General features: G+C 36.6%; 1 protein-coding gene and 2 pseudogenes across 1 annotated transcript; 1 reads left to right on the top strand and 2 right to left on the bottom strand.

Annotated features, from left to right (window-relative positions):
• Window positions 1-218: 218 nt before the first annotated feature.
• Window positions 219-337, bottom strand: LOC120597465 (uncharacterized; annotated as a pseudogene).
• Window positions 338-21,879: 21,542 nt separating this feature from the next.
• FRZB (frizzled related protein) lies at window positions 21,880-49,170 on the top strand. Its single transcript, XM_039855505.1, has 6 exons — window positions 21,880-22,839; window positions 29,991-30,038; window positions 41,326-41,391; window positions 45,067-45,271; window positions 45,660-45,723; window positions 48,762-49,170. Exons 1-6 carry the CDS (start codon window positions 22,362-22,364, stop codon window positions 48,876-48,878), a joined length of 978 nt encoding a protein of 325 aa, XP_039711439.1. The 5' UTR covers window positions 21,880-22,361; the 3' UTR covers window positions 48,879-49,170.
• On the bottom strand, window positions 31,837-31,955 carry LOC120597530 (uncharacterized; annotated as a pseudogene).
• Window positions 49,171-60,948: the final 11,778 nt, after the last annotated feature.

Raw genomic sequence — 60,948 nt, 5'->3', positions numbered from 1 at the left:
ATAAACTCACAGAGGTGAAATTATGAGTCAAAATTGCTTTTCAATGACACTGTCCTCCAGATGGTCTGTTTCTATTTCTTCTCCCACCAATAGGGTTGGAGAGGGCCTGCTTCCCTGCCTCATTACCAAACATTACTTTAGGCGAGGCAACCCTTGATTGACCTCACAGATTGCAAGGACCTTGTCAGTTTACAATCCCTCGTTTGTTTGTTTTTTGTCTTTTAAGCCTACAGGTCTTCCTAGGTGGTCTCCCATCCAAGTACTAACCAGGCCTGACCCTGCTTAGCTTCCAAGATCAGATAGGATCGGGCTTGTTCAGGGTAGCATGACCATAGACTACTTTAAGCTTTTGTAAGCTTTTCATCATCTGAACAGCTCAAAGTGCCACACAGGCATCGGCTTAACAATGTCTTCTATATTAGGTAGGGGAGTGAAAAGCTTAGGCTAGGTTTAGAGAGGAATATTCAATATATGGGTGAAGTAGGAAACTAAGGTTAAGTTAAGCAAAGACCAAGAATAGACTCTTGCTTAGCTGACTTTCTGGTTATGTTTCTTTCTTTTAGTTATACTGCCAAAATTTCACTTAGCTACATATTCAAAGAGTGGCATGGTTCATTTTGTAACATTGTTCAAAAATTTCTTCAGAGTTTCAAAACAAATAGAGATCTAATAGAATTTAGTGCAGGGCAACTTTCTATCACCAGGATAAAATAGATTTTAAAGAGAGAGACCTGTAAAAAGAAACTAAAACAAATGCCTAGATATTAAAATATTCTTCAAATAGAATTGGTGAGAAAGTATAAATTATAAAAACATTAAATTTTCCGATAATACTCATCGACTTAAGGGAATTGTACTGATTGGAAAATGCATTTGCTAAAAACAAAGCACTTCAAAAATAGCTTGAAGATTTTGCTAAGTCTACAATATGCCAGAATTTATTCAACCCATTTTCAAGTAATAACCTATGGTTTTTACTAAGATCTTCACAAATTATCTGCATCTAAAAGGAGATAGCTCTGAGGAGTTGCTATAACTTAAGGGTAGATTTACTGCAAAATGGAAAATCTGCATTACATTGATGTAGAACATCAACAAAAACACATGAAAATGCAACATGGAAAGAATGGATTTAATGATAGAGATTGGCATGGTCTGGGGCAGAGGTCAGCATCCCAAGAGTCTACTACACCTGAGTGGTGCCTGTCATTCTTGCATATGCACTCACCTCTAGTCACTTTTTCGTCCTTCACACTCATCTCTACATTCCTTCTTCAATTTCCTCTTTTCTCTATATTTTAATCTTTTCTTGCTTTTTGACCCTTTTCCTTTATTTTAAGTTCTCTGAGGTGTTTAGAGCCTTGTCCGGTGGAGGAGAAAGAGGGAATCTGCTTCTAACTGTGATTCCTCATATTGACTCACTTTACTTCCAGTGGAACACTGCTATTTCTTTAAATGGGTAAACATATAATGGAAGGGAACCTTAGTACAATTCAGCATGAAGCATCATCCTTCAGCTGTAGGTGGTAAAAGGAGAATACAGCTGCTGGAGTGGATCATATTGAATGAAGTGGGTCAGGAGTCTGACAGTTCTGGGTTTGAATCCAGCTCTACTAATCATCTCTTTGCTTTTGGGATGACTTAAAACTCACAGTGTTTTAGTGAGGGTTAAATAAGATCATATGTCTCAAGTGTTTAGCATGGAGTTTGGCATACAGAAAAAAAACTTTTAGCTTGGCATACAGAAAAAAATTTTTAGCAAGCGGAATAGACAATTGTTTGGGACTCCATTAAGTATGTGGACTCCACTAGGTGTTACTGGAGGTAATTTTGCCCTCTTAAGAGTCCAACACCATTCCACTAACTGCAGAAAATCCAAAGCCTTCCTAACAATTTCCATGAATTCCTGAGGCACTTCTGGTCTTGGTTACGTATGGTTCCAGTTTCCTACATCTGCCAAATTATTTGTTAAGGGATTGTCTCACTATCCCATGAATTTGTCCATATTTAGTGCTACTTTAACCCTGATAAGTCACCCAGATACACACACACACACACACACACACACACACACACACACACCCCTACCTCTCAAAAGATATTTGTATGTAGAAAACTTGACAGAAGTTTCAGGTAGAGAGATTTACATTACAGATACATTAACTTACAAATTAAATATTGAATATTCTGGATTTTCTGTAAATTTTTTTTCAGTTACAGTTGACATATATTACATTAGTTTCAGGTATATGACATAGTGATTAGCCACAATGAAGTGATTACCCCATTAAGTCTAGTACCCATCTGAAACCATACATGGTTATTATTATTGACTATATTTTCTGTACTGTACTTCATATTCTCATGACTTTTTGTAACTGGAAATTTGTACTTTTTAATTCTTTTTTTCACCCATCCCCCTAACCATTTTTACTTGTCTGGGGTTTGTGCTCACCACGGGTTAGACGAGAGAAACCATGAAAAACACTTAGAAAAATCTCTGGCATTAAGTGGTTAGCCATTACTTTTATTTTTATCACAATTATTGTTATCTGGCTGCCAACCAGCTGGCTTGGCCCCCCTCTCTCTTCTTTATCTCTTCTCTGTCTTCTACCACCCACACTCCTGTTTGTTGTCTTGGCAGCTGCTGACCTCTAATTCTGTCATTCATCCAAGGTGTTTATGAAAACATTTTCTAAACAGAGATATTTACTTTCTAAGAATTCTGTTGCCAGATGTTAATATGAAATTTTTTGTTGTTGTTGCTCTACTACTCATATTTCAAGCTTATAAAATGAATTTATTTAGGAAGACAGTTCCATATGTGCCTGGATTTAGATCAAATTTATCCCCCTGATAAAAAGTCTTTACCTACTAACTACCCAGTTTACTTATTGATAAAATAATGTGTTTCTTATCTTTGTTACAAGAGTGTATGCTCCTCGATGGCAAGACTGTGTCTACTACATTTTAGTTTGACACAGCGCCTTGCATGTAGATGGATGTAATACACAGTAAATGATTGACTCTCTCTTTTTCTCCATCATTGTGGTGTGTGTGGTTGACTCTTTTCCTTATCATGTCTTCTACAAGACTTTCAGGGTCAAGTGATTTCTGGCGAAGAAACAAAAACAGAGTCATTTCATTCTCCAGTGACTTCAAAAGAAAACTTGTAATAAAATCATGTGCAACTCTAAGAAGAGACACTGAAGAATCAAGCCAGTTCTATAAGAAATAGCACATGCGATGGCTCACGTTGATGCTGTATCAAAGTCACTAGCATTTTACCCTATCGAGGTGGAAAACTGCCACTATCGGGACAGCTGAGCATAACTTTTTCTTTGTGCTTCTGCATTAGTAGGTTGATTCAGTGATAAATATATGAGACCTTTTGTTTGAGGAAAAAATGCTAATTAAATGAACAGATTGAACAGTACCGAGTATCAGAGGAAAGAAATATTTAAAAAAACAGCCAACAATCTTTTAAGGTAGTATTGAAAATTGAATCCATTCACTCCTTTTCAGAGGTCTGAAAGAGGTGATAACAGTTCCAGGGAGAGACCACACGCCTGCCCAGCTGAGCCCACTGGCAGAGGGGCATTCTGGGAATGCTTCAGCGTCGCTCAGCTCCCAGCAATCCGAGAGCGGAAGAGGTGAGAGCAGGTGGTCTGGAGGTTTGTACTGTGTGTGCACCTGCCTGCTCATGTGAGTGTGTGCATGTGTGTGTGTATCTGTATGGGATGAGTGTTGAAGAGGCAGGGTGGGGTGGTGTTCTTCTCATCTTTGTATCTAGCTGAGCTTTTTTAACAGCTTTGGATGCATTTGGCATTTAAAATAGTCTTACCAGCCTCGTGCATAATACAGTTTAAGACATTTTACATGAAAGAAGGTGTTTATATAATTTCTTAGAACTCAAAGGTCAGTCTTCACCATCTGCAAAACCATTGATTCCACACTACGTCTGCTCTTCCTGGCATCATTTTCCTGATAACTGAGATATTCCTGTATTAGACTTTCCTTAAAAGGAAGGAGGAAAAATGAATGATATTTATTAATCTATAACCTATTAGCATTTATTGAAGACCAGCCTCTCTAGGAAGCAGCCAGGACAGCCCCACCCCTGCCACCTGAATCCTACCTTGGCAGAGCTCAGTAACTGAGTTATTTATACTAGAGCTAAGAAAGATTGTTCCATTTAGAGGTGGCTAGGAAAAAATATAGAATGAAGGGTGAGTTATTAGTATGGTAGTTAGTAAGATAGAAGTAGAATAATAAACAGAGCTGATAAGGAGGAAAGTCATGGAGACATGATGGAAGAGAAGAAAGAGGGGAGAAGGAGAAAAGGAGGAAAACAGGGAAGAAGGAAGAGAAAGAGGTGTATTGTGTGGGGGATTCTAGGGTCCACTAAGGGTTTATACAATATTCACTGTTGAGCAGTGGTCCCCAACCTTTTTGGCACCAGGGACTGGTGCTACTATGAGAATCTAATGCCTGATGATCTGAGGCGGAGCTGAGGTGGTGATGCTAGTGCTGGGAAGTGGCTGCAAATACAGATGAAGCTTCCCTGGCTTGCCGACCTCTAACCTCCTGCTGTGTAGCCTGGTTCCTAACAGGTCATGGACAGATACCAGTCCACTGCCCAGGAGATGGGGACCCCTGCTGTAGAGGGAGTAGGACCTGGTAGTGGAGGGGGATCAGGTATCCGTCACCCTCTAATTATGGCATCCAGTCACTGAATTCAGAGGGCAGGTGTCATGCCTGTCTGTTCATCACTGTAAACTCAAGGCCTAGAAGAATGCCTAGAACAGAGCAGATACTTCATAAATATTTGTCAAATGAATAAATTATTTTCATAAAGACAGATCATTCTCTTTCATAGTTTGAAAACTCTCTTTATCCAGGATGCTTACCGTAAGGTCCACAGCAAGGGCTGAGCTGACTCAGTTTTTTGGGGCTCTCAAACTGGGGAGGGTAGCTGGAACCAGCTTGAGCTCCACCTAGATGGGGACTGGATCACAGATATGCCTAAAGTTTCTAGTGCAGGAGAATTTCCAGTGCAGCTGTGCCAATCCTTCCATACACACACTTTGCAGAAACCACAAAGGTGGTCTCCTTAGTCACAAAGGGCAGCATTGTGCAAGCTGCCTCATCTAAAGCCAGAAATTTCCTCATTGACAGGCAGCAGAACTGTTATTATGTGGGGGAAAAATCTGAAGTTAATTCCTATGTTTCTATTGGAGATAAGGAGCTCTTACCCAGAGGTGGATGGGCAATTATTAATTATCTATTTCCTTTAATGAGAAAATATAGGTAGTGAGTTCAGAATGGGGCAGGTGCGGGGGCACGGAAATATCCAGGTTATGTCTGAGCAGAGTAAACTTGGAGATGCTTGGATAGGCGATGTGCCCACATGATAAAGGGATGGAGGATTTGTAGGATGGTTAGAGAAGCTTTCAATGAAAAAAAAAAGATACCCTCCCCTACACACACACACACTAAAACAACAACAATGATAACAGCATCTATTTGGCCTTCTTACATGGTGGCTCTCTTCTAAGTGTTTACAGGTATCCCACTGAATCTTTACAACTACGTTGTGAGGTCAAGTCCTGTTATTATTCCATTTTACAGAGAAGGAACTGAGGCTGAGAAGGATTGAGACACTCACTCAAGGTTACACAGAGAGTTGATGGCCTTCTCTAATGATGAGTAGAAGAAACAGCTGATTTGGTGAGCCCTAACCCCAGAAGAATCAAAATGGAGGGCTAAAATCCTAGTAGGCTTCTACTTCCATTCTAGCAGTAAACCTGGGAGCGTGACTCAGTGGTTTGCCAACTTTGAAATCTTCACATGTTGGTTCTCTTTGTCATTTCTCTCTATTTCCCCATCAAAATTCACTTTACAATTTTAAGTGAAAAGAACTTATCTCTAGGGGCAGTAAAGATAATTGAGGTTGAGACCAAGAGACAGGTCAGAGATGCCTGTCCTTGGGGTGGAAAAAAGAAACCACATGGCACAGGCATGTAAAGAGGCCTTGGAGATGAGCAGATAATTCCAGAAAATGCAGGCAATGTAAATCGTGAAAGCAGACTCAAGGCATCATTGAGGGAGGTTGTAGAATATTCTTTTCTGAAGGAGTTTAGATTTTGGAAACTTCTAGGCTTTGTTTCCTAGATCTGTGTTTTTGTTAACACTCAAAAAGAAGGTGTGGTTTTTTGCCTTGTGGCCATAGCATCTGATGCTCTGCCCACCCCACATCTCCTCCCTATCAGAACCCCTCCAAACCAAGGTGGTTAGCCCTAACACAGGCAGCTGCTTCCCCTGCTTACTTCTGAAGTGAAGCTAAGAAAGTTTGAAGAGCTCCGAAAACAAGTAATTTTTTTTAATTAAAATTTTTATTTGAGAAATGATGGAAATACAGTAACATAAAAACTATTTATCCCATCTTTTTATTGTCATGATATAAAGTAAGTGGATACATGCCTCCTCCCTCTGCTTACACACACATTTAATCCCGCCTTCCAAGGGAAATTTTACACCCTGTGATTTGCTTTCCTCTTCCAGCTTGTTCCTGCAGAGACTTGATGATATATGTGTATTTCTCCCCACAAAATGAAGTAATGCTAAGTATATTTGTTTGCACTTTTTTCTACTTCATATATCATCAATTTATATTTAGGTCACAATGGGCAAATTTATCTCATTCTTTTCAATGTCGTACAAGTGTCACTTTCAGGTAAACTACCTTCCTTTGTTGACTCAGGCCTCTGTCAACACTATTTATGTTGTTTCCAACTTTCTGTTACAAACTATCCAGCAACAAGTGTCCTTGTAAAAGAAGGACTTAATTTAAGAGAATTCACCTTTTTCTATGGTTTTTATGGTTGCGTTTTAGCCGTGCAAAGCTATTGTTCCTGAAAAATGATAGAGAAAAGAATTATACTCTAATAAAATATAAACGCTGTGACCATTTGCATAAATTTCAGTGTTCACTTCATGTCTTTGCCACCAAAGAAAGCCAAAAGGGAATAAATGAAATCCAGAATTTTAGGCATAGTTCATCTAAAATGTTTTCTGTTTGTTTGCATTCTTAACAGCGAGGGCCATAATGCAGCAACACCAACTTTGGCAAAAATTCTTTCACAAAGCTACAGTGTGGACAAAAAAAGGGACCACATACTAAACCTGACAAGCTCAGGGGAGGCCAGCATGGCAGGCCCTCTAAACTCAGAGATTTGAAACTAACCACAAAGGATGGTCTGAACATAAAAATCCTAACTGAAAGCAGGTAATCGTGGGTAGTCATGTCTTAGACCTGTAGCTTCCTTGACAAAGGTCAATCTTTACCTCAAGTGAGCCTGTTTATTGTCTTTTTGCATCTAAGATAACATACCTTTGAAATGTCAGAGTAATCTTCTCTAGACCCCTCGGGGCATAACCTCCAACCAGAGTACAAGACCACAGAAGCTGTTAGATATCTTGTGTCCCAAATACCGTCTCTATGGACTGTTAATGTTAATTATTAACTATCCTGTACCCATCAATGTAAAAGAAGTATGTGCCTCTCTGTTTTACTTTTTATCCAATCCCAGAGATTCCTCTGCTTGGTTATCTCCCACCCTTAATCTACCACCAACGATTTTCATGTAACCTTCCTTACATAGCCTCCTTTGATTCTAATGTATAAAATAAACTGCAAAGCTGCCATTCCCTGGAGCATTTTTTCAATCCATTGAGATTTTGCTGCCCAGCAATTGTCATCAGTTTGGCTCAAATAAACTCATAAAAATTCTCTAAAGTTTTGGATGTTTCTTACATCAACAATAGTAAGGAAACTTTAATTGGTAGCTATAAAGTTTTGTTTTAGCTTAGCCATTTGATAGTTCATGTTTGTCTAAAAAAAACTACCTAATGTGCATCTGCTAAAGAGCATCACATGTACAAAATAAGTGAAATTTTAGTTTGATATGCCATCTTGAAACAAAATGGTGGTCTAGGAGAATTTTTAAATTAATGTAACATTTTGTAGGTTTCTGGGAAATAGTTAATGTGAATAAGTTATTATAGAGGCTTCAATTTTAGGTTTATATATTAATCAAACTGTAATGGAAAGTCTAACTCTTTAGAGTTTTTCTAATTAGTTTACTTTAAAACAAATGGATTTAAAATTTGTTGCTGGATATTCATAAACTTTGAAGGGCTCTATAAATTAAACATTAAAAATCCTATTTTTAACTTATTATTTTTAAATTTACATATAGTTGGTATACAATTATAATATATTAGTTTCAGGTGTACAATATAATGATTTAACATTACCTTACAATGCGATCACCACACTAAATCTAGTAATCATCTGTCAGCTTGCAAATTTATCACAATGTTATTGACTATATTTTCCTTTATCTTTTTCACTTAACACCCCCATTTTCCTCCCCTCTGGCAACCCTCGGTTTGATTTCTGTTTCTATGAGTCTGTTTTTGTTTTGTTTTGCAAAAATCCTATACTTTAGAATAGAATGGAATGCTTTTCTAAAGAGTTGTATTTTGCTTTGTTTTAATCCAATTTCAAAGCCTTCTGTCTTGCCTTCATATCATGCTGTGCTGCATATGTAAAGGCTGTAGGCAGATTTTAGCTATAGTTGATGGCATCATTCACAAGTGTAGACTGTCTTGTCTTTCCTGGGGGCCATAATGATGAGACACTGAATCTAATTCTAGCCTATGGTGCTTCATTTGTCAATTCGGGGCCATCTAATCAGAGATGGAAAGAGAGAAAGAGATGGTGTTGATAAATAGCCAGGGAAAATGGCTGAGAATATTCTTACTCTCTCGCTGTCACTGAAAACTTATTCCCAACCGTAGGGGTTTCTCTGCATGTCTCAATTACTGTTTTTTTTTTTTTCTCCTTCTTCTTTCTCCTCTAAATTATCGTTATTAATGAAACAATTAATATGTAATTCTGATCTAATAGAGTGATTTCAGCTGCATAAATTTGAGAGTTGGCTTATCATTGAAAATGAGTTTTAAAAGCCCTTATACCACCAGCAACCAGATAAGTCAGAATTCAGTTACATTCAACCTGGCTTTTTGTTCTTACTCAAATTTGTTTATGTTAATATAGAGATTCAATCATAGGAGTGGGTAAATGGTTTCTGTTTTCTAAGTGCTTAAAATGTAAACATGGCATTGATCTAAAAACAAGTAGAGGGCATAAGAATGGAGTATATAGATAAAGGTATATATGTGTGTCTACAGTGAGAAAAAAAGAAGGGAGGAGAGAAAGAAGAGGCAATGGGGTTTGAAGATCACAAGGAGGAGTTATTTGTCCTCTGGAGTATTTGCAAATGTAAATAATTTTCAGACCATGTTAGCTCTCAAGTACAGAGATACATTTTAAAGCTTTTAATTTCATTTTCTTCTCTGCTCCTCCTGTATTTTTACCTTTATTAGTTTGAAAGTTACAAGTTCTTTTGTAGTTTTTGTAATAGTTACCTTAGACATTTCTTTGAAGGACACGTTTAACCTAACAGTCTAATGTTAATAATTAGACAGTCAATAATCTTTTCAAACAATAAAGGATTTTAAAATGCCTTAGTGCTAATCGCCACTCCCTTTCAAATTACATGCTATTGTTATGTAGTAAGTAGGTATCTATGTGTAGATAGTTTTTTTAAAAAAGAAGAAATCAGGAAAGATCAGTTAAGGATTCACCAGATGTATATTTTTATAAACAATTTATAATTAATCAATAATGGAAATGTATAGGAATTTTTGCTTCTAAGGCATCAATATTTTGTAACCATTCTATATCATGGGGGAACATATCTGTGTCCTGACTTGAGTCTTGGTTCACAGGCCCAGGTGAACATGCTCAGAATTCATTATTTTTATCAGTGGGGAGTTACAAATCAAACAAGCAGGAGAGTCTTAGTGACAGTAAATGATAAACATGGTAAGATACATGTTGAATTACAAGTGGATTCACACAGAAGCTCAGCAGTTTTCATGGATCGTGCCTCAGAATCTCATACTGCTTTATGGCTGTAGCCATAGTACAGATCAGATTCCTGAATAGTACTCATATTATAAAAAGGTGTAACACAATTTTGGCCTTATGAAAACATACAGAATGTCAAAAGCACCTTCAGTTCGGATTTTCTAGGGGCAAAAAGGGTTATTCAGCACACCATCTGTTCCGTCTTATATTTATGTAGTACTTAATCCTCCAGGGCATTTTGGTTTATAGATAGGCAGAGAACAGGCAATATGAGAGGAAAATTGCTTGGAGGGTCATGGCACAAATGAGAAAAATAAAAATGGTGAGAATTGAAGTCCTGGTAAACAGTATTTTGTATTTATCATGTCTGACTGATTTGTTCTTTGTGATCCTGTTTATAAAAAGTAAACAATAGTATTAATAAGAACAGTATTTTAGCATCAAAGCGTCTTTTGGGAATTGCATCCTTCTTGGTGATGTATTACCGAGGCTCTGCACAGAGGTTTTGTTAGTATCCATATTGTAGGTGAGCTAGACTCCAGGGATGTACAGTTGTCTCTGATGCCAATGGGATGAAATTACACTCCTGGTAAATTTTGAAGAAGTTCAATAAAAAAACCCCTCTCAACAATCTAAATTAGAAACCGATTGGGAAATAAGTTATAACAGAAAAACTGATGGATATTATTACTAACAAACTTGATTGGAGAATGTGCCTTTAGATATATGACTAACAGTGCCAGTTTTGACCCCAGGATTAATAAGAATTAAGTATTCAGTCACAGGAGTTCTGGCTCATTGCTGAGCCACTCCTAGAAGTGACCACACAGGGTAAAAAAGAGAGCTTGAAGGGCTCCAAAGGAGAGAGAAAAACCCAGCCACTTTCTTTGTTAAAATTCACGGGTCAGAAAAGTTTCTCCTCCACTCCTCTCTATGGAAATACCGTCTTGTTTGTCCACTAGCATTAAGTTAATCCCTATCATCCTTCCAACCTGTTTTTTGCTGTGCCTCTTCATTCCTTTTGTTCTTTTGTTTGTTCTCTCTCCCTGCCTAGGGTGTTAGGGAGTGGGCTTCATGCCGTTTTGACCCTGGGCAGCCAGCAAACATTTTTCTCTGTATTTTCTCCTAATAATTTATTTTGATCATATACAGTAGCCTTAGGGATATAATAGAAATATTAGTTATGCTCATTTACAAATGCAAAAGTGAAAATATATACTTTACATATTTTAAGATCTATATATGGAATGATGCAAATATTAGTTCTCTATATTCAGGAAAGAAAAAGTAAAGTTGTCCTTAGGTTGAAAACAAGAAATGTGTGAACACCTAAGGAACATAACATTTATTAAAAATGTAGAATATGTTTACTTAAAGACAGAACCTGGAAATTTGCTTTTCCCTAGAGGAAGCAATAGCTAGATAGAAGAAATTGACTGGCTGTCTATTTGGATAATTTTTTGTTTTCTAAATGCAATTGACCTCTTTTCTACATAAAGACATAAGCAGTTTATTGCAGGTTTTTGTTGTTGTTGTTGTTGTTATTTTTTGTTTTGGTCATAGTCTTACTATGAAGTGAGTGTTATAATTTTATGGTTTTCTATTTGGTTCTTCTCAAATACTTTAGGGAAAATCTTAGCCTGTCGTTGGCTTGACCACATTCTTCAGAGAAAAACAAACTCTAAAACAAAATGCATAGCAGATGTAAAGCACTGCAAAGTTTCCCACCTAACCTTTCACCATAAGTGATATTTTTAACACTAGGAAGCACTCACTGAGATGATGTGGTTGGTACTGAGTGACTGGGAGTTCCTTGAGGCCTGCACAAACCTGGCAATTATGGTCTTACAGATACTTCTAGTTAAAATTTTTTATACCTAGACTCAGAGGAAATGCAATTTTCTGCAAAAAAACATGTCCATGGATGATGTGGGAAAATAAAAATAAAAGAAAAATATGAACCCATAATTTGGGGGAATGAAACATTAAATATGTCACCTGTAGGACAAATATCATTTCAAATGTATACATTTAGGCTCTTATATGAAAAGCGACTAAATAAATATATACCCACATGAAAATATGTCGGTAAAATATAAGCAGTTTTTTAAAAACAGTTTATACACACCATCAAAAATGCCAGGTTAATTATTTTCCCCCAGCCCGTTCTTTCAGAACCTTACCTCCCAGGACTTCTTCCTTCCACATTAAGTTTAGGTCCTGTCTGAAGAAGATAGTGATGTTTATGGCCTGGCTTGCAAAATGGTGTCATCTAAACTACTTGAGGAAAAATGTGTTCTCTTTATCTACAATAACAGTTTTAAGGGTCCAATTTCAAGAATTTACCATCCTCTGCCTAGAACATTCTTTGAATCTAGTGTAAACCTTCTTTGCTATAATGTAGTGTTGTAATTTAGTCTTTCCTCGGTTAGGGTATAGGACTGACCATTATACAGTTCTTTCCATATTCGCAGGACAAACTTACTAGAATGTAAGCTTTACAATGGCCCAGATTTTACTTTGTTTACTGGGCTATTTCCACAACCTAAAACTGTCTGGCACTTAGAAGGCCAGCAGTAAGTGTTCAATGAATGAATGGATGAATTATCTTTTCCAGGATAACAATATTCTTTTAAACTTTCTTCAGATATTATATTCCATCCCCACTTCTTCACCCAGAAAAGAAGTTTCTTCTGTATCCTATGCAGTTTAGGCCTATTAGACACAGTATCCTAGACCTTGATAGCTATGTTGTCACTGTGTTCATCACCATCAAAGCATTAAAAATTTATTGTTTATCAAAATAGTATAAATGTACTCCAATGGATATTCTACTCCAATGCCCTCTTGAATTCCGATAATCTGTTTTTATTCGAAGTAGATTTTATTTTGTTTACAAATTAAAATCATTTTAGTTTCAAAACTGGAAAAAAGGGAAATCTAAGAAAAAAAAAGTGTTATTTATGACTCTTACAAGGTATTTAAATATTCAAATTGTTTTTGTTTGGCAATTACTAGTGAAAAGTCAAAATCTGGACTTCTATGAAAAGAAGAGCCGAGGATTTATAGAAATTCCGTACTTAGAAATTATCTGGATAAAAATAAATAAATTATCTGAATGGACTGAACTAATCTTCATGTTTGTTGTCTTTATAACTGCCAGGTTCTTATCTTTATCAAGCCAAGAAAAAAAGATGGCTAATTTTCTGTCCCTGTCTCGCTTTCCACCACACATGGAATAATCGACCGGTGTCACTCCATATAACATCTTTCCGTAATTGTCTAGGAATCTTTGTCATGTACTGTGCTACCTTTCACATAACATATAACTAGGAGGGAGGCAGTGTTTTCCCAGAAGAACTATGTGCAAAGTCCTATGAAATCATAAATCTCATCAGGTCAAGCAAGGAATTGCAGAATCTCACTTCTCCTTCATTTTCACAATGTACATGATCAGACTTAGAGCCACTATTGAGGATCAAAACAAAGATGATTTATTATAAATTATAATTATAAATATCGTTTTCTAAACAGCCTTGGAATCTATTTCTTATGAAGGAAGTAAATAAAAACAAATTTTTATTTATAGATAGAAGATATAATTCTCCCCTAGAATTATTCCAGAAACTGTAATGCATCATAATGTTATAGTAATTAATGAATTTGACCAGGTGCTTTTCCTTTGGGTTCAGGAAATTATTTACTATTTTGTTCAGTTAATAATATTGCATTGATGACATATTAGTCATACATTTGGGGTAGGATTTGGAAATTATGGTCTTCCTGTCTTGCCTTACTTTTTCTGAGAGATTATTTGAAGAAGATAGGATTTATAAGACAAATTCCCTAACAAAGCCAATCTTGGTGTTAAGGTCTTCAGTAATCATCATCAGAATGAATCAAGATATCTCGGAATCAATGGAATAGAACTGAGAGTCCAGAATAAACCTTTACATTTATGTTTAGTTGTTTTTTTGTTTTTTGTTTTCTTTTTAGGCGAGGTAACCCTTGGTTTACCTCACAGATTGCAAGGACCTTGTCGGCTTACAATCCCTTATTTTTTTATTTTTTATGCCTACAGCGCCTGGTCTTCCTAGGTGGTCTCCTATCCAAGTACTAACTAGGTCTGACCCTGCTTAGCTTCCGAGATCAGACGGAATCAGGCTTGTTTAGTTGGTTTTTGACAAGAGTGCCACAACAATTAAATGGGAGAAAGAATGATCCTTTCAATAAATTGTCTAGATACTAGTAGATAGCCACATGCAAAAGAACAAAATTGAACCCCTTCCTTATACCATACGTAAGAACTAACTCAAAATGGACCATAGATCTAAACACAAGCTAAAACTGTAAAATTCTCAGAAGAAAACACAGGAGTAAATCTTTGTGACTTTGGGTTATTCGATGCTTTAGATGCGACACTAAAAGCACAAGAGACAAAAGAAAAAAATAGATAAAGTGTTGACAAGGATGTGGAGAGATTGAAACTCTTATTTGTTACTGGTAGAAATGCAAAATGGTACACTACTTTGAAACGGTTTGGCATTTTTTCAGAAGGTTAAATATAGAGTTATCATATAATCCAGCAAATACACTCATAGATATATACCCAGGAGAAATGAAAACATACTCACACAAATGTTCATAGCAGCATTATTCACAATAGTCAAAAAGTGGAAATAACCGAAATGTTCATCAACTGATAAATTGATAAGCAAAATGTGATATATCCATACAATGAAATATTATTCAGCAATGAAAAGTGAAGTGCTAATATATGCTATAACATAGATGAACCTAAAAACATGAAAGGTGAAAGAAACCTGTCATAAAGACCACACGGACAATTCCATTAATATAAATAGGCTTATGTATGTCTAGAAGAGACAAATCTATGGAGATAAAATAGATTAATGGTTGTCTAGTGCCAGAGAGATTGAGGGGAAATGGGGAGTGACTACTAATTCATGTGGGTTTATTTTAGGGGGTGATGAGAATGTTCTAAAATTGATCGTGATAAGGGTTGCACAACCCTAAATTATCTAAGAACCACTGGATTGTATGCTTTAAAAGAGTAAACTTTATGTAATTTATGCAAATTTTATCTCAATACAAGGGTTATGAATAAAGATATCTGTGGCATTGGCATGCAGTTTAACAAATAGAGTATTCATATTAAAGCATACTAAACTGTTCCTAGTGGGCACAGTGCCAAGACTGGAGGAGTAAATTTTCTTGTAGTGACAATGTAGTTCCAAGATGAAGAACACAGTCCTTGCATTGCAGCTCGTTATCTGGATTTGAATCCTGATGTGATCTCTAATTAAGTCATGGGATCTTACAAAAATTTTTTCACTCTGTGGTTCAACTTTCTCATTCACAAATGAGAATAATAATGTTACTATGTCATAGAGTTGCTGTGATGATTAAATGAGTTAAATGCTTTCATAGTGCCTGGCACATAGTAAATCATAGTAAATGCTATATAAGTATTTGTTATATAGTCTACAAAATTCAAAACATAACTCTCTGCTAATGACTGAATTCCAGCTCTTTCTGCTTTTGACTTAGTGAGCAAACTCATGAAAAAAAAAGAATCAAAAGTCTGAGTAAAGGAAAATAGATTTCTAAAGAACAGATTTCAGACACAATAACAAAACAAAATACAGAGGAAAAATTAACATTTGCATTTGTCTCCTCATATTGCTACATTCTAAGAAATAATATCTTTTGTCTGTGAAATCTGATTAAATATATCCCAAGAAAGAGGCAAGATGTCTGCATTTACCTTTTGAGAGTTGTAATTAGGAAATTCTCTAACTACTAACTCAACTATTTAGTTACTAAGGTGTTAGCCGTAAGTGGCTCCCACAATTTTGGGCTGAGTTGCACTATAATATCCAGTTCTTTATGATGGAAGAATGGAAAGATTGAAAGAGTACTAGCCAAGGGTGGAGTCATTAATCAGTGATGGGAAGAGCGAGATAGCTGAGGGCCAACTTGAGGGTCAAGGGCCTCGATTAGAAAGGATCATGAAGGAAAATTGTGCAGGATGATTGATGTTCTGTTAGCAAGAAAGTCAGCAGGTCGGGATTCCCACTGTGGAAAATTAGTTGATTGGTGTTATGGGGATAATAAGCCTAGTCCCAGGAAATGTTCTGTGAGCACTAGGAGGATCATGTTAAGAATTAAGCTCTTTACACTGGCTAATTTATTTTTGAAGTGTCTCACTTTGAACCTAAAAATCTTTCAATAGCTATTACTAATACTCTGATGAACATTTATTCTTCAAAACTGAGAACAAAATTTTTGATTAAAAAAAAATTCATTGGCTTTAGTAGTTGATATAGTTGCCAAATTGGCAGATTCATGTTCTCATTGTTTATATATTCACGGAAGAGACTGGTTCATCTTCCAGGTTAAACATGAGATGTACAACTCACATTTAACAAATCACAGATGGCAGGGCACTAGCTGGGTTATTGCTTCTTAATGATTTTTTTCATTTATAGGATTTATAATCTTGTAGGGATCATTTTAAGGCCATTTTTTAACTTGGTCTTGATGGTCAAAATCAGTTGCTCAGTTATTTATGTCATAACTCAGGCCTAAAGCCCACCTTGGAATGACCTGCGTGCCACTTGACTTCTCTGTCACCAAAGAGGGGGAACTGAAGAGTAAATCAAGACTTTCTAAGATAAGTCTTGATAAGAGGAAAGATATATTAAAACATGTAGGTCTATTCTAGAATAGGAAGATGATAGAAAGAGTATTCTAGAAATCATTTGCAATTAAATCTCATGAAGTGAGAAATCTCTGTACCTCCCTCTCAATTTTGTTGTAAACCTAAAACTGCTCTTTAAAAATAGGGTCTTAAAACTAAAAAAAAAATCTCATCAAAGGGAGATTAGAAAGAAATTCAGGATCATCGGGGTTTCAGTTGACAGTAGACGTAGGGAGTCTACAGTGTGGGGTACTTAGATGTGTCCCATGCCCCTCCTTCCGTATATCCAGCTCCTTTCTGGCTGTTTGAAAGGATGGATGATTTTAAGAGATTATGTAAATGAAATACCATTATGTTTAGTTATGATATATATTTTATATAAGCACTTGGTGTTTTCAAATATAAGAAAACCATACACGTCCAAAAGAGAAGAAGGATGGTATAAATAGAAAGGACATTGAACTGGGCACCATTAACTGCTATTAACTAACTTCATGACTTTACATAAGTATTTTTATCTCTGCGATTTCCTTTCAAATTAAGTTATGAAGGGCTGAGAGGTTAGAGAGAAGAAACAGGTGGGTGGGCTAGATAGCTAAGGTTCATTCTATTGCTAAGATACTATGGGTCCTTCTGGAAATTCTTTGAAGCTGAATCTATTGTTCCTTTGTTTCAGTGGGGGTGGAGTGGTGCTATTTTCCTTTAGTAAAGTACATAAAGGTCTGAGAGCCAGCTGATTTTATTGTCAAGTCTCACTGGGGCTCTGAGAATGGCCTTTGAGTAACTAATGGAGGTATTTAGTACCCGCCCGCCGCCCCCCGACTTGCTCTCCTTCAGACTGTCATTTAGCTATTAGGCTGCTTTATTGAAATTTTGTTTTCAAGTTCCTTGTAAGGAAAGATAACCGGGAGATAAAATAATGAAATCTTTATAGCACGTAGAGTTTACTAAGGGTAATTCAGGGCTTAATATCTACTTCACAAGAGTGATTCTCAAAGTGTTGCCCTGGACAGCAGTATCAGCATCATGTGAGAACTTATTAAAAATGCAAATTCTTAGGCCCCACCCCAGACACCCTGGATGGGTGTACCAGAAACTCTGTATGGGGCCCAGGGCCATCTGTGTTTTCAGAAGCTCAGCAGGGGATTCCACTGCATACTGCAGTTTGGGAGTCGCTGCCCTAATGCTGATGTAGCTAACAGGAGGGAAGGAAGTTTTCACTGGATTGTCTGGAGACAGGAAAGGTAAAATCTTCCTAAAGTGGAACTCAAGGAATAACTAGGTCTGCAGAATAGCTGGGGTAGAGGCCATGAAACAAAAAGTTCTCCCCATTTGAAGTGCAAGGCTTTGCATTCTATTCCTGGGTAGGCAGAGCCAGTGGTTGACAATCAGTGTGATCGGGGTTCAGGCTGAGACTCAGGTTCATCGAGAGCCCACGTTCTTCCTGTTCCCGGCTTCTTCTCGAGAAGAAGCACTATTGTTGGAACTGTGAAAAAAAGCATGGATTCGAGTTTCACTTCAGATAGGCCCTTGTCTAGTTGGGAGAACTTTGGAAAATTATTTCACTCCTCTGAGCCTCAGTTTCTTCATATTTGGAACTAATACCTCTGACAAAGCATGGTGTGGTTTATGTAACTCACATATAAATACTAGTAGCTGCTCAAGAAATATTACTTCCCTTGCTCTCTGGTACATATGGCTGATCTATTAGTAGAATGGTACTGGCCACATTCATTTTTACTGATCCATGTCTATGCTGGGCTAGTTAATTATTTCACATATCAGCCTTGTTTGTAGGAATGTAAGGATATTTCCTATGGGACAGATTTGGATAGTTTTACAAGCACAAAACTTGGGTAAGTTTAAAGTGTAATTAAACAAATGAAAAATAATATTAATTTTTAAATTATTGACAAAACAAGATATTGCAAAGTTTTTATTTTGCAATTGGTCAAATTTAAATTTGGGAAGTATGTCTATTTCATAGTGATCACCCCTAGCAAGGTCTTTTTTTGATATTGCCATAGGAACCCTCGTAGGGAAGTTAAATGAATTGCCACTGACCATGGTGTCATGTTGCATTCTAAGAAGACTGATTGGCCATGACTGGGTCTGGGAGCACTTCCTAAGGGGCTGTTGAGCCCCAAATGAACCCATTGTCCCAACTAGGTATTAAGAGGTTACTGTGCCACAGCTCTAAGAGACCTAGGTGCCACTTAGTAACTCTGAAAGTGCCCTGGAAGAGGCCCACTGGATGTGCCCTGAGGAGCCCTTCAAAGTCTTGGAATCTATAAGATTTTTTTTTCAGCAGGATATTGGTATATTGATAATTTGCATTTGCTACCCTGATAATTTTCTCAAATAAAAATCCACTGCATAAAACTTTGATTTTCTTCTTTAGTTCTAAAAAGTGAGTTCTAAAAGATCACTATTGCTTTACCCATCAAAATCACTTAAAAACTCTAATTCTCCACGCCCTTGTGTGTTGCCTGCAGATTATCTACTCTGAAATTTTTTCACTAGGTATAGAGAAATATCTAAAGCAGTCTTCTGTCTTTTATGAAGCCCAGGTGCAGTTGTACGCAAAGATTAGTGTTCTGTCAGTTAAACAAAATTGTGTAAAATAGAACATCAGAGAAAAAAATTACCTATGACCCATTTCCTCTGGGGTACCAGGTTTCATCCATCCCTTGATTTTCTCTTAAATGTTGGCCTGTTTGTTTGAAGGAACTCATTTTGTGGGGTACAGCTCATCTAGTGGAAACTGTAAGATGTATCTAATTTGTGTTTCCTTCATGATCATATTGCTTATTTATTTAAAACCTAGCTATCACTATTTACTCAATTTGATTTTATCTCTTTAAGACATATATGTTTAATATTTAAAATATTGCATTCTAAATTTCATCAGCAAACATTTCTCAAATGCCTATTTCAAAAGAAATGGAAAATGAATTCTCTTCTTTAAAAAATCATACATGCAGAGCACACCTAGATGAAATCATGAAAAAAATTTTTTCGAAGCAATACATTGACAGGTAGGTGCTAAAGAATAATTTGCAAAAATGAACAGCGTTCAAGGGGAACTAACTAGGAAATGAATAGAACCAGACAGGGTACTCAAAAAGGCCCTGGGAAGCAGTGAAACTTATTTTGGGTTTTGACAAAGACAATTTTGGATTAGAGAAAAGTTTTGGGGGAAAATATTAGGTAAAGAGGACAATTGACTTTTGTGCAGGGGAAGAAAAACAGACTATTGCAGATAATTGGAGAACTGTTAAAACAATTGGCTCATTTCTTCTTATGCTGTTAAGATTTAAGCAGGAAAACATATCTAGCAAACAATCTATTATATCTATCCCTCACTTCTTCCTTCTAATTTACTGAAAAGTTCACTTACGTTTCTTTTATACAGAATAGTTCCAAATGCTCTAATATTGACAGTTTTAAAATTTGTTTTTCCCCTAAATTTTACATTGTTTTCAATCTAATTCATTTATATATTTTTTGGCTTTCTTTTTAAACATGACACTGAATGTAGACCAGGCAAAGTCTGTATACTAACTAAATGACTTCCTAGCTACTATCTGTTGGTTTTCTTTCCTCTTAAGTGGAACAAACTTCCTTCTGAAAAACTTTACTGCAGTTAAAAACTGCTGTTTATGATCATTTTAGAAATAAAATTCCATAATCTCAAGTTAACACTGACATGTTATAAGTGCTGTCAAGTCAGTGCTGGGGAATGGAAACTGACATCTCACTGTGTGCTCTAAAGTGGGGGCATCCTTTTCCTGCTTATTATTGACTGAGAAATGGATTAAAGCGGTGAAATATTTCAATGGTGCAGACAGAGCAAAGTTGACTTCCTGTTTTGTTTTAGGGTTTGTTTCCTTCTCTTCTCAATGAAGGCTGATTTCTGACATTCTGCAATCCTTTTGCTCAGTGAATTCCCATTGAAAGGGCAGGGTGTGAGGGCCTCTGCAGGTCATTCCATTTACAATATGCCCTGGAAGGGGGTGAATGGAGTGGGGTGCGGGGCAGCTCATTAGTGGCAGGAGCAGAGCAGGAGGGGATGTGTTTTCTATTTTATTCTCTAGATTGAACTCATTTGGATGGAAAGGGTTTTATTGCTATCATCATATTATGTGTGGTGTAATTTTCCTACACATTTCTCTCAAGTGTTAGGTGAAATTGTTGGTGAGAAGAGTTAAATAATAAATGCCATTTAATTTTAGTGAGTAAAATCAGAAAAAAAAGTTCAAGTACTTTAAAGCATTTATTTTTCACTCTTATGCTTAAAAAGCAAAACTCAGAAGTTCTCAGTCTTCAGGGAAAAGAAAAAAAATTAAAAGAAGAAATTTTTCTTTCTTCTGGTGGCCTATTTGTAATTATGTACAGCATTTCTTCTTTTATAATGAAAGGCAATTTCTCTTCATCTAGTTGTTCAAAATACAGATCTCTGTGGTCCTGAGCTCTGGTTTAAGGCTCCACTATTGCCACAAGGGACCGTGTTTTCTGAGACATGGATCTTTAAAGTGACATTGCTTAAGTCTTTTCCCCTCAGGTCTGACTTTCTGCAGTGCCAGAGATCACAGAGGTAAAGCTGTAGTTTGCTTACAGGAAATATCTCCAGGGAGAGAGGGACTCGGATGGGTTCCCAAGTGGGGAAATGGGGTGACTGCTCAGTGGGAAATTGGGGTGGGCTCCTCATTGAGGGCTGGGGGCTCTGCTTTGAAGCCACGGTGATTCTCCCCTGCGGGCGTGGGTAAAAGGTGCAGGTCTCAAGTCAGAGCTGTCTTGGATTACCGCGTCCTCACTGCTTTTCAAGGCTTCCCTCTCCGCCTCCAACCCTCAGACCTTCTCTCCCCAGATCCCATTTCCTGGGAAGACGAGCAGACGTTGAGGGCCGGGCCTGCACCGGGGCGGAGCTGCCTCTCTTGCGGGGAGGTAGGAAAGTGAAGAGCAGCGGGTCCGAGGCACAGACCTCCCGTCGAGGTTCCTACAGCTGTTTCTCGTGCCAGCGGTGGTGGCTGCAGCAGCGGCAGCTCACCGCAAAAACTGGGTCTTTTGGCTCAGCCTATAAGGCTTGAAAACTCTTACCGCACCCTCCTTCCCCAGTGAGACTCTCTCTCTCTGGCCTTCTTCCTCTCCCCACCCCCACCCCACTTTCTGCCCCTGTCCTCCTCGCTTGGGAGAATTTCGTGCTTCTTTTAGCACCTTTTTGTAACCCAGGGGGACGTGACACCCCAGAGCTCCAACTACTTCAGCTGAATTCTACTTTTGTTTTTATTTCTCCCTCGCTTCCTCTTATTTTCCTCTCATCTGATTCATCTGCGAAGCCTGATGCTTCTGCCAGGCATCAGGGGGCGAGGAATAAATAGATGCTGCTGCCCCTGAAGGCTTAGACGTCGGGAAAGAGCGGCCAGACCGGCAGCAGCGGCAGGGGCGGCGGCGGCTGGAGCTCGGCGGAGCTCGTGGGACCCCATTGGGGGAATTTGATCCAAGGAAGCTGTGAGATTGCCGGGGGAGGAGAAGTTCCCAGATCATTGTGTCCACTTCCAGGGGGAGGAGGAGACGGCGGAGCGGGCCTCTGGGCGTCCTCGGCACTGCTGCACCCTACCCCATCCTGCCGGCATCATGGTCTGCGGCAGCCCGGGAGGGATGCTGCTGCTGCGGGCCGGGCTGCTCGCCTTGGCTGCGCTCTGCCTGCTCCGCGTGCCCGGAGCCGGGGCTGCAGCCTGTGAGCCCGTCCGCATCCCCCTATGCAAGTCCCTACCCTGGAACATGACCAAGATGCCCAACCACCTGCACCACAGCACCCAGGCAAACGCCATCCTGGCCATTGAGCAGTTCGAAGGTCTGCTGGGAACCCACTGCAGCCCCGACCTGCTCTTCTTCCTCTGTGCCATGTACGCGCCCATCTGCACCATTGACTTCCAGCACGAGCCCATCAAGCCCTGCAAGTCTGTGTGCGAGCGGGCCCGGCAGGGCTGTGAGCCCATCCTCATCAAGTACCGCCACTCGTGGCCGGAGAGCCTGGCCTGCGAGGAGCTGCCGGTTTATGACCGCGGTGTGTGCATCTCTCCCGAGGCCATCGTCACCACCGACGGAGCGGGTGAGTCCTGCTACTGCTAGCCTCTCCCCCTGCCCTCCAGCCCGCTCGCTTATTGAAGTCCTTGTTACTCGCCTTTACTTTTTAATCCTGTCTTTTCTCTTCAGGTCACTTCTCTTAATCACTCCTCTAACGAGCACCATTCCTTTTTTCTTTCACCTCATCACCTTCCAAACTGATGCACTCTATCTCAATAGGTGATCTGTTTTTCTAAAACACACTGCTCATTCCACTCCCATCACACTTCTAGTTAACACTCGGCATGTCCAAGGAACCACCATAGTGATGGTCTTTTATTACTTTCTTAATTTGTTTACAATCACTGAGCTTTCTTGCCTGATTACCTTGCTTTCTCAGTCATCACTTTTTTATAGCTGTGGTGTTTTAGCTGCTTGTCAAGATTGTATGGCGAAAACAGAAAACTGAAGCACTATTTTTCTCTAATTATTAAAAATACCAAGATAATTCCAGTAACCTTACTCAGACCCACAGATGTTAGTGGTATGTGTTTGGTTAAAATCCATTTTGAGCAATTACCTTCACCTTAAACTTCTTCCTTTCAATGAGATAAATTGTTGTTCCATTCCAGACTGAAACAGCTGTGAAACATTGCTATGCACTGCTAATTAGCTTCTGTGACTTGCTCCAGCCACATAGCTGGCTGAGTGAAATTGCTGGGCTCTTTTCACATTCCCAAATGCCTTCAGGTCATTTTGTAAATGACATATGGATGAAAGGAGTTATATTTAAGACGTGTTATCATCACACACTCATGTAATGTTATTTTTAATCTCATCTCTTATCCCACTCTTACGCTTTGCCAATAATTTGTCTTTAGTACCTTATTTCGTGCTCTTTCTCTGAGTGTATATCAACTACACATTCATTTCAATCTTTCCGTACTGTAAAACTTTATTGCAGTTCTACATTTAATGGAACCAACCCCAAGTTGTTTTCTCACTAGTATTTGGTTTAATTATGACAGTCATAACTCTTAAGACCCCAGCTAAACCTTGTTCATTATGGTTCATTTAATTCTAACTCAGTATCACTCTTACCAATTAACCCAAACTTGAATTTCACCCGTCATATACTTTAAAAATAAAGCCAATCTTTTATGATTGGTCCTCTTTCATACCCTTCCCAGATCAGCTTTGTTCTTAGATGTGACCACTCGATTGCCTCTTTCTCTTTTCATTTCTTGGGCATCAACTTTTTTCTTCTACCTCTCAACTTGCTCAACCTAAGCTCATGTCTGTAGTCCATTTCTAGGTAATAGCTCTTGGTTGTCAGGGAACTGATTTGAAAAAAAAAAAACTGCTTTTTTTGCACATCGACTTGCTTAACATAAAGTGAATGGGGAGGGGAAAAGTATTTGTTCAAATAGTTGTAAAACCAAAACTGAACGGAAATATTTCAAGAGCTTTAACGTCGTCACCTCACTTATCACTCTTTGAATATACCTATTGTCTTGGTTTTAATCAAGAGCCAAGAAATGGTCATATAAAACAATCAGAAAGAAATATATTTGTTGTTAATCTTTGGACTAAAAGAGTACTCTTGAGCCTCGGCATTCACTACTGTCACAGGCTGTGCAGACTCTGGAAGAGCTTGGTCAGTTGCTGCCCTGGTCTGCCAGATACTTAGAACCAGTTAAATGCTGGCGCTTCTCTCAGGCCAAGGACGAGGAATGAGGTGACCGTGGTTCACACTGAGATGCACTCCTCCCCTTAAAGCAGAAGACTTGCTCTGAAACCTCTCAAAGTTGGACCTCAGAAGAGAGAGGTTTGGCAAGGTTAATCACTCTCAAAAGCCTTTTTCAGTATGGATGGGAAACTTAAGTTTCCTTAAGTGTCCCTGAGTTACCTATCATCATGGACCAAACGCAGAACAATTGCCTCATTGAAGCACTCAAATAGGACAGGCATGGAAACAATTTGTCGGTCCAGAGGACCTGATTTCTGGGCTGCTTTAAAATGTCATATCTGCTTTGCTGACAGCATTCTTGCTAGAAAAATAAGTAGGGATAGGCGGCAGTTGGAACCATATTTTGGTAATGGTCTCCCTTCCCCCCTCCCTTTACCATAACCTTCAGTTGTTGCAGGAGGGAGCTGAAGGGGAGGTGGGAATGGGAAACGGAGGGGTGGATTCTAGCCTGAAGGGGTCCCCTTGGCTTCCAAGGCCAACTTACTGAAAATTACATTCCCTATCCTGGGTCAAACTGTCAGGCACCTGGAATTACTTAGGAACTACCACATGTGGCCAGTTTAATTTACGATGCAAATATACTACTTGGTTCAGTGGCATATGACAGTTCATGAAGCAGATTTTTTTTCTGTTCCTCCAGGTATAAACAGAGTCCCTATGTCTTATGACTAGAATCCAGCCAGCTATAAAAATGAGGTCTTCCTGAATAAAATGGAACCACCTTTCTCATTCCTTCAATGCCAAGAGGATTTTTCAAATCCTACCATTTACATGGATCTGTGCCCTCACAGTACATTTTGACTCTACAAACCAGTTTAGGACATTTTACAAAGCAGTCTTACTGAAATGGGGTATTGCTTCAAATTACTTTTTGCTTTTGAAATACTGAGGGCAAACGTATATTTATAGAGAAAAGATCATATCCTGACATTACTAATAAATTTATGTTAAATTTATTCTTTTCTCACATTTTATATTTACCATAAAGTTGTGGCTACCTGCAAAACCGCTTTAGCTGAGAATTCAGTTCAATTTAGTTATTCAACCAGTTAATTAAATCTTTAGTATTATATGGTGAGTAAAGAGTATGGACAAGGAGTCTAGTAGACCAATTGTTAAATCTTGGCTTTGACCCATATCAACTGTTATCATGGGGAAACTATATAACTTCTTTGATTTAAAGTTTTCTTACTTATAACATAGGGATAGTACTGTCCACATCCCACAGGCATGGTGAAGATGAAATTAAACACTGTATATACTACTTGGTACATTGCCCTTAACAAATTGTTGCGGCTGCTGTAGCTATTTTCCTGTGGTTATCATTGTTATAGAGAACTGACATTTTCTTTTTTGTTTGTTTGTTTTTTTGAAATGGCATATTGGTCACTGCAGTTACAGCCTAGAACTTTTATCAGTTCAGCTCTAGAAAACAAGCTTCACAATGGGACTTACCTGGAAAAGTGGATCTTCTTCTGAATATTTAACCTTAATATTTCATTTTACACAAATCAACCTAGACCTCGGGTTCAAGAATGAATCCCTTTAGGAGCAACAGGAAAAAAGAATGAGTCTGGTGGATGTCTGTTAGTTACAAATAGTTTATCTCTCAAACATAAAATCATGTCTTTAAGAAAATCTATGGTATGTTATTTAATAGGTATTTATACAACACTCATGGATCACCATGCCAAGGGCTTTATAATCACTCCTCAGTCATTGCTGGTCTCTGTGGCAGTGTTAACTTGTCACCCCAGCTCTTGCTCAACACATTTCTCCAGGCCCTCTCTCGCCTGGCAGAGCTGGGCCAACTTTCACATGCAATGAACTGCTGTTTAATCATTTCTCCACTCTCTGAGGAACAGGCGGCCTTTTCTTTAGCCCTGGTCTACAAATATTTGAGGGGCTAAATACCAAGAAGGAAGACTTATTTAGTGTGATAGGAGGAAATGAAATGGAAAGAAGAAATGAAAATTTTATATTAAAAGTAGAGAGAAAACATGATTCTAAGGATTCTTCATCATGTAAAATATCGAAAGGCATTTTGGATGGGGTAGGGAAATATGTTTCAAGAGTGTTATGATATTTAATTTATAGCTAACCCAATTGTCAGTGGTAATAGAATTTTATGTAGTCCCCCAATCTTATTTTAATAATTCATTTTTTATTTTATTCCCAACAAATTTCTAAATAGTTGTTGCTCTAAATAGCAAAATTGACTATTTGGCCTCTCTCTATCTACTTGATGTATAAAAAGGGGAGGTCAAGAACCTCCAAATAGACATTTGGATGGATTATTGAGAATTGGCTATTTTCCTCAATTTAAAGAAAATCACAACTCTAAAGTTATAGGCCCTTAACTGGAATTCCAGATTTGCCATTAATGTTGTACCTTGAGCAAGTCATTTGACATTGACATTGGGGATTGTGAAGAACAAAAGAAATATTCATGCGAAGTGATTGATAAATGGTAGAGCACAATATAAGTGTTTAACAGCAACACGATTGGGGAGGGGTGTATCCTCAGGAGATGGATCACCGGCAGCAACAGAAAAAGAACTAATAACACATGTTTAAGGTGCTGTTTTAAGTGTGTATACACATTAATTAATTTAATTATAATAATAACTGTATGGTACATACCATTATTTTCATTTTGTAGAAAAGAAAGCTGAGGCATATAGAGAAATTAAGTGCCTTGTCCAAGTTCATAAAGCTATTAAGAGAAAGAAGATTCAAACCAGAACCCATTCTACACTATACTTCTCTTATGAAGAAAGAATTCTCTTTAGAGAGAATCTGTGTCTTTTGACCATAAGATTGCAGCTAAAGGATTTTTTTTTTTAATTGTAATTTGAAAGCCCATTTATATAGAAATGCTTCTCGACTTGTCATGGGGTTACATCCTGATAAACCCATAGTAAGCTGAAAATATTATAAGTTAAAAATGCATTTGATACACGTAACCTACTGAACATCAGAGCTTAAGCTAGCCTATCTCAGAAAACAATATCCAAAAAAACCACTGGCAACATAGTACACTGTAGCATATTGGTGGTTTACCCTCATGATCATGCGGCTGACTGGGAGCTGCTGCTCCTTGCTGCTCCCCAGCATCACGAGAGAGTATCGTGCTGCATTTTGCTAACTCAGAAAAAGATCAAAATTCGAAATTCAAAGTACAGTTTCTGTCGAATGCGTATCACCTTAGCATCATCATTAAGTTGAACCTTGTAAGTCAGGGACTGTCTGTATAGTTTAAAAGAATGATAGCCCCAGACAAAGTATTCCAAGAGATAAGATATAACTACTTCTTTTGAGATACCAGAGAACATACATTCCAGATTTTCACATCTAACCCTGAGCCCTCAGTCTCAGCATGCCCCAGAGTAAACTCATTTCCTTATCCTCATAGGCCTATTCTTTTCTAGAATTTCTATGTCGTTATGAGGTACCACCACACCTAAACTTCAGGCCTGGGAGTCAGTCTTGCTTCCATCCCATTCCTTATCCCCCACATTCAACAGGGATCAAGTGCTAGTGAATCTACTCTGAATCCAATTCCTTTCCCTCCTTCTCTAATGCTACTTTCTTAGGTAGGGTCTCATCATTTCTCATGTGGATTATAGCCATAATTGACTTGCTTACCTCTGGTATTGCCCCTCTGTATTCCAACAGGGTGATCTTCCTGAAATACAAATCTGTTGCTTAAAATTCTTTGTTATCTGCCTCTAGCCTTCATGATCTCATTCTTTCTTACTCCTCCAGCTTCATTTTTCTCTGCATACACCACTCTCTATTTTAGCCACATTGGAAAATTTGCAGGTCCCTTGAGGGGTATTGTGGTTTCTCATCCTCACACGTTTGCACATACTATTCTCAATCTAGAAGAACCATACTACCTTCCCCAGTTCCTTTAGTATTCTTCTTCTGGGAACCTCTCTGACCCCTACTAGAAATCTCTGGGTCATAAAACCTAATAATACTATTTTAATTTAGGATGATTTCGTCCTAAGTTTAACTTTCTAAAACCAATTTTTTTTGGATTATTTGGGATCAGTAAACTTCGGTTTTCTCTTTTATAATTCTAACAATTGATTTTTAAGTGCTTTTTAAAACGTAGAAACATTTTCCTGTGAATAGAATGGAAGAAGAAAACCATTCTCCTAGATTCAGCTGTACCAAAGGGGTTTTCTTTTCTAAGAGAAGAGTTTTATTTTTCATTTTTAGTTTAACCTTTTAACATTAAATTAAGTATGGATCAATATAATTTCATTTACAGAGAGATCATTTTTGTATAAATCATATGCATATTTTCACATGATTATTGAACTTATCCAGGAATAGAAAAACACTTTGGTGCATTAATACTTGAATACATTTATCATGAATAAAGTCTTTGAATAGAAAAATTGTCATTAAATTAATAGTGTATGACTGAGTTAAACCAAATGTTTTAGAATCAAGTAGTGTTGCCTGCTTATTTATTTATTTGGTGTTTGCTATCTTCCTTGGATATAGTTTTTTTAAATACCAGCTGATGATTACTAATTCATTAATTGTAATTTTGGGTGGTATTAACCCCTCCATGTTTAATTTATTCATGTTATGACCTATGAAGAAAAAGAACATAGAAAGAACATTATTTTCTATTAGAATAAACAGAGGCATTAAACTCATTTAACATAAAATGTTAATACAAATAGAAAACTCTTGTATAAAAATGCTGAGTTGAAGTGTCAGTAAAGATATATACCTAAGAATCTACAGCATCAGCATGGTGCTTTGCTGAAGTACTCAGTGTCATTCATCAGAGCCTGCTTTTTTAACTAGAACATAGAAATTTATATCATTACCATTTATCATTTATTATTATCATTTTCTGGGATTATGGGATCATGAAAAGAGTCAATGGCAGTTTCCAGTTATTACTACATCTATTAATTGCACTGGTTTGAGTAGTTCTTGGATGGTAGGCTTCCTTTCTGCTGAAGAACTGTTTAGTCTTCAGTTAAAAATTATGAGAATGCTTTTTGAATTTAAATATATGCTCTTAATGGGTGATGCATCTATTCGTTGAAGAGGTGTGTTTGGTTCTTCTAGTCATCAAGAGATAAGTGTTGGGCAAGTGCCTAATATGTATATAGGCTTTATCGTGATAGGATGCTCTTAATTCACAAATTTAGTGAAACTCAAAAACTTTATTAAATCCTGAAATTTTATACCCAGCTGATGAGGATTCATAAGAGTATATTACCTTTCAATCACACAAAATAATAGATCTTTTCCTTAGTTGATTTATAAATAAGAGTGCTAACATTGTGACACTAATAAGAAGCACCTGGGTTCCTATTTAAATCAAACTTGTGACTGAATTAGATGTTTTATATGGAAATTCTTGAAATAATAACAAATATGTTATGATTTTTTATTCTATCACCTTTCAGATTTTCCTATGGATTCTAGTAATGGAAACTGTAGAGGGGCAAGCAGTGGTGAGTATATCTCTACCTTCCTGGTTTTTGTTTGTGGTTGAATAAATCTTTGATGTAACCTAGATACTAAAGTCTTATTTGAGAACATTTGGGCCCTACATATTAAAAGTAAACTTATAAATGTTATTTTTAATTTATATTAATTTTACTTTTAAAATTAGCATATGATAAAATCGACCTTTTCTTTTGATTATTAAAAATTCTATGGATTTTATGAATTCTATGAATTTTAAAGCATGTGTAGACTTGTGTAACCACCATTATAATTAAGATACAGAACAGTTCCATCACCTCAAAAAAAAATCCTCTTATAATTACAAGCGTCTCTCACCTAACCACTGGCAATCACTGATCTATTCCCCATCACTATAGTTTTGTCTTTTCAGTTCCTTGGGGGTTCTCCTTTTTGGTCCTTTGGCCAGAAAGCTGAGGCTTTCTTTATCCCACTTTCTGGTGAACTTCCTGACTGCTCCTACATCTGAGGCCAAGTGGTGAGAGGACCCAGCAATGGAGGGTTTGCCCTAATCTCTTGATACCACATGTCGATCAGAAAGGAAAATTCTCTTAGATCAGCATTTTAGGATTCCGAGGAGGGCTTGCCTTGCTGCAGCTGTTGTTGCCACCAGTCTCAGGATTGCTTGAGGAATAGAGTACAGGAGGATGAACTGTTAGGATACCTTTTTTTCACTTCTTGAGTCAGAACTAGAGGATTTCTCCTGAAGCACTCTGTCTGAATGATGCCTACTTCCAGGTTCTAGGCTGTGTTGAAACCAGGCTGGGAAATACCAAAGGGGAAAAATGATGAATCCATTACCAGTTTGATTGTAGTGGTTTTCTTCCCCAACCTTTCTGCTACCATTTACCTTTCTGAGCCCTCAGATATCTGTTTCATGCATTCTGTTCAGGTTTTATAACTGTATTTAGTAGGAAAGACATGATGGAGTCTACTTACTCTATCTTCTCATAAAATAAACTTTCAAATGAAGTATGACGTATGAGCAAAAAAGATCACAAATCGTAACTATGCAGCTCAGTGCCTTTTAACAAAGTAAACACTCTAATGTAACCACCACGCAGATCAAGATACCAGCACTCTAGAAGCCTCCCTGTGCTTCTTCCAAATCACTACTTCCAGCTTTCCTCCCAAAGATAACTGCTAGGAGGAATTCTAACAGATATATTAATTTTGTGTGATTTTGAACTTTTATGAATGGAATTCTACAGTATGTATGTATTTGTGTGTGTTTGTGGCTTCCTTTGCTCTTTATTGTGCTGTGTATAGCAGTACTTTAAAATTTTCATTGTATTCTATCATATGAATATATGACACTATTTATTCTAATGTTCCTGGATATTTGGGTTGTTTCTAGTTTTTGTTATTATGACTAATGCTGCATTTGTTACAAGATCATTATAAGCACAATTATTACTATATAACTTATTCACTTTCCTGTAGTAATTTGCATTGATTTGGGTCTGTATGTTCTCTGCATCTTAAGATGTCCTTTATGTGGAAGCAGAAAATAAGATTTATAAAATTTATAAATACTAAAAATTAAAATTAATTTTATTAAGTTGTATATGTTTGAAACATCCATTTTTTTAGATTAGAACAATTTTCACTGTTGATTTCCACTGCCTCTTACTGAGTGACAAGTGTTTGACCTGAGGCAATGTCTACCAAAGGCATTCCAATAAACATTTATCTTTTAAAAACTCACTAGTGTCCAGCAATGGCTCTATTTTCATTATTATTATTATTATTATTATTATTATTATTATTAATTTATTTTTTTTATGCCTACAGCAGCTGGTCTTCCTAGGTGGTCTCCCATCCAAGTACTAACCAGGCCCAACCCTGCTTAGCTTCTGAGATCAGATGAGATTGGGCGAGTTCAGGGTGGCATGACTGTAGACAACAATGGCTCTATTTTAAGGGTCACTCCAGCTATTATGTTGGGTCAAAATAAAGTAAAAAGCTCCTTTGTGTAATAGTAGGTAAGTCAAAATTTCTGGCCAGGTACATGCATGTGCCATCAAGTTGTCCTGAAAGTATCATTAGAATAATGTAGCATTTCAATGTGTGAAACAGAGAAGACATCGACAACACTATAAATAATACACAAAAATAGTTCAGTGTATAAAACTACCTAGAATAAATGTAGTGTTCCTGAGTTCAGTGTTTACTATTCCTCTTTTATAAATATTTTCCTGTTCTCTGGTATAAAGGGAGTGATGAAAAACAAACTGACAAAATCAAGATCGCTCTGCTTGTGAAAACATATTCACATGTTCTGAAAAGAAAATATAATTTGTTCACACTCAAAATTCTATACTTTGGAGTAGTGTAACAGCTGAAGTTAATTATGATAAAACAGGAAATGAGGAAGACTTAAAAACATCATAACCCACATAACCCCTCTTTCAAAAGTGTCAAGTTGTTTCTGTCTGGAATCTGGAAAAGAAATTCTTTCACTCAAGTTAATTTATCCTTTGCCTCAAAGTTTAACAATTTTCTTTTGCTTTTTTTGGAGATAATAACTCTGAGCAGCTTCCAATTTGTGAGTGTGTTTCACTGTTGTAAACCCACTATTATAACAAGGAGTACATCCTCTCTAGTTTCCATAACTTAGAATATGGAGAAAAACAATTTTAGTTCTCTTCCACTATACATTGGGTGTGTTAAATCAACACAGAACATTAAGGCAGGTGTTTAAATAGTGCAATGAAAAGACATATTTTTATTAAAATACTGAAAAAGAATCCTCCAAGCTTTCTACTTTGTGATGGAGACCAGTTTATGAGCTTTTATATTTGAAAAACACACGAATTTTTCCTGAGAGGCGATATACTTGGTAAATTCTGACATTAATTAATTATATGAGCATGACCAAATTACATAATTTCTCTGGGTCTGTTTCCTAATATAAATTCAGATCATATTGATCTCTAGGTTCCCTTGTGATATATTTTCAAATTAGAGAAACATTAGCAGTATCTGCTAGCGTATGTTGGGTACTCTCTCTCTCTTCACAAGCCTCTTCCTGGCCCTGTTTCAAAGGTACTTCAGAGACAATCCTTTGGGCAGCTGATTGGCAACTGCTGGGTAACTGAAGATTCCTGGTTGTCTGTACCTGGCAGGCCTGCCTCAGCCACCCCATCTTTTAGTATGTTGGACTGTGCCTAGCTTGGGTAGTATAGACCCATTTTCTCTTTCCTTCTCCAAACTCTTCTCTGCTCTTTTGGTTTCCTACTAATTTTGGGAAGGAATCCAGTTTTTTTTTCCCCCCCTCTTTGGTGCAAATGTTTATTGACTATAGAGGCTGAAATGACTTGGGAAAACTTCTACCCTTTATTGGGGGACAAAATTAGGATAGATAAAAAATGGTGTTTTTATATTTTTATAGTGGTTTACACTCTCTCTCTCTCTTCCCACGCCCCCTCCCCTCTCTCCCCTCTCTCCTCTCCCCTCTCATCCCCTCTCTCCCCTCTCTCCCCCTCTCTCCCCTCTCTCTCCCTCTCTCTCTCTCTCTTTCTCCCTCACCCTCTCCCTTCCTTCCCTCCCCCATTTTGCAGTATTTGAAATTTTTGACCAATTCTTATTCCTAACCATTTTCCTCCCTGAGCTATTAGCCATATTGTCCTAGTTCTCCTGTTCCCCGAGGTCCTGAGCTTGGCCATTGCACTTCTCTCACCAGAATGATTTCTTCCTTTTAGAGTTCATCTAGCTACATAGGTTTAATTATTGGTTTTGTGACTCTACTTCTGATCGTGCTTCTAGGTAGAGTACCACATTTCTCCTCCAATTAACACTTCTACCTTGGGAGCCTGTTTGTACTCCAAATACAACATACTTAGTAAATAACGTTATCTTTTCATTAAATATTTCCTTCCTGCCACTTCCTTTTTTAGTATATGGCACCACTGTTTGCCCAGATCCTCATTACTGAAACTTCATAATTAGTTTATTAGTCCACCCACCCTACCATTCATCAGAAATGTAGTGATCATCTCGTACCAGGCATACTGAATGCCAAGGACATGGATGAAGGAGTGAACAGTTGACTGTACTTTCCTTTTCTTCCACCTCATTTCTCTGTGCTTGAGTTTGAGTAGACACATCATGTTTTAAAAGACTTGGATGCCCACTAAATTGTTTTGTTAGAGTCCATTACAAGACATTATACTTCAGATCTCACAAGAGAAAATGGGCAAATTGCATTGACTCTTTGTATTTTTTATATCCTGAATAACTCTTGGTTCCAGACACCTTGTGGAAGGCAATTTATTTTAAAATTTCCAAAGACATAAATCCTAAAGGAATAAACTAAATTTCCTTTTCTTATTAATATAGTCCTCTCAATCTTAAGCAATTTCCTTTTACAAAGTACAAATAACTATGAATTGAGACCTTTATTACAATATTTTAGGTTTGTTTTTTCAGCTAAACTGAGCAAATGTTATTTTTGCTTTTTAAAGCCTTATTATATTACCTAGGTTCACCAGTCAACTTCATTGCATTTCCACATATTGCCCTAATCCAAAGTAAAATCTAATATATTCTTTGTCCTGTGTCTATGTTTAGGAAATAAATATTATTTTAAACACATAATGAACAGCTGCTAAGTCATGACACACTTCAATTTATGGAAAAATGAAAGGAATACCTTATATGAATTTTTATGTTAGTGGTACTTTATTGACATATAATTTATTTACAGTAAAATACACTTAAGTGTATGACACATTGAATTTTGACAAATGAATGCACTCATGTAGTTATCAAGATAAAGAACATTTCCATCACCCCTGAGAATTCCCTTGTGCCCAGTCAATCACCATCCACCCCCCAAGACATAGTTCTGATTTTTATTATCATAGATTAGTGCTGTCTGTTCTTCAGATTCATGTAAATGGAATCATACTGTATATATTCTTTTGTGACTGGTTGTTTTTATTTTTGCTTAATTTTTTTTTGAGATTTATCTGCTTAGTTCTGCGTATTTTTTCATCCTTTTTTTACTATGTAATAGTACAACCTTGTGTGAACATAATACCAATATGATTTCTAAATTTGATTCTTTTTTATATAGTTTCCCCAAAACTCAATGTAATAGGTATAAATTAAAAGTTTCTATCTCTAGAAAAAAATTTAGCAAATTTTTATTTTCAAACTTGGAGTTGATTTTTTGTTAGAAAATTGTCACTTCTGTTTCATAAACTGCTCTTGAATTTGCATAAAGTATCTTCAGCTTTTTGGTTTGTTTATATATTACTACTATTAATAGCTAACTATCAAATCAATGAATGAATACTGAGTACTAGGCTCTGTGCCAAATTCTTTATGTGAATTATTCCTAATTCTTAACAATAACCCTATGAGACAGACAGCATTAGTTTAGAAATGTTTTGTAACTTGCCCAAGGCCACACAACTAGGAAGGAATGAAGCTGTAATTCAAACCCATTTGTCCTTAATTATTTTGCCATATTCTCCAGCACTATAATATTCATTAGAATGGTCACATATATGGTCATTTTGACTTGCTAAGCTTGATCTTTCAAATTTTTGGATATGTACATGATTGTTCAAACACACTTCCTTCACTAGGAAACTAGCATGGTCTACCTGACTCAAAATAGCAGAATCAGACACTATGGAAAAAATCTGGTTGCCTTACATGCTTTTGGTAGGTACTACAGCTCTTTGGGTGGTGAGGAGCTTTGGAAAAGTATTACTTCTTTTACTCATTAGGTGGTCTTTATAAATGATGGATTAGGACTCCTGGGGGAATCTTGAGGATCATTAGATCTGACATTTATGGGGCATGGTATGCCAGATACTGTGATGACTATTTTATGTATATTATCACATTTAATTCTCTAGTGACTCTATAAGATACCATTTTTTAGATATTGAAAATCACACAAATATTAAGGGATGGATTCCTGACTCAAGCATAATAAAAATCCATCCTTTTAACCACGGTGTTTTCTGCACTCTTCTATAGTAGTCATGATCTACCGAGTTTCAATGACTTTCGTTAAGGACTATCTGAACAAGTTCCACAATGGCACCCATCCATGTTGCCATTTTAGTGATGTTGATTGTAAAGAAAATTATCCATTTCATACATTGGCATCTTCACTTCACTAACCAGTTTGTCTCTTCTACCCCAGCCTTCCACTTTCATAGGCACATTCTGGACCTTGCCAACTAGCAGTGGTGCCAGCACTCTAATGTTAATTTCAAGCACCCCACTCTTTGCCTACCATTTCTTTTCATTTCAGCAGATTTTGTCTAGTACTATCACTGCTAAAAATTTTACTCCATTAAGACTGCCTGTTTATCTGTTCAGCCCTAACCTTATCGACCTGAAATTCATGGCCTACTGTAATAATCATTCTCTTAAAAATACCCTCAATTCTCTTGCCTGTCTTTTCTTCTGCCATATGCACCTGGCAAAGTCTCAACTGTAGTTGCTGGAGAAAATAATTCAATTAGGGTGACTGGTTTCACTTTAACTACAAGATAAAATTCAAATACACAATCAATACCCTGCCTAATATCCTATCCTTTTTCTCTAGAAAGTTTGACTTGCAACTCAATAAAATAACTGTTTTGTACCTTTTCTTCTCTCCTTACATTTTCATGCTCTGCCTCTCTTGGCCCCTCATTCCCCACAGTTGATGACTTCACTTCATCCCTTAATGAGAAAGTAAAGCCATCAGAAGGAACTCTCTCATCATTCCACCAACATCTGTCAACATCTGGACCCCTCTCCTTTTTCTTCTTGTGTAGTGGATGAAATGTCCCTCTGGCTTTCAAAGTCCTCTTCTCCCCTTTCTTCAGAGTCTCCTCCTCTCCTTGCCAATTGATGTCAATGGACACAACTCATTTGAGCTTGGAAGGTCTTATGACACAGAAGGCTGCTCTCTTTTTCTCTTAGAACACCCTCTTCTTTCAAATTTTGGACTCCATGCTCTCCTGTACTTCTTCCCCACCATTGGATGCTCCTTCTCAGTCTCCTTTATGAACTTCACTATCTTACATAGAAAGATGTAGTTCCTGCCTAGATAATGACAACTTTCAGGTTTTAAGCTTAAATTTCCTCAGAAGTCATTTCCTCAGAAGACTTGGCAGACTGGACTAGTTTTGATCATCAAGCTACATGTTCTCATTTACATTGTACTTTTCTTTCATAGCATTCATCGCCTATGAGAATAAATGATTTTGGGTGTAATTATTTGTTCAGTGTCTGTATCTTATTCTGCATTGTCTGTATTACCCATCAGGAGTCCTAAATGCTGAACACAGAGCTTGGTATACAGCAAATGCTTGATAAATATTTGTAGAATGAATTAACGTGTAGGTGACTGAACGGGCTCAACAAATGTTATTTCTCTTTTCCTTTCCTGTCTTATATTTAGAGAAGTATGGATATTCCTGGGTTGTAGCATCAGAAAAGGCTTTCCATAGAAGAAAGGCAAGTTCATGGTGTGATAGACATTGACATATGTTTAAAATTACTTGAGGGTATGCTTATGGATACCTCTTATAGGCAGTTAAAATGTAGATCTGGATCTCAGTAAATAAGTCATAATTAAGGATATAGATTTTTAAATAATAAAAAATTTATTTTTACATCTGTTTTAAAATTTGTCGTCTGCTCCAATGTGTCTTAAAATGAAGGAAAGAAGACAAGGGGATTTCTAGGGTCAAATGCCAGGATATAAAACATATAATGTGTACATTTGGTACAAATTAAAATTATTTAAACTCTGATCTGACTTGGAAGAGTCAGTCTTGAAAGAATTACAGTGGAAATTGTAACACAAATAGAATTGTATCCCTCTGCTGCCCAACATACACATTTTTTGGCAATAAATCCTGAGCACAGATCTGGAAATGGCAGAAAAATACTCATTCATAGATAGTAGTATTCCAAAGTCAGGTACATGAAAGGTTATAGGAGTTTGGAAGTCTTGCAAAGTTATTTACAATTTTACAGTTCTGGATGACACTCAAACGAAGTCAATTTCAAACAAATATCAGAGTTAGTTTGAAAGTTATATCACACTTCAGCTTGAATTCAAACAAGATTGCATTAAATAATGAAAGTCCTGTGAGAATCAAGTTTCATAATTGTATCAGGTACTTCTTTAGATGTTGTAAAACCATATAACCCTTTAAATACTATTATCTTCATGTGTTTTCAATAAATGAGCTGATTTTTATGAGCAAAAAACTGAATACAGAAAGATGTGACTACTTTCCTCTCTAAACTGTGTTTATATGGCTCAGGCACCGCAGTGCACCGTGGGTCATCTCCCCAGAAGTCCAGACCAAGTTCTATGGAGCTCTGGGCATGTTAATTTTGCAAACTGATATTTGTACTAGAGTGATAAACAGTCTTCAGTTTCATTAGCAGAGAAGCAGGAGATCGTTGATTTTAGGAGAGTGTCTGAGAGGATGTGAGAGAGAGCTGCCGAAGATGGTTTCCTGGTCGTGACCCATGGATGCTTGTGGGATGTAGGACGGCATGCTGTTCCACAGTTCAGTGTTCTTTTTAATCCTAGACTTTGAGGTGAATGAGTTGCTAATATTAAAACCTTCCCCATATTTGAAGAACAGTTTGTCATTTACTTTGTTGCTGCCAGATCCTTTAACTTTTTCATATATATATTTTTCCCTTAGATAAGAGCACCAAGGCAATTCCTTTACAAGCTTTTCTTTTCAGCAGTGGCATGCAAGCAAATCATTTATAGTGGTTTTTGTGCAAAGCTCAGTAAATAGATTTTATTTTTCCATTGTAAAATTTATAAACCTTGTGCCATTTGGGAAGCTGGAGAGGAAAACTGTTAACAAAATTATTAGCGAGTTAAAGTAGAAATGATAATACTAGTGGCCCAATAAAAAGTCTGAGAAATCGACTATTGGTGGTAAAGAAAAAGAAGCTGCTACAGTCTGATTTAGGGTGGCAGGTACAAAAAAATGTAACAGATAATGCATGCAATGTATTTCTCTATGATTCTTTAATTTTCCCAGTTCTTGGGATTTTGGGGAATATATATGTAGATGAGTAAACATGAGAAAGATAATCCTCCAGATCTATTGATCTATGATATACTTTTCATGAATATCTTCTGATATGAATATGGTTGGCTTGAGTCAGCATAAATAAGTGAAAGGAAGTTCTTCCATATTTGAACCTTGTAGACATTTGTCTGTTATTTCATTGAGCTACTAGTTACTTCAACTAGACAGATAATTGCTTATAGCAAGAGCTAGGGTTCAGAGATCGGAAAGGGTCATGCATATGATATGGCATTGCCACTTTTGAGGCCAGCAGAAATAAGTGCATTGAGGATGAACAAATTTTGTTCCGAGAATATAATTGCTTAGTTTACTAGATATTAGGAAATGGTCTAGTTATGTATATGTAGTTATGTAAATATTTACTTGAAATCTACCTAAATCACTTTACGATTGAAAAACCTCATTTGGAAAGTTTTATGGAATCCATTTGATTATACTTCAAGCTAAGTTATGTGGTAATGACATCCTATTAGACTTAATCCAGTGATGGTATATTTTTGACAAGAATTTTTTATTAGAACATATGCAAATTTCTGAAGAGTTACAAGTATGTAGATAATTTATCTACATGCATTATTTTTGATAAATAGATATTTATTTTTAAATGGCAAAAAAGCATAAGCAAGCCCTTATCTATATGTGAGTGAGGCTAATTTGTAAATCAATTAGTATTTATTTCTTCTCAACTAAGGATATTTCTCTTTAAAAAATGTACAACATTTCTGTACAAAATAAAATTACATAGTAGAACTAGATAACTTTCTATTTTCTTTCAAATAGGAATACAAAAAACAATTGTATTCCCATTTAAGAAATGTTAATTTCTTTAAGTTCCCATTTAAAATGTTAAAGTTATTATTAGAAGAGTATTTTAAAAAATGCCAACCAGCATGGATATTATCCATTATTTATTGACTTGAGATCTTTATTCTGCAGAAATTGTGTGTGGAACATTATCTGCAGGACAAGGGAATTGCTTGTGTAACAATGGGAAATTCTCGCCTGTCTCATGGGCCAGGACAACAGTTGTTACTGCCATAGCATGTTATCTATTAGTCCAACTGAAAATAAAATTTATTTTGATTTAAAAACACAATGTCAAGTGCTCAACAAAAGCTTCCGCTTTTTATTGGTCTCCATGCTAACATAAAATACTTTTTAAACAAAATGTTTTTGTTGGCTTTCTTTCTGTGAGTCATCTGTTCTTTTTTCCTTTTTCTGGGTCAAAATAGAAGAAACACATGCCATTTTAGTTTTAATGGAGCTTTCTCAAGGGCACTATTTACAAGAAATCTTTACACAAACTAACTGTTTTCTAAGATAATTGTATATTTTTTATATTGACTTTAATAACTAACAACATACCATGGTTATAAGAATGACATATATTTCTTAGCAAAGTAATCTATAAACAATGTAGTAATCCATTTTCCAAGATATTAAATGATTTGTCATATATATGAAGCATGTTGAAATATTTAAAACTTTTATGATACATACCTACCTGTATTACATATAAAATGTGTTTTGCTCACTACTCACCAGATATTTAAAAAACACGAAACTCCTCACTTCAAAATATGCATATAGTAATTTCCTCTACTAAGCATAAAAATACCATTGAGTTAAATAGCAGTTATTCTGCCCATAGGAGGGGCAGAATAATTTCTTTAAAATTTCATGAAGTTCACTGGATTGTAATAATACCTGCTTATCTCATTGAGTTGCTTTTAGATCTAGGAACTAATATTTGGAGGAGTGCTCTGTAATCTGTAAGATATATGTGAACACAGGTGTTATTCCACTGGGCTAAGCCAGTTACCTGAGCATAAGTAGAAAATTGCCTCTCAGTAGGCATTGAGTCTACATCCATAAGCACTACACATTCTCTTTCAGCATTTAGGAGTTGTGCTGTCCTCATGTGTGGTGGTGAACAGATTTCCTCAAGATTTGGGTGATTTGGGTAGTATGTAGGAGAGTAAGAACTTATGAGCCTACTGATATTGAAAAAAAGGCTATGTAGATAGAATACACATAAATGTAATTCCAGAGAAAGAGATCAGATACATAGAATCACTAAGAGCCTTCTTGCCACCAAACTGGTCCCAATCTAACCCCTGCCCCCAAAATGAATAAACGAAAGCTAATGCTGATATTTTGCTTATAGATAAAATGTTGTATTTTTCAGAACGCTGTAAATGTAAGCCTATTAGAGCTACACAGAAGACATATTTCCGAAACAATTACAACTATGGTAAGGATAACTTCATGACCGACCTGTAAACTGCTGTGTTAAGAAAGGGGTGTGTGTGTGTGTGTGTGTGTGTGTGTGTGAGATTAGTTGAGCAGTTTAAGAATAAGGCTTAAAAACAAGTAAACAAGAATGACTTTTAAGAGCATACCTGTCCCAAATAATTAAAGTGTCTCATGTGGGCAAAATTCTTAACAAATACTTTATTTTGAAGCATATCAGGCAGCATTACTGGCGTCTTAGAACCATGTGATTAAGTACACAGAGATACATTTCAAACTAGATGGAAGAGACTCTTCCTTCCCAGAGAGCCTGAGGAGGATGCGAGCACAAGTATTTGGAGCTGCATGGGTCATCAGTTGTGCTTTAAATTCAGCTTCACTGAACAGAGGAGCACTTTGATGCATAAGGAATGGTTAATAGAGTTAAATTTGGCTTCTTCAATCACTCTATTTCATGGAAAACAGTGACAGAGTTGGAAAGTAACACTTATAAAAGTTGTTAGTATTCAATTAAGGAAATATTATCCAGCTTGATGTAGAATGTAGACATTCTGATAAAATATTAATTGAAGAGCTACTGATTCAAATGTGGCTGAAAAACTTAAGTGAAGGAGGAGGAAAAGCCTGTCTCTGTGTCAGGTACTGGGCTAGGTGGTTTCCATGCACTGTCTTATGTAATTTTTTCAACTGCCCCATGAGATGTATTATTATCCTTATTTTATTAGTGATTATTGAACCGAAATTATCTTTTCTTTGATTATTCAGAATGTACTTTTGGGTACCACCATGCTTCAGAGTCACAAATTTCAATTATCATTTATTTAGAAGGATCAGTTAAGAGAGTTTTCCAGTTGATAAAACAAGGGACAAATTAATATTTGCTGTATTCCATCAGCATTTGTGACTTTTTTCTAGCATCTATGAGATTAATGAAGGTCACGTTACTATCTCTGTAGAAGACTGTTAATACTGAGTTAATGAATAAACATGGCAATTAAGTAGATTTTTGACAGGAACTTTATTATTAAAATGAGTTTTATTATTGAATTTATGTGCCCTATTTTAGAAGCTATAAGACATATACAGCAGATTTATTTCTACTTTTGTACTTTTGGGAATTGGAAGAAGAGAAATGGGCACAGTAACCTTTGCTATCTTTGAAAATACTGTGTATTAAAGGTATAAAGTAGACAATTCTTTAAAATAAATGCATGGAATTTCCGAGTGTTTCTTCAATGAATTCAATTTCTATTTTTTGCTTACTACTCATCTTAAGAAGAATCTATTTTCTCTTAGCCAATGGTGGATGCACTTTCCAAGGTTGAAAGGCCATGTTTATCTAAGAGGTCAGACTCCTGGCTCCTCATCTGAGGACCCATCCCTCCAAAAATCGTAGGGAAAATCACAGGGAAAGGGAGGTCTTAATTTTCAGGAGATTAGCTTTTTAAGATTGAAAAATGCTCTGTGAACTTTTAAGTACAGTTACACTAAAATCAAAAGTATAATAAAAATATTAAAGAAATTTAGTTGAATTTGCATATATTCTTCTTTACTTACTAATTTTTACTTTATCCAACTTTCTTAGTGCTGCAGTGGTTGGTGCTGTTTTTTTTTGTTGTTGTTAAAAGTCAAAATACTGGTGGTTGTAAGTAATGGAATAAGAAAATCTTTGACAAAATAGCTAAGTGAATATTATAACAAAGTGAGATGCAGATTACAATGAATGGAAAGAAGATATAACCAAGCAATAACCAGGTTGCCTGTAGTTTAAGGATTTTCACTTGTCTGAGGCTTACTTAGAACTTCTTTGGGGGAAGGCAGACTAAATATAGGGCAAAACTCTGAAAAGAAAATACATTTTAAATTTTGAAATATGTTGATTTTTATCTTACTTAATTATCTCATGTGTCTACTGAGAAAACAAAGTGAGGATGGGAACAATGGATAATTCAGACAAAACCTCTTCTTCATTCAAATTAATTCAGGTAAAATTCTCGAGCTTTAACAAAACTACTTGAATAATAAAGTAAGTCTTGTGGAGAGATATTTATTTTGGAGTGGGTACATGTACTAAAAGTTTCTAATAAAAATAGTAGACACACTGGGTAAATAAATCATTAGTTTAAGAACATTTGCACAGTTCACTAATCTCTAATGGTTGATGGATGCTACGAAGTACATTCATATAAACCAGGACACAAAAAAATGTCTACTAGCTGGGGTTGTGAATTTATTGGCATTGTGATCCCCCAAAATGACATTTCAAAAGGGAAATCTTATCTTTTATCTTTTGTTAAAATATAAGATAGAGAGAACACTGATGGAAAGGGATTCCTTTGCTCATGAATCACACCAAGCAGGGACAGAGAGATTGTAGTTATATTTTGTTTGCTATAAATTCTCATACTTGAGATAACTAGTTTTTTGAAGATTGATATACCTGTAAAACAAAAATGAGGTTTTGTCCAAAAGTTTTTAGAATTCCTTTGTAGTTTAAAATGCCTAAAATATGTGGGAAGGGACTAGGATGAAAGTGATTTGCTGGATTCATTTGGATACATTGTGTTTTCCTCTGCGTAACATCTATGGATATTGAACCAGAGCAATGAGGGTGCCTGGGAAAAAGCCATCGGCTTCTTATTAACTGACATTCTACTTCATCTTAGACTTTTTCAAACTCGCCCTTTAAAAAAAAATTCATTTACTAGAAGCAAGAATCTAAAAACTTTGGCTTTTGAAAAGATACAAATATAGAAAAGAAGCAGAACTGTACTTGCTAGGTTATGGATCAAGTACTTTAACTTTGCAACTGAATTGATTATTTTGAAGACAGTTTGTCGTTATATTAAGAAGTGAAGCCAACACTTGTAAGATAAATTGGGTGCCAGTATATTCATTGAGAGAGGTAGATTAATGCAATTAACATGTTAGACCATATTCCATAGCACTTGAGAGGAAGCAATGTTGGAGTGTCTGACTTCACAGCAGATGAAGGAAATAAGATCTAGCGGTGCCAGTTTTAATGAAAAAAGAAAATGTAGTATACTTACAAAAGAGTATGAAAGACAATATGCACTGAAACAAAGGAAGAAACGAGTGATGTTTGAACAATGAGCTAAGACGAGTAAGGTGAAAAGACTGCAGAACACAGTAGAACGAGACAACCTTATGTCACTAAAGAGACCCTCGCTCTTTAGAAAATCCATCAATAGACCTAATAAAAGAATGCTGACAAGAAATTAAAGCCTATTTAAATACTAGGTCTTTAATATGATGAAATTAATCAAATTTAAATTTCTGCTGGCAGCAATTGAAACTGCACACACACACACACACACACATCCAAAATAAAAATTGGGAGGAAAATTACATCAGATTCACCCAATCTTTGATTGTCTAAATGAATTTCTCTCAATGAAATATATACACGCATATGCATATATACACCCAAGTAGATATGCACTCAAATTGGAAGATCAAGGCTTTAAAGAAACAGGTGTGTTGTGTAGTATGTCACTCATTATCACTATGACAAAAAATCTGGTTGACCTTTCTTCTCCATTTATGGAGCATCAAGTGGAGAAAAGTTGACTAGAAAGAAGCCTACTTGTCTGTTTTGAATGTGGCACCTATTGTGTATCATATCACCATATCAGCTTTGTTGTCTTTTACCTAGTTATTCGGGCTAAAGTTAAAGAGGTAAAGACCAAGTGCCACGATGTGACTGCAGTAGTCGAGGTGAAGGAGATTCTAAAGGCTTCTCTGGTAAACATTCCAAAGGACACCATTAACCTTTACACCAGCTCCGGCTGCCTGTGTCCTCCACTTAATGTTAATGAGGAGTATATCATCATGGGCTATGAAGATGAGGAGCGCTCCAGGTAATACACTCCCTAAAGATTCAGACTAATTCCCATGCCTATCCTATCCTTATTGCTTTTCTCTAAAGATTTCTCTGGGGTTCTTACCTTGAGATCTGTCTACCATCTAGGGGATTACAGGTAGGTTTTAGTTGGGTCCCTCATTTCATGTATTGGATAGAAAAGTGTATATGTGCAATTTGTAGGGGCGCATTTTTCTGGAGAGAGGGATAAATGCTTAATGTTCTTAAGGGAGTCCATGCTTCCCAAATAGTTAAGAATTACTGTTCTAAAACTTGGCTGGCCTGTTCTAGAATAAAGAGGTAAGTCTTTCTTAGCAAAGATTCCTTGTATTTTTCAGTAATATATTTTAATTTTTAAAAAATGATTGCTTCTTTAAAAAATACAGATTACTGTTGGTGGAAGGTTCTATTGCTGAGAAATGGAAGGATCGACTTGGTAAAAAAGTTAAGGTAAGCCTATATTTCATGTTCAAAGTGATACATAAAAAATAAAAGTAGAAAAGCAGCCATGTGTCATTAAACAAAATAGCTGCCCTTAACTACATCAGAAATAATAAAAACTGAGAATATATATATATACACGCACTTAAAATTCCAAGGACTGTGTGTGTTTTTAATCTGTTTCACTTAAGAAATTTGGTATATGTGTATCAGAGATCTAACTATAGTTGCCTAACTTCTCACAGTGAGAGGTCTAGCTATGGTTAGTCCAGTCCTGTAGTGTGAATTCACATTATCATTAGAGCTCCAGGCTTCTTCCAGCTTATTGCTCTGCCATTTTTAAAGGTATTGCTTCCATATTCATGATTACCTTGAGGTCACAAGATGATGGTTGCCCCACCTCCAGCATCACACCTACCTTTCAGGGAGAAAGAAAAGGGAGGTATAAAGGAGTCTTTAAATGCCTTCTATAGCAATTTTTACCTAGGAGCTGGGGTCTCATGTCCATCCCCTAGCTGCAAGAGAGGCTGGGAAGTGTGGATTCCATCCCCCTACCCCAACCCCCGCCGCTGGGTATATTGCTTCCCTGGACAAACTGCAGTTCTGTGAGTCAAAGTAGGGAGTAAAAGATGAGTAGGAAAATACCAATATTGTCCCAGTGCACAGACATCAATTCCTCTGTACAAAGTACAGCCACATTCTTCTGTATATAAGAGATCTGGCCAAATTAGGTCCAATAAAGTAGTTTTATTTTTAAGTCCATGACTCTTAGGTATTGGAAGTGATACACTGGAAAATATCACAGTAAATTATCTTATTCTAGAAGGTTCCATTTCTTTTTACTCTACGAAGCAAATCTGTTTTAAAGAAAGGAATGTGGGAGAGTATGTATGGAGTGGCAAAGAATCGAAAGGGGTGTGTATGTGTGTGGTGGATGGGAAAGGGGAAAGGTAAGTGGGAATTGCACCAAACATAATACATCCTCTTCCTTCTGTGAGTTTGAAGGCTTGGGAAACATTTACAGGGTAAGTTAAACACCCCTGGGCAGTTTATCTTATACATCTGGCAGTTGACACAGCAGACACATGTGAGTTTAAGTGACCTACAAAAATGTAGAGGGCATTACTTTGCAGGGAGAAACTACCCTCCAGCAAGCTCTTTTATTCCTCTAGGATATTTGTCAAAAGTGAGATATATTTCGATTTCAGACCTGTGAGAATTCTCTATTTGTATCTCTTCAATTAGTTTGGTGTTTATTAAAAAGTGGCTCTTCTTCAGTATGTTGGAATCTCTTACTGTCCTTTTAATTTGGTTTTCTGCTTGCTAATGCAGAACAGGAATGTGTCCTAAATTCCTGTACCAGTTGAAAGAGCTTTCAACATCCCTGCTGCAAGGCATGTAACAAGGCTTCCCTTTTGGTACCAAAACAATTATCATCATATAAAGACTCAGGATGCATGACTTATTTCTCCTGTTTCTTAGTAAGGCAAGGATATTGTCTATTGCTTTCTACAGAAAACTCACAGAGTTATTATTGTAAAATCATTTATATTCTCAGTCTAGATTTAAGCATGCTAAAGGAAGAATTAAACCAATAATTTGAACAATTTTAATTCATATGCAGATACTCAGGGCTAAAGACCTTAGGTGGAGAATCTCTTTTGGCTACAATTATTGAGATCTTTACTTTAGTTTTCCAGTCAATTTTAAGATGTAAAAAAAGAGTTTTGTGTATGATACTTTAAAAAGTTGCCCTTTCAACTGATTTTTTGCTCTCAGTGGCTAGTTCAAGAATTAAATGAAGACCTTTTTATGGTTTTGCCATACAAATGGTTGTTTACCTAAGTCTCTGTTATAAGTTTGTGCAAATCAAGATATTTGGCCTGTCTTGGGGAGCTGAGAATCAGAGTGTTTTTTAGTATGAAAAACAATAAGATTATGGAGTAAATGGTATTAAAATGAAGAATTACTTTTGGTAATTGAAAAGTAATTTATTATGTACTCAGCACTTTATACATTTTTTGTCTGTTAAGATTCAGAACAGTCTTATAAGCAGATTCTGCTATTAATTCCAATGTGTTAATAATGAAAATGAGGTTTAGTAAGTTCAAGAAACTTTGCATGGCAATTGATTGGGTTAAAATTTGAACTTGGGCAATCTGACATTAGCTCCTTGCTACTGTTGTGGTCCCTGGACCAGCAACATTGGCATCACCTGGGAGCTTGTTAGATTTGGAAATCTTGGGCCCTATCCCAGATCCACTGAATGAGAATTTGCAATTTTACAAGATTGCTAGGTTATTTCTATATTCATTGAAATTTGAGAATATTGCTGTAGTCCTTATTCACTACCTATAATATCCATGACATAACTCCCTTTTAACTTATTATATTACATGTAAATGTTTTTGGCACTGTTAATATGAAATATTAGTAAACTTGATTGTGGTTATTAAAAACATTGGTAATGTCTGCTTTGTAAAACTTAGAACTAAGGCAAAAACTTGTCTGTTCTATTCGTTGCCCTTGGTAGATATTACTTAGAAAGATATTTTTGAGAGACCCCATTCCCACTCTAAATTTTCATTTTTTTCCATGGCTCAAATTACATAGATTTAAAAAGGCTGTTTTTAATGTATTGTAAGAGAGGAAGATGAAAAATATCCCTTCCTTCAAATTTTCCATGTAAATCTCCCATTTGTTGATCACCTGTGAAATGCTAGTCTTGGGTATGTTATTTCAGGAAATACCCACGGATATTGATAGATATTTGTGTCACCATTTACTGATGTAGAAATTTTAAGTTTTAGGTTTGATATGAATGCATTATTGATATAGGCAGCCAATGTTGTGCTTTTTAAAATTTGAGAATTATGTTCATATAGTATCAATTTCATTGTTATTCTGGGATATAGATTTTGTACTTTTGGAAAGTAGTAAAATGCTTTTAAGATCTGACTTTGCAGTCTTGCTCAGTTGTTAGAATAATAGAAATGATGACCCTGGTAATATGTGTGTGTGACCATTTTCTGTTTTAAATTTTACAGCGCTGGGATATGAAGCTTCGTCACCTTGGACTGAATAAAAGTGATTCTAGCCATAGTGATTCCACTCAGAGTCAGAAGTCTGGCAGGAACTCCAACCCCCGGCAAGCACGCAACTAAATCCTGAAATGCAGAAAGAACATTAGCGGACTTCCTATTAAGACTTGCATTGCTGGACTAGCAAAGGAAAATTGCACTATTGCACGTCATATTCTATTTTTTTACCACAAAAATCATGTGGTAACCGATATTACTTCTATTTTCTCTTTTGTTTTCTGCTTTTCTCTTTCCTCCTCCCACCCCTCTTTTTTTGTGGTCTAAATGCAAATCCTTAAACATATGTATTCTATTTCATTAATCATGGGAAAACTATTCTTTGCAATAATAATAAATTAAACATGTTGATACCAGGGCCTCTTGCTGGAGTAAATGTTAATTTACTGTTTTGCACCCAGATTGGGAATGTAATATTGGATGAAAAGAGAGAAAGCTAACTATGCTGTACAACGTACTCGGCTGATCTAATTACAACCTCATTTCTCATGCCTTTTGGGCATTCTCCTCACGCTTAGAAAGTTCTACATGTTTATATAGGTAAAATAGCAGTTTGAAATCAAATACCACACAGGCAAAGTAATCAGCAAGCACCAGGAAGCATTTACGAGGAAAAGACACACAAGATGATTTATTTGCAAGATTGGCAGGAAGCAAAATAAATAATGTTAGGAGCTGGGGAAGGAACATTTTGCCAGATTGAGAAGCACAACTGAAACCAGTAGCTGTTAAGGTGTTAACGGTAGCATTTATCTTTTGGTAATACATTTGATTTATTTATGAATATATTAACCAGCATTAGGGAAATGAATTACAACTAGACATCTGCTGTTATCAGCATAGCTCTGTTTAATTTGCTTCTTTTAAAATAAACCTATTGGTGTGAGTCTATTTTTTTTTTTTCATTTAAAATAAATGTGACTTGCTGCATTGACTAGGAAAAGAAAGTATGTATGTGTGTGAACTAGGGTATTACTTTTAAAAGGTATGTAGCTCTATAAAATGCTGTAGTTGCAGGATGGTAAAATGTGCAAGGTTTTTTGTTTTTTTTTTGATGTGTGTGTCTGTATTTGTGTATGTGTATGTCTGTGCACTCACACCCAAGCTGGACTGAATTACAGGCCTGTGCACTGGCCTGCACTTTATCATTTGGATGTGTGCTGTTTAATGCTTGGTAAAATACGTCTAAAAAAAAAATTATGGTTGTCAGGAGAGAGGCTACTCTGACTTTTGAACCAAATGAACATTCTCATTCCCCAAGCTGTAGTGCAATCCCTGAGGACCATGGGAAACATGATGCTTTTACTTCCTTCCTTCAGTGGGATTCTTTAGAACCTGTGCCAATCATTTGAAAGTCTCATTCTCTTCAATTTTCATATTTAATACTAGCAGAACCAAATTTCTAAGGTATGGTATGCTAAAAATAAAACACTATGAAACAAAATGTTGCTGTTTTTCCTTCTACAAGGATAGTCATGCAAGAATGAAAATTATTCCTGAACAAAAGCTTCCTAAAATGGTAAATAATAATGTATTTAAATTCTGTTTTGGAAGAGAACATCCTTCCTTGCCTTCTGACTGACCCCAAACTTTAACAATTTTCTTAATCTTAGAAGAAAGAGCTTTTATCTTTGCCTACCTGAGGACTGCAGTCTTTTGTGCTGCCAGATGGTTGCTTTTAGATAATTTCAATGTCTGCCCTTTGGGCTTTATTCTCTGATGGCTGAAGCAGGGGCAGCTCTTTCTACATGCTAAAGTTGGTATCCGCGAGAAGGTGAGTTTGGGTGTCACAGGATAGTAGTGAAGTGCCACAACAGATGAACTGTACCTCATAATCTCTCATCCTGATATTTATGCCTCAACTTGAACTTCGAGGACTGAGGACTGGAAAGTAGCGCTTCTGCATCATCCTGTTTTTCTCATGCCTTTTTCATTGTAACCATGGAAAGAAGGGCAAGACTTGACTGCAGGAGATTGTAAAAAACGTTGATTTCTCAAATCCACAAAGTGTCATCCAAAGCAATAGTAAGAGGAATTTTAAGTGATGAAATATTCTGACAGTCTATGAAAGCCACAGGTACCTCCATCCCCTGCAGTTTTCTTTTTTGGGGGAGTGGGGAGGGAAAAATAATTTTTGTGTAGAGATTTGACACATTTATTCATGTAGAATTATGATATTTATAAGCGAAAGAGGACCAGATTATTAAATCAGCGGTTTTTTGTTTGTTTTGTTTTGGTTTTCCACCTTCTGTTTTAATGATCTATACTGGCAATGCTTGATTTTGCTCATCTACATAAGGCGCTGTCTATTATTTTGAAGCCTCTAATGGTATAAGGTCCATGGATGAAGTATATTTGGTTTTTCAGTTTCATAGTTGCAATATTTTCATTAATAAATTACGTGCAGGTATCTTTGGGGGAGTGACATGATTTTTATCATGATGGTCACATTTCTAATTAGACTGCAAAACCATTTCTACTCTGTGATTGTCGTAATACAAATAGATTACATTAGTGCATCTCTACAGGTTTTACTGACATATTAACTTTTAAAGCCACTAACATTTTAAAATATATGCATACTTGTCATTAACCTTGAGATCAAAAAATTAATTCAAAAAAATTTTGGAAAATTTTGTTCCCCTTCAGGATTTTAATTTTCCTAGCCAGGCGATAACAAAATGTTAGATGTGTGCTGAATAAACTAGTAAAAATTAAAATAACAGCAAACTTGGATTCTCTTCATGGATATGTAAGTATTTTACTACGTCACATACACAGTGTAATCTGATTCAGGGCCATATGTTGCACTGAGCATTTGGGGGTGGGGTGGAGTGGGAAAAATCCATGTCTTTCCACATCTGTTATATATTAAGAAGGCAAATACAAAAATCACAATCACTGTGAGTAAATAGCACTACTTATTGCCTTCTGCAAGAAATTATTTGCCTTTATTTTTCAACAAGGAAAATGACTAAAACGTATTTCAAGATGGATATTTATACTGAATTTTAATATTTAAATAATACAGGTATTCGAGAACATGGTAGGAATAAGGTAAAGCAGATATTTTTAATACTACTACTGAAATCTAACCTATAGAATTTTAAAATATGGTTCCCAGCTATATTAACATTAACAAAAAACAGTCTAGTCATAGCCTTTGGTAATTATCTCTTTGGGGGAGAAATGTTTAACAGTGGCTAGAATTCTATAGAAAATATTTGAATGTGTATTACCTCATGTAACCGTTGAAAGTCTGTGAAGTAGGTATTGTTATTTCCGTTTTATAGATGAAGAAATCAAGGATTTAGCAATTCGGAGTTATGTAAGTAGCATACCCTTTTATTCTTATTTCCCAAGTTATATGTTTCCCACCATTGCAACTGCTGATAAAAAGATAAATGAATCCTGACACTGTAAAAAAGCATAGTGCCCAGCATATAGTGACTACTAATAGTTTTTTTCTCCCCTTAAACTGAGGTCTACTGACTGTATGTCAGAAAGCATAAGTCCCAACTCTGACCCCAAATACTGTCACTTCCATTCTTTAGTTGTCCTCGCTTATAAAATCAAAGTTTCAATGGAATTTTATACAGGATGAGGTGAATGAACAATTAAAGTGATGCTTTTGGTATTAATAGTTAAAGATACATGATTCTCAGTGGAAAAAAATGGTGTTTTTCCTTTAAGTTTGTGTTTTTCCTTGAATTTAGAAAAGTATGGAGTTAATAGTATTCAACAAAGGTGAAGTTGAAAGTTGATGGGTACCACAAATAAAACCGGAAGAGCTACTTTCCATTGGGAACTTTCATTTGTCCTCCTTAGATTATTCCTTATCCCACTCATCACCAGAGTCCTCCACAGTGTAGAAAAAAAGCTATTTTATGACATAATGCCCCCTGCTTTTCTTTTGTTTAATATTTTCATTATGATAGGGATTTAATATGTTGAAAGACAACTAAAGCTTTTTTCCTTTGGGTAAAATTCAGACATCTTTCATTGTTTCTACTTTGAATGGTGGATGTCGAGAACTCAAGGAGCTATGAAGAAGGGAAGGATGTACTCAGGGAAGCTTGTCCAGTCCAAAAGGAAAGGATTTACAGACCGTTGAGGAGGCTGACTCAGAAGCGAGAGGAAATGCAGAAAAGAACTTTCCACAAACCAGAAGGATGTGGAGGGAGATGACACCATTTATTATATAGTAGTGCTGGGGCCGCCCTTCTAAACAGCCACCACCCTGTCCAAACACGCTTAACATCATGAAATGGGATTGAGGTTACGATTGTAGGGTTGCATCTTAGAAAACTTTGGAGCATCAGCAAGGGTGGGTTGGGGTGATGTATTATATGTAGGATAGCTCTGAGACAGTAAATAATTTGTGAAACAGGGAGGAAAGTATTGCTTCTTTGTACTGGGTGGTAAGTAAAGCCAATAAATAGAACTGATTGGGTTCACTCTAATACCTTTATTTCTACATTGTCTTGGTGACTGGGGGAATCAGGCCTTCCCAGAGATTGGATCCCTGTACTAGCATTGAAGTACAGAATTTGAGGTGAATAGTTAGGACTCGATTGGGCAAAAGAATCAAATATGAACAAAATCCCTACTGAAAGATTCTTTTGCTCTGACCTATAACTCGAGAGATATATCAGAGCTTTAAAAAGAACTATGAGGCTCAGACATATCATACCTATGAAGACTGCATTGTCCTGTCTGCACGCATTCACTTCTTTCCCTCTTGGCCATTTTTATCTATTCTGCTTCTCATATTGCTTGGCTAATTAAATCAAACACAAGCCTGCAGTAAGTATATTCAGAATTTCTAGAAAATCAAGCATAAAGCTAATAGAAAATATTGCCTGATATTCTTTAGATCCATTGATCAATATCTATGAAGCATATCTGGATTTCTTTCAGATCACTAGTTTAGACAATCTTGTCCTGAGTTTCTTTTGGACACATAATGCCATCAGCCTGTAACTGTAGCTGCCCATGCTCCTTCTCCCTTAGAGACAGCGCTTTGGGACATTCGATCATTCCAAATGGCCCCTTTATCATACCTTAAAATGAGCTTTGAAGTTAGGGCATATAGATTCATATTCCTGCTTTGCAACTTATCGGCTATTTAGCTTATTCTCTGAGTTTTAAGACCAGGTGTATTGAGCTGGGAAGACGCTGTGGAGCAGTGCCTGGAACACGGTAGGTGCTTAACAAGTGCCAGAATTACTCCGCCTTTTACTCTCGAGTGCTCTCAGTGAAGTAGACAGTTTTCAGGGAGCTTATGAGTGTTCACCTACCCAAAAAGAGAAAGCAGCTTCCAAGAGATCCTTCTCCTTGCGCTGTTCTCTCTCCTCCATCTTTTAGATGCCAGACTCAAAAAAATCCCCTCAAATCACCCTCAGGGTGAAGATTGAATTTTTTTTTTCCTTTTCCTCCTCCAGCAAGGCAGACATGCTTAGAAAGGATCATGATCAGGAGACCAGATGAATACTCATTTGATTTTTAAAAAGGTAAGATTCTGGGAAAACTACAGAGTACTTAATTCTACAAAATATATATCGCCAATACAAACTTATTTTTTATTCCAAATATTATAATTTATTTTGGAAATTAAAAAACCAAAATATTTCTCCAACTACTTTTAAATACTGAGGATGGTAAACCTATAGAAAGCTTAACATTTTTATGTTGCTTATTTCTATGGAGATAGATTCATCTAATCTATCTCCGGACTTATAAACTTAATCTTTGAACTTTTCAGAGGAATTGGGTCTTTATATGTTATTATTATCCACCGTAAGAAATAGGTTATTTTACACAAAGGAGCAAAGCAAGTAAAGTAACTTTCTCTTAATATTATTGGTAAAAGTTTGGCTTCCCCTAAAAGTTATTGTTCGTGGTTTAGGTGGACAAGAAGAGACCGCTTGGAAATACATGTGTTCTCATTATGAGCTGAATTTTGTCAGAGGAGCTTCTTGGTGTTTTTCATTTTTTAGGGAGTTGCAGAAGTACTAAAATTATATCGAGACAAAGTGTTTATGTTTTAAAAGTGCAGGCTTTGCATTCCAGGCTACACACTGAGGGTTCTCAAAACAGAGGCAGCTTTTACTGAAAGTTGGGAAATAAGAATAACTCATAAGGGCTTGGACTAGTACATAATGGAAAAATAGAAGATAACCAAAAAAAACAGCTGAAAAAGGGAACAATCTAATCCAGGGTTTGGCAAACTTTTTGGTGAAGGGTTGCGTAGTAAATATTAAAGGCTTTGTGGACCATACAGTCTGTTGCAAGTTCCGCTATTGAGGCTCAAAAGCATACACTGACAATACATACATGAATGAGCATGGTGGTGTTCCAATAAAGAAAAGAAGAGGTGGACTGGATTGGTTCTCAGACTGTGGTTTGTCTGCCTTTGTGGACTAGTCGAATGCTCAATGCCTAGTTTGAATTATTTTTATCATTTGTTGGACTTAATGAAATAGATGGTTTCGGTGGCTTAGAGATTTTATTAAGAAAGGTTAGACTTGTGCTTAAATAGGACTTTGCCTAAAATTTTACATTAGAGATTTAATTTTGGAGGTTGGACATTGTTGTTGTCTTTAGGAATCTGCTTAAAATGCAAGGGTTTAGGAAATATATCGAGTCCTCATTTCCTTAGTATCAATTAAGTAAATAGCACAAGAGTACACAGTGCTTAGAGGAGAGAAAAGGGGGTTACACGAAGAGACACAAAAAGGAGGTGTTAGTCTCCCCATTTAGCCAATTGTTCATAGAATCCATTTGACCACCAGTAATATTTTTTGTCGTTGTTCCTACAAGGGCATATTCTTTAGGAATAAGGTCCTAGGTGACTGAATGCTCAAATATCCGGACAGAGAGTACCATTTTGTCCATTGCACACCCTTATTCAACAAACACTTATTTAGTTGCAAGGCTCAGTGCTAAGAATTGAAGGTAAGAAGTGAAACAGTGGGGGGATCATTTTATGAACTATATAGATGTCTAACCAATCAAGTATAGATGTCTATACTTGAAACTAATTTAAATAAATAAATTTAAAAAAAAAAGTGAAACAGGATAATCCAGCAGGGAAAATCCACATGTAATACAAGATGGTAGAATCTACAAAAAAAGCAGGAACAGAACGAAATTCTTTTAAAAAGTCCCTTAAACTGCTGGTCTCAGTTTTCTCTTGCTCTCCCTCCGATTCATTCTAGTTTGGTATATTGAAATGTGTTTCTAGTGCTAATTACTTCATATTTTTAAAGATGGCTTATCAGTGATAATGAAAAATCATTAATGTGGTTGGTAATTGCCATTTTTAAAACATACTTACTCTGTGCTTTGTTAACATTTCCATTTGAGTTGCTAAATCTAAAAAAAGGATACTAGGAAGTGTTCCACATGCACTAAAACCCTTTTGTGTGTTTAACCCATTCACCATAAGCTTGATTTACAACTGCTTTCCTTGCTTGATGAATCCCACACGCCCCATAATTTAAACATCTTAATGCACCTCTCACTGGAGTGCCTTTTTATTTGAATGTAAATTGATTCTGAAACTGCTCCCAGTCAGAACTTTGTGTTTGATATACTGTAACTTAGAGTTGAATATGGTCACACTAACGTTCAATCTGTAAAGTATAGGATTGAGGTTCATTTGCCGCCATAATTAACCTACCCCAGGTTAATTTAACCATAAAACACTCCAGCTGACTGTTTAACTTGTCACAAATAAATGAATAGTGTAGACCCCAAGCCACTCAACTACAGAATGCAGTTTGGTCACATACATGCAAAAGAACTTTGAATTCATTTCTGCATTGGTGCAGCTTATTCTTTTTTGAGGACTTGGAGGGATTTTCAGTGGAACACAGACAAGATTTTTGTCTCATTTTCTAGACATGTAAACAACCCCGCTGATTCTTACCTAGTACAAGTAAAACCAAATATAAACCATGTAAGACAGTGGCTTGTCTGTCATCTATTCCATTGAGAAAGAGTATGCTGGATGACGTTTAAGGATCTCTATTTGTAGATAATTCTAGAGTTTAATCATTATTCCTGCTATTGGCAAGTTACATTGCGGGTTTTAGCACACACACAAAAAGTCAAATTATGTGAAATATTTAACTGCAATTATAAAAGTTAAGCTTCTGTTTTTTTCAAGTAATTGCTCAACACTTTGCACTTAGCCAAATTTGAAAGTATTTCAGACTGGGTTGAATATCATCTTAGTAAGTCAGTAAAATTTCAAGTCCTACTTTTCTCCTTCAAACTCAGGAAGGAGTGTGTTAGCTTCAAATAAGTCTGGGTTTAGGTGTCAGCTCTCCTCGGAGACAAACTCCAGGTCCTTTCTCCAGTCCCCTTCTCAGAGCCACAGCCCAGAAAGCAGTAAATGTCTTGCAGTGATGAGGCCCTGCTGACTAACAGGAACATGTACACGAATGTATCCAGAGAAGAAAGGCTGATCGCAGAAAGAGTCGAGGACTCCACTGAGGTTGCTGGCACCCTGGTCCCTGTCTAGTGTCACCATAGTCAGAAGCCACGTGGAAGCTCTTCTTCCAAAACACAGAGGATGGTGATTTTGACCTAAGTAACCAGGCCTAACCCTCTTGGACAACTGCTTTTTTGTCTCTGAAATTAGGCTGTGGCCTTAAAAATTCCTGAGGCTTGGAGTAGATAGAGAGGGCATTACAATTCTTTCCATCGCCCCAGGAAGCGTGCCATGTTGTAAACTTCTTACCATGGGAAAAAGGGAAGAAAAACAAGCTTGCTTTAATGACATGCAAATTTAAATGGTACTTTACAGTTATCTAGCACTGTTAATCTCAGAGGACTCTTTGTCACTCATGAGCAAGTCTTTACTGAGTGCTGCTGTGCCAGATGCTATATTTGGCAGTGGGCATTCTTGCATGGTACCTGTCCTGCTGGAATGTACAATCTGATGCAAGAGGCAGACAAGACAAGTGCTAAGAACGATAAATAGGATGCAATAATAGGGACCTGCAGGGGTGGAGGTGGAGGTGGAGAGGACCTGCAGAACAAGGGTAGTTACCAAGGTAGAATCACTGTGGAGTTAATGAGGCAAACTTCAAGGTCCTTCACTTAACCCAGCTTCTTCCACAGTCCTGAGGAATCCCATGGTCATATGTTCCCATAAAATGTGCAAATTTAAGATTAAAAAAATATTTTTCCATAAAAAATGTCTTCCGAGTTGTATACGCTTTAGGGATTTCAAAACCTGGATTCATGTTTGGTAGTTAGGAAAGATTTCTTTGAGGAAGAGATATTTTGGGTGATTCCAATAGGATAAGAAGGAGTCTGCTACACTCGATGTGAAAAGTAGACCAGGTGAAGGATCATTTGAAAACCCTGAAGCTAGAAATTGCCTAGGTACTTGGAGGACCTGTGGGACTAGAATGGGGAAAGGAGAGAGAGGTAGGACATAAAGCTGGAGAAGTTAGGAGGGGCCAACTGGTAGGGCCTGGTGGCCATATTGTGGAGTTTGGTTTGTGTCTAAGTGATATGTAAAACAATTGTCATATTCTAAGCAGGAGAATAGCATAATCAGATTTATGTTTTTAAAGGATTACTCAGGCTCTATAAGAAAAATTGATAGGGGGTTGGGGACACGATTAGAGAAAGGAAGCTGTTGCAATATTCTAGATGAGAGATGGCTGATAGTGCTTTGGATTAGAGTGATGGCAGTGGTTATAGAGGGAAGTGGACAGATTTAAGGTACATATTAGATTTGAAATCATAGGACTAGCTGATGGGTTGGCTGTAAGGAGCTGGGAAAAGTAGAGTCAAAGATGACCCAAGTAATTTTTTGACTTGAGCCACTGGATTAGTGGTAGTACTACTTACTAGGGTGAGGAAGGCCTAAGAAAAGGGACAAATTGAATGGATGGGTTGTGAGAGAATAAAGAGTTCTGATTTGGTTATATTAAGTTTGAGAGATTTATTTCTTACTCGACAGGAAGATGTTGAATAGGCAGTCAGATATAGCAGTCTGGAACTTAGAAGAAAGCTATAGGTAAAAATTTGAGAGTCACAACATAGATTTGGTAAATGTAAACGATATAAGGTTCCTATTTCTGTTCTTTTTACTGGTTCTTCATTCAATAATTTAAGTAATACAGGACATAGCCTCTAAAATGGATTGAGCAGAAATATTCAAAGAGTTACTCTCATGTGGAACTATAGAATTCTTAATAAAAAGATGTTGGGGGTTGGGCAGAAGTACTGTCAGAGAGTTGCAATAATCACAAAAAGTATTAGAAATAACTAGGAAAGCATTTATTAACATTATAATGGATATGGCTTTATACGTATAAATACATCGTTGTTGACATCCCTTTGAAAGTGATATAAAAGCAGGATTACAGAGTTAGATGCTCTTCTTCATGATTTAATCCTACTCCAGTGTACAGGAATTAGGTATACCTAATTCATTAATTAGGTATGTGGAATATGTATACCATCTTAATAAATCAGACTTTAACTTTGTTATCAGTTAATTTACATTTCTTAGTGGGCTGGAAGAAACAATTATATGACCACCACTGAATCATTTCAATGAACAGACCAGGCTTTTCAAGCACACACAAAATATGGTCAACATTGTGTTTGCTTGTGGATTAAGACCGTAACTGTAGGAGGTTTCAGTTAGGAGATGTTTCCCCAGAATTAAATACACTTCATTTATTTTTATTTTTTTATTTTTTTACAAATAGGCAAGGAAGACAAGTATTGACTACTCTGGCTCTCAAATTTCTTCCAAGCATAACTGAAAGTTCTAAGTGTCAAGTATAATTAAACACTATCTGAGTGTTTAGTACCTGACAAATCCATATTTGTGTGTGGTGTCAGCAGCATTAGAGACAATTTCAAACAGATGTGAAATGGAGATACTGTACTATATGGAGGAAGTATTTTGTTTTGCAGGTCTTCCAAACAATTCTTACCTTTTCCTTAGGGAATATAAATTAGTATACATAATCAGTAGTTGCAAATACAGTAAAAGTTTATTCTTAAACAATTTCATTCATTCATTAGGCTTTTAGAAAATACACAGGTATTGAAATAACTTTAGAATTCAGGGAGAAGATCATTAGGCTGCAAAGTAAGTTTCTTAGGGAATGACATTTTTATACAACATGAAGAATGCCAGAGTCAACTTGGCATTTAACTTTATATAAAATTTTCCATGAGTGGATTTTTTTATGAATTAGTTTCTATCTTATTTCAGAACACCTTTCTTCAGATTCTTGTTTTTTGAGAGTTGGTGATTTAGGAGTTTTTATCTTATCTTTATGAGACTTCGGTCTTCCACTACCCTCACACACACATAGTTTCTGTAATACTTATTTTGAAGCCTAATAGTGTTTGACTAAAAGTCTAATCTAGAAAAAAAAAAAAAGTCATGGACAGCAGAAAATGATAAGTACAACAGGCAAGCCAACATAAAAACTTTAGTGGGGAAAATAATACTTCTTGAGTTACTTGACATTAGAGTTTTGAACCCTCAAGAAGTACGAACTAATGATAAGATAAAAACATTTCAGAAAAAAGTAGGAAAGGAGGCAAAGACTATGATAAGATTGTAATGGAATGATTCAGGAGACCTTGTTGATAGTGCTGAAAAGAAAAGAAATACAGTTCCAAATTCTGCCCCTTGTAGAATTTTTGGTATGTAAACTAAATAGGGTGGGTAAGACAGCCACCCCAAGCTGTTTCCTTGTAAGGTTAAAGCCTTTCTTATCTCTGCCTCCAACTCAGACTTTCTTCAGTCATCAGCCAGTTAGTGATGTCCAAAGTCAAACCTAAGTCATTAAAAAGTCAACAATGCCAATGTCAACTCTGAAAAGTGACACACCCCTCCTTCTGATTGGGGTATGCCACGGGTTGATGGTCATACACTCACGTGCTGTAGCCAATCTCATGAATGAAATCCTGGCGGTGCAGCAGCCAACTCAGAGCCCTAATAGGCATCCCAAGGGACCAGTGCCACGTGGCTCTGGAGAGCAGCAGAACCAGCAAAATCTGGAGCCTCTGCCTGGGAACTGCCCCCTGGATCCTGCTTACAGAGCCAGATTTCACCCCAGGAGCTTCTCCCATTCTGCCTCTC

Source organism: Pteropus medius, unplaced genomic scaffold (assembly GCF_902729225.1).
Source record: "Pteropus medius unplaced genomic scaffold, Ma_sr-lr_union100, whole genome shotgun sequence".
In the NCBI taxonomy this organism is placed as follows: Eukaryota; Metazoa; Chordata; class Mammalia; order Chiroptera; family Pteropodidae; genus Pteropus; species Pteropus medius.
The sequence above is the reverse complement of the archived record's forward strand: the minus strand, read 5'-3'. Positions and strand labels throughout refer to the sequence as shown.

Excerpts from the sequence above, each read along its gene's own strand:
- FRZB (XM_039855505.1), top strand. The coding sequence starts at position 22,362 with ATGGTCTGCGGCAGCCCGGGAGGGATGCTGCTGCTGCGGGCCGGGCTG. Across the intron at positions 45,272-45,659 it reads GAAGATGAGGAGCGCTCCAG|ATTACTGTTGGTGGAAGGTT; the intron begins GTAATACACTCC and ends TAAAAAATACAG. Across the intron at positions 45,724-48,761 it reads GACTTGGTAAAAAAGTTAAG|CGCTGGGATATGAAGCTTCG; the intron begins GTAAGCCTATAT and ends TAAATTTTACAG.